General features: G+C 48.5%; 4 protein-coding genes and 1 pseudogene across 6 annotated transcripts; 1 reads left to right on the forward strand and 4 right to left on the reverse strand.

The window, feature by feature from the left end:
* Positions 1-4302: 4302 nt before the first annotated feature.
* LOC136547987 (uncharacterized) lies at positions 4303-5059 on the reverse strand (annotated as a pseudogene).
* A 524-nt stretch (positions 5060-5583) lies between these two features.
* On the reverse strand, positions 5584-6345 carry LOC136547988 (secreted RxLR effector protein 161-like). The gene has a single exon (XM_066539661.1). The coding sequence runs from the start codon at positions 6343-6345 to the stop codon at positions 5584-5586; it is 762 nt and encodes a 253-aa protein (XP_066395758.1).
* Positions 6346-7311: 966 nt separating this feature from the next.
* Positions 7312-9855, reverse strand: LOC136547989 (uncharacterized). Its single transcript, XM_066539662.1, has 3 exons — positions 8947-9855; positions 8749-8829; positions 7312-8301 (listed from the first exon to the last, which is right to left on the reverse strand). The coding sequence occupies exons 1-3, from the start codon at positions 9853-9855 to the stop codon at positions 7312-7314; spliced, it is 1980 nt and encodes a 659-aa protein (XP_066395759.1).
* Positions 9856-42520: 32665 nt separating this feature from the next.
* LOC136549367 (disease resistance protein RGA5-like) lies at positions 42521-54684 on the forward strand. Of its 3 annotated transcripts, none has more exons than XM_066540614.1 (5): positions 42521-42677; positions 42776-42927; positions 48674-49504; positions 50862-53013; positions 54016-54684. In XM_066540614.1, the coding sequence occupies exons 3-4, from the start codon at positions 48711-48713 to the stop codon at positions 52924-52926; spliced, it is 2859 nt and encodes a 952-aa protein (XP_066396711.1). In that variant the 5' UTR covers positions 42521-42677; positions 42776-42927; positions 48674-48710; the 3' UTR covers positions 52927-53013; positions 54016-54684. The 3 variants fall into 3 exon arrangements, with proteins under 3 accessions (XP_066396711.1, XP_066396710.1, XP_066396709.1); XM_066540613.1 differs by having other exon boundaries at positions 42767-42927; positions 54542-54678; XM_066540612.1 differs by having other exon boundaries at positions 54542-54678.
* LOC136550875 (uncharacterized) lies at positions 47114-47935 on the reverse strand. The gene has a single exon (XM_066542458.1). It carries the CDS (start codon positions 47933-47935, stop codon positions 47114-47116), a length of 822 nt encoding a protein of 273 aa, XP_066398555.1.
* Positions 54685-71245: the final 16561 nt, after the last annotated feature.

Here is a 71245-nt window from a genome sequence, read left to right on the forward strand (position 1 = left end):
ACCAGTTTGTAGGCTTTAGCGACCCACGATCACGAAGATCATAACGAGAGGATGGCTGAGAGGAAATATCCGCACGTTTGGTTTATAAGCCGTACTTTTTCAGCCAACGAATAATATTTTTCTCTCATAACAAATCAGCTAACAGTACTTTCAGCTATGGCTTATCAGCCAAACGAACAGGGCAAACAACAGAGAAAAAACACTATTCCGGCTGAAAAAATAAGCCGAACAAACCGGTAAGCCGAACGGGGAGAGTGTCATCTAGATTCCATTCACAAAACAAAAATCTAGATTCCTAAGATCATAAAACGTGCGTAGTCTCCCTAAAGTTACCAATTGCACCACATGAGGATCAAATCTCTATAAAATGTGATAAACAGTCTATGTGACATGATGACTGGCCGTTGATGTGGACTCGACGATATATATGGCCCAGAGATCTGCTTCACCACCCTTTTCTTTCTTCCTCACTTATCCTCTCTCTAGAGCTGCTCCTGGTTCTTGTGTCATCATCCCAATGCTAGCTCTTATGACTTCAGTAACTCATCATGCCGCTCATGTTTATAGAGACTAGAGCCACGCATGTACGCCACTTGTGTTGAAACTTGATAGGTCAAAGAGAGGAGATGGAGACGATAGACGAGGAAGAGATAAGACAGAGAGAAAGAAGTGAGGCTGACATGTGTGCCTCACATGTCGTTTTTAATATCAATGTCCAATCATCATGCCACATATGGACAGTTTAATATAGGTTTATACCTCATGATGTAATTGGTAAATTTAATTAGGGACCCAATATACATTTCAGGAGTTTGGGTCTTAGGGACCGACAATACATCACTCTTTATTTTTTTATATAAATAATTTTTTTCTATGAAAATTAAAGATATATATTTCATCTGTCTATTAATGTTTAAAGTACTATAATTTCATGTGACTTCAAATCATTTCATAGTAATAAGAAATTGTACAAGTCATATGACCTTGGAACGGGTCTTCTTAATTTCGTTGTATGGGAAAAATAACATTATTTTTCGCAAATAAAAAATGACAATCGCGTAATGAAATTGTTCCATCGACGAGGGAAAACTCGAAGTCGTAGCGCCCTAGTATGACTTCCCAAAGTGGTATTACTGATAGATTATATGTGGAAATGTCGTTATTAAGAAAATGGACTTTAATTGCATGGTTTAAAAAACAAAAAAAAGGTTATGTACACAGCTACACTACACATGAAACCTTATTTTAAATTAAAATTAAAAAATATCTGCCTGCAGAAAAAAAAGGTAAATATATACGAAGGATATAGAATCGCCTCGAGCCTGCGCTCGCTGCCTGATCCTTCAACGCCTTTTCTCGTACCTGCTGACCAGTGGCCATTTTGTATTGAAAACTAGTACAAAGGGCGCACCCACGTGCGCATGTGTAATTAGTTACTAAATGGTCCGATGTAATTATATATTAAAAAACAATTAATAGTAGTATGTGAATATGGAGTCCATATAACGCAGGGTGTCAAAACAATAGGCAGCATTATATAATATTGGATAAACTCTGGTTAGAAAAGAAGTCTGTAGCCTAACAAAGCATCTGTGATTTCAGACTGCGTTGAAGCAGGACCTGTAGCAGTTCCGATCTATGGCAGATGTGCAAAAGGTAGGCATACATAGTTGAGTATAGGTGCTTCACATAATATACGCTGGGATAGTAGCATTTGAAATTTCATAAACGGCCTGCCATGTTTGGTTCAGAAGGCATCGTTACATACACAGGTTGGACATATCAAGCTGAACAGCGAGCTGTTCTATGCACCGAGTATAATCTTGTTCATGTTGCAAATGCAGGATTGGTCTTGCTGCTCCATATCTATAGCAGTAGGAAAAGGGTTAGTAGCATAGGGAGTATGCTAAGGTACATGTTTGTTACAGTACGAAGAGAAGGGTTAGTGCCACAGGGAGTAAAAGAAAATCGAGACAGGAAAAAAAAAGACAGAGAACCAAAGTTTTGCGTGTTTCTGAAGGGAAAGGGAAAAAGGAAACAAAAACATAATGAAGCCGGCAGCCTATTTACAGAGTCAGAAATAGTGGATTTAATGAGAATAGCGTATCTATAGACACAGATCTATGTAAGCAGGAGCACAGGGATATAGGCACCATGAATATAGGTGTGTACATGCAGGCTGCTGACATTACATATTTTTAGTTTTTCATATATATGTCATGTATACACGAGAAAACTGATATTGATATTCATATTCCAATGCAGTACGGATACTTAATATTTTGAGGCAGATAAGGGGTATTCATGTCAAATATACGCCCTGTTCGCTTGGTCGTAAACGATCGTAAATTTCCAGCCAGAACAGTATTTTTCTCTCACACCAAACCAACCAGCAGTAATAATCCACGATCGTATACGACCGTTTCAGCCCCAGCCGAACAGGCTATAGCCGCGGGGTGTTCATCATTTGCCATATGAATATGGAAGGCCATGTGGGTACAGGTATGCTAAAAAAGGAAAATAAGAGGGCGACATAGGCATGTACTTACCAAAAGATGACAATTTAAAGAAGGATAGCTTGCTGAACAAATCCGTTGCGGAGACCGCATCTGTAAGCATGACACAAATGAGAACATGAGAGGACGAAGAAAATGTATTTGCTAAAGGCATTTGAAGACACCCATCATTTTCAGAATAGGAAATTCGAGAAGCAATAGGCCATCTCCATCCGCAAAACAGAACAGGCTGCAGCACAGTGAACTGAAATGGATACATCCATACATTTCAAAGCGATCTGAGATGGCAACACTAAGGCTATATGTTTCATTTTGAATGTGGGAACTAATATGTATAAATCAGGTATCCTCAATCCTCATTCCAATAAAATGCAGTTATTGCACTTCAATTTATAGCATATTGTATAAGCCATTCACATTGATTAATAACATGGTACCTGTACTGACCAATGCAAAGTGATGAGGTCCTAAACAAAGGCAGCAATGCCATCTTTAGTAACCTAAATGGGAAGAAAGGTGCAAACATTTGAGAAAGTTGTAGCCCAATGTGGAGCACATAAATTGGTAACAATTCAATGCAGAAGCCGCCCACCATGGTACACGTACAATAGATTATGTTTACATTCCAGATCTTTTTCGCTATTATGTGTTACTACTTATGTCACAGAGCGGCATATTATAAGTAATGATGAGGGCTGTGAAACGGATTATTTGAGAAAACTATCAAATAACAAAACTTCTAGAGAAAATAAGAGGAATTATCAAAACTATCAAAATCCATGCTTCCAAGTCTCTGATGCCTAGGATCCTCAAGCCTTGCACTTCTCTTGGGTACGAGCTCGGAGTCATCGATGCCGCCGCTCCGCACTCCGGTAGCCCTGGTGTTCCGCAGTCTAGGCGGGGAGCGGATCACCGGCGGCAACAGAGGCTTCTTGAAAGATGCGACAAAGTCGGCGGTCGGCATCGTGGCCGACGTCGTCGCGGCCTGTCCATCGTGGGGGGTCGTCACGGTTGTCGACATCATGTTGGGCTCCGACACCATCTACGTCCGGTGAGGAGTAGCCCCCGGGCTGTTCCATGAAGTCGATCGGGGGCCTAGACGGCCCGCGAGGAGAGATGTATCTGGATCCACACTCATCCGGGTCCAAGAGGCACATATCCACTGCCTGGGCCATATCCATCCTCCTCCACTCCAAGCTGACCTGGGCCTCGCCACCGAACAGGAAATCTGGCCCGTCAGGAGGCCCACATGACGGCCTCAACTGACCCACCCAAAGTAGTTCGACCTCGTCTTCTAGGGCAGCTCCCACGACGCCAGGGTGAGCGGCGCGAGAGCAACGGCCAGCGCGCGGTCAGATGCCGATGGAGTGGGGCGCGTCACTATCACTGACCTCCTGACGCGGCGTGCATAGTGCTGCTTCATCCACCATTGGGTCTACGGCTGGCAAGAGGGTGAGCCGAGGCACATGGGCTCAAAGTCAAACGTAGCCTCCACGCGTTCGTCGACACGCGTCCGTGGCGTGGCGCAAAACCCGCTCCCTGCAGCACGACAGGGCATGGCGCCGCGCGGCGAAATGACCGGGCAGCAGAAGTCGCCCACTACGACAGCCTGCCTCGCTTCCCGAGCCCGAAAAGTGGGCCTGGTCCCGCGACCTAGGCGAGGCTCGTCTAGCCCGGCGAAGCGAGTCTTTCGCGGCTGTGCGCCCGTGCCACCGCCGTCGCCAAACCCAGGATGGAAACCATTGTAGTTGCTGTCGTCGCTGTCCTCGTCGTCGTTGTAGCCGCCTCAGACGCACCAGTAACGCAAGGCCGGTACTTCGTTGTGGATAATCTCATGCGTCCGGAGATACAGCGGCGACCCCCCATCATGCTCCTCCTCCGGCACCGCTATAATCTTCTCATCAGGAATGAGGTCAGGGTGCGCGCACCACGCGGCGACGAAGAGTTCGGTCTCGTCGTCCGGGTCATCAAGCGCCTCCGGATTGGTGATCTCCTCCTTGGCCCCTGAGGAGATGAGAATAACCTGGGCAACCTCCGACGACCGAGGATGCGAAGGGATGCCCTTCATGCCGACGAGGACGCGGTATCTGAAGGCACCCGCCGATCCCATGATCAGGCGGCTCCACCGCCGCCAACGCAGGACGAACGGCGCCCCCGGTGGCGAAGGGGTGCTGAGAACGGCATCCAGGTCCGGCTGGTCAGTGAAACGGACGATGAAGTCATCGGGTCTTGTACGCCGCACCGAAACGCGGTCCTCATCGATGCCGAAGTGTTACTGGAGATGCATACGGACCATGGCCGGGGATACGGGGTGGCCTGGTGCCAACAACCATGGCCAGTAGCGCAAGAGATAGAGCCTGCTCCAGTAGCGCAAGAGATAGAGCCTGCTCCACGGCTTACAAAGCCAGAGTGCGCGGCACGATGATGAGCTCAAGAAGTGGCGTTCTGGCTCTAGTCCTGGGTGACGCCGGCGGCGCCTCTACCCGCCTCAGCAGGGAGCGCGGGTATCCTCGGGGCCTATTGGGGCACGAAGAACTCTCCATTGGTACCGGTGGTGACCATCGAGTTCTCGATCTTAGAGCTGGCTTGCAGCCGGTCCGGCTTATTACTGATGGCCAGAATTAATCAATTACACACAAATTTACACGGTGGCTATGCCTAAATCAAGATCGCGCACGCAAACAAGCAAGAACGCACATGAACACACCCTGAACTGGCAACTGTCAACAGGGATGACAGTGCCCCTTTTCACTCAACACAAGTTCGAGTACAACATGAGTTACAACTCAACAGAGGCGCTATCCCGCTCCTCTTACAACCAGCTATTTATACCACAAGCTAATAATGATGATAACACCCTTACAAACTTTAAACACGGGATACAAACTCACCCCAAACACACGCTCCTGCTGAAACTGACTCCGTGGGCGCAGCCACCACCTTGCCGTGTCAACCGTTCCCGCTCCAGGCTGAATTCAAATTCAAACACCTTGCTGCATCACGGTTGCCTCCACGCTGCTCCACATCATCCATCAGCAGGCTTACACCAACAATCTCCCCCTTAAGTCTACTGATCCTCAATTTCTCTGACACCGAGTAAGTGTCTCATCACAGATAGCTTGATTGCAGACATAGGCTTTGTCAGTGCATCTGCTTTCTGATCAAGAGTGTTCACCTTCTTCACATTGATTTGACCACGCTCTACACATTCTCTGATGAAGTGAAACTTAACATCTATGTGTTTGCTGCGGCCATGAAACACAGGGTTCTTCATTAATGCAATGGCTGAGTTGTTATCCACAAACAAAGTCACTGCCCTTGGTTCTGTTACTGTGATTTCTCCCAACAAATTTCTAAGCCACAAAGCTTGCTTGGCAGCTGCAGTTGCTGCCATGAATTCAGCTTCACAGGATGACAGTGCTACTATCTTCTCCTTGTGGGAATTCCAGGTGATCAATGCATCATTGAGATAGAAAGCCATGCCACCTGTACTTCTCCTCCCCACAACATCTCCTCCACTGTCACTGTCAGTGTAACCCACCAACACCTCCTGCTTCATCTCCTGAGTGTACACCAAACCAAAGTTCAGTGTCCCCTTCAAGTACCTCAGGATTTGCTTCACTGCATTGAAATGCTTGACAGTAGGTTTTTCCATAAACCTACTTGCCACACCAACAGAGAAAGATAGGTCAGGCCTAGAGTGCAACAGATATCTAAGGCATCCAATGATTCTCCTGTATCTAGTTGCATCTGTCCTCTCCCCTTGCTTATCTGCATCCAGCTTTGCACCAGGATCCATAGGGAACTTTGCTGCATTACAATCAGCCATTCCAAACTGATCAAGCACCTTCTTGGCATAACCTGTCTATTTTATGGTGATGTAGTCTTTTCTCTGCTCAACCTCTATTCCAAGATAGAATGACAGCATCCCCAAGTCACTCATCTCAAACTCAGAAGTCATCTGCTGTTTAAAGACTCCAATCTCTCTTGGATCACCACCAGTTACAATAAGGTCATCTACATACACACCAACAATTACTTTGGACAGTCCCTTGCCTCTAGTATACACTGCTGGCTCTGTCACACACTTCTGGAACCCAAGCTTCTTCAAGCTGCTATCCAACTTTACATTCCAAGCTCTAGGAGCTTGTTTCAAACCATATAAAGCTTTTCTCAGCTTAAACACCATCTACTCTTGCCCCTCCTTCACAAAACCTTCAGGTTGTGTTACATACACATCTTCTATGAGCTCACCATTCAAGAATACAGTTTTCACATCAAGGTGATGTACTTCCCACCCTTTGTTTGCTGCCATAGCCAATATCAGTCTGACTGTTTCTAGCCTTGCAACAGGTGCAAAGACTTCTTCATAGTCTATTCCCTTCTTCTGAACATAGCCCTTAGCAACAAGTCTGGCTTTGTACTTCACCACCTCTCCTTCTACATTTCTTTTCAATTTAAACACCCATTTCAAGCCTATAGGTTTGTGACCAGCTAGTAATTTCACCAACTCCCATGTTTTGTTCTTATTGATGGACTGAATCTCACTCTCCATGGCCTCTATCTAGTTCCCATCACCAGCTGCATCCTGGTAGCAAGTTGGTTCCTCCATGACTGCCATCAGTGCTTCTACTTCACTGTCATAGTTCAGTTCTACTTCCACTGAATCCTGATATACTTCATTCAAGTTTCTGAATCTCACAGGTTCATCATCAATATCCATAGTGCCATCAACATCCATCTCAGCAGGTACATCTCCTATCTTTGCACTTTCTGATGTTGTTGCTCCTGTTGCCTAACTATGAACAGAACCTGAATGTGAGTTCTCTCCCACTCCACTTGAATTTTCAATTGCACCATCAAAGTTGTTTCCACTAGGTGCATCAAACAGGTGACCATCATCAGCTCCCCCTGAATGATGATCACTGTGATTATCTCCATCAACATGACCACCACCAAACTGTCCCCTAGTCCATGGTTGAAACATGTTTTCATCATTTTCTTCAATAATAAATTCTGAGTTTTTACCAAACTCTGAATTCCAATTCCAAGCTACTACTTCTTCAAAGATGACATCCCTGCTGACTACTATTTTCTTGGTTTGAGGATTATACAGTCTATGTGCTTTACTACCCTCCTCCACGCCAAAATAAACCATGCCAACACTCCTGTCATCCAATTTCTTCAGATGAGGCACTGCTGGCCTCACATTAGCTCTGCACCCAAACACTCTCATATGCCCAAGTTGTGGTTTCCTCCCACACCATCCCTCAAATGGTGTTCTATACCCCATAACCTTTGTTGGCAACCTGTTAAGTAAATGCACAGAGTGCCTTATAGCTTCTCCCCAAAAACACCCTGGTACACTCATGCCCTTCAGTATAGACCTAGCCATCTCCATGACAGTCCTGTTTCTTCTCTCAACCACACCATTCTGCTGTGGTGAGTAGGGTGCTGTGAATTGCCTTTTGATTCCAGCAGCTTCACAAACATCCCTAAAAGCTGTTGCTAAAAACTCACCACCTCTATCAGATCTCACCATTTTAATTTTGTAACCCAAAGAGTTTTCTGCTTCTACCTTAAACTTGACAAATGCAGAACAGGCTTGATCCTTAGATTTCAGAATTGAGTCTGACATCCATCTAGTACAATCATCTACCAATAGCATGAAATACTTATTACCACCAACAGTTTTAGGAGTAATAGGACCACACAAATCAACATGAATCAGTTCTAATGATTCATCTGATCTCCATCTTGAGCATTTTGGAAATGATGCTCTAGTCTGTTTTGCAGCTAAACAAGAATGGCAAACTTGATCTGGATGCTTGATCAAAGGTAAACCCCCTGCCATCTCTTTTTCAACCAACATCTTAATGGACTCAAAGTTTACATGGCCCAATCTACCATGCCAAAGCCAAGATTGGTCATCTACTTTAGCTAGAAAGGACACTGGTTCCATAGTCTTTAGTTTAATTTTGTACAGCCTATTCCTAGACCTCTGCACTCTCATTATGATTCTCATGGTACTCTTCTCTGTTACTTCTATCAAATTCTCATCCATCTCTATTCTATAGCCAATTTCAGTTAACTGACCCAAACTAATGAGATTACTTTTGAGTTTAGGAATGAAGTAAACATCACTAAGTAACCATTGATCACCAGCATTGCCTTGAAATAAAATGGAACCTCTACCATGTATCTCAACTGTTGAGCCATCACCAAAACGTACCTTGCCACCGATGGTGGTGTCAATGTTCCTGAATTCCTGACAATCCCATGTCATATGGTTGCTAGCACCATTATCAAGGTACTAGAGATCACCACATGACTTGTCAGCACCTGCAAACAGTAACTCTAAATCAAGATGAATCTCATTCAGACATAGTTCCTCATGCATACACTGTTCACCGTCATTCAGACAACACACTCCCTGAGCCTGACTGTTTTCCAACAACAGATGCTTGAGCTGTCCTGGTTCCTCCATTTCAGCAAGTAAAACTGTAGGCTCATACTCCACCTTCTTGACATGATGTGCCTCCTCTTCTTTCTTCTTCTCACCACCTCCTGGACACCTATTGGCATGGTGTCCATAGGTGTGGCACTTAAAACACTTGATGTGGCTTTTGTCACGCTTCCCCGTGCCATCTCTACCACCATTGCCATGACTGCCATGCCCACTGCTTCCACCGCCGTGGCCACGACCCCATCCACGGCCACCGCCATGACTCCTTCCACCACCAAATCCCTCTCCAGTGGACTTCTTTTGTCGAGCCTCCCACTCAGCTTGTGTCAGTAGCACCTGGCCGGGCTCTGACCGAGAACCTCCTGCTCCCCACTTGGTCCTCTCCTCAAATGCCTTGAGCCGACCGATAGCTTCGTCGAAGGCGATCTTCTTGAGGTCAAAGAACTGCTCGATCTCGGTGATCACATGGATGTACTTCTCCGGCATGGTGTTGAACATCTTCTTCACCAATGCTGCATCATCTAGCGATCCACCCAAGTTAGCATATCCCACTGACATACTCATCAATTTTCCTGCATAACTGTCAATCGATTTATCATCCTTCATCCTCAATCCATCAAACTCACTCTTCAGCGTCTGCAATCTTGCCTCCTTGACATGCTCCTCCCCCACGAATCTCGCCTTGAGCGAGTGCCAGACCTCCTTCTTGGTCTTCTTCATGGTGACCTGCATCAGCAAGTCATCGGGCAGGCACTGGAGCAGATGCGCCCGTGCCTTGGTGTCCTTCGCCTTCCTCACCACAACCGCCGTCGTGCCTTGATCCGATGATTCCCTCGCCGGCTCAACCACCTCCCACACGCCCTGATCTTCCATGATCGCCTGAACCCTAATACTCCAACTAGTGTAGTTGGTAGGTCAAGGGCGGGTACTGGATTCGACCGCTGCCTTCTCCTCCGCCACCACTCCCGCGATCTCCCATGGTTGATCACTCAACGTGTTTGTATATGATCGATCGACTCTGATACCAAATGATGGCCAGGATCAATCAATCACACACAAATTTACACGGTGGCTATGCCTAAATTAAGATCGCGCACGCAAACGAGCAAGAATGCACATGAACACACCCTGAACTGGCAACTGTCAATAAGGATGACAGTGCCCCTTTTCACTCAACACAAGTTTGAGTACAACACGAGTTACAACTCAACAGAGGCGCTATCCCACTCCTCTTACAACTAGCTATTTATACCACAAGCTAATAATAATGATAACACCCTTACAAACTTTAAACATGGGATACAAACTCACCCCAAACACACGCTCCTGCTGAAACTAACTCTGTGGGTGCGGTCACCACCTTGCCGTGTCAACCATTCCCGCTCCAGGCTAAATTCAAATTCAAACACCTTGCTGCATCACGGTTGCCTCCACGCTGCTCCACATCGTCCATCAGTAGGCTTACACCAACAATTACCATGAGCCTATGCTTCCATAGGTCTCAGGTCTAGGGGAGCCTTATAGGTGGGGGTTCTTTCGCCTTATATGTTATGCTCCCCCACCATCGCTACATGATATGGGACTAAACCCCAACAATCTTCCCCTTAGTCACACATCGGGGTGCCCCTGCCATATATGTGACGCTCGAGATTTTTTTATCGGGTTTAGCTTTTTCTGACCATGGGCTCTGATACCAATTGTTGGAATCGGTAGTGACCACCGAGTTCTCGACCTTAGAGCTGCCTTGCAGCTGGCCCCGCTCGTTACCAAGAGCCTACACTCCCACAGGTCCTAGGTCCAGTGAAGCTACAACATATAAGGCCATGGGCCTTCTCAACCAAAAATACTAGCCTCATAGGTGGGGGTTCTCCCACCTTATATGTTATGCTCCCCCACCATCGCTACACGATGTGGGACTAAACCCCAACAATCTCCCCCCTTAATCACACATCGGGGTGCCCCCGCCATATATGTGACGCTTGAGATTTTTTTATCGGGTTTACCTTTTCTGACCATGGGCTTTGATACCAATTGTTGGAACCGGTGGTGACCATCGAGTTCTTGATCTTGGCGCTGGCTTATAGCTAGCCCAACTCGTTACCACGAGCCTGCGCTCCCATAGGTCCAAGGTCCGGTGGAGCTACAACATATAAGGCCTCCACCGGTTCCAACAATCCCCTTCCCAGGCCCGGTAGCAGCGGCGCTGGTATTGATGTGGAGGCCCTCGCAAACGACGTTGCTGCCACTGTCCTCATGAGCACCAGCTGACACGTCCATAGGTGGTTTAGACGCTGCATGCTCCCCCATCGTAGGCCCACCAGCCATGGGCTCCAAACCCATAGGCTCCACAGCCGTAGACTCCGGCATCGGTGGGTCGCACATAGGCGGTACCAACGGCTGCCTGCCCGTGGAAACCGAGCACGCGGAAGTGGTCTTAGTAGCTGACCCATGATTAGGCGATGAACTGCGTTGGCAAGTCCCACGATGCCGCCGTGGCGCGTGACCCGGGGAGCTACCACGCTTGCCCTCCCACCGATCGATAGTGGGGGGGAAGGGGCAGTCCTGCTCCTGAGGAGATGTAGTCCAAGGGGTTGGGCTGTCGAAAATCTAGGCGGCATCAAGGTGGGTGACGCCATTTCTGCCAAGTTCATGAATGAGTTTCGGACAATTGCCAAGAGCAGTCGCCGACGTGACAAGGTCAAGGGCGTCCGGTTCCCGATTGATGCAAATCAGAAGAGGTTCGAGAGCATAGTTGCTGATGATTCATTCCCTTTCGAGGAGATTGGGCATGAAGTGGTGTAAATCAAGTCGATCCCTCTGAGCTTTCGCTGGCCCTCCATTGGAGATCCGATGGAGAAAGTTCTAGAGGCGGGAGATGGCAGAATCGAATCGATTTCTCCTATGGTCAAGGGCTCGACTCGTCAGTGGCCATGGTTCAGGTCACCCCCCAAGGTCAGGATTGTCCCGAGAATCCTAGGGAGGGTACCAGATGGGGAGCCACGTGTCGAGCATCCAGTTGGTGGTGAGTGGGAGGTGAGGAATGATGGTGAGTCTAGTTTCCATGGCCCTTACACCTACCCAGATTGCCATGACTTCATCCCGCAGAAATAGATCAGGGAGCCCTCAAACCCTAATCTGGTTCCCCATATTTTAGTTCCACCTCCAATCTCCAAATCAAACCTCACCAAGTTTGTTGGCCACCTTGGAAGGGAGCTCCCATCAGATCCTTCATGTCGGCGGTGCGCTCTACACCCATGAGCACGGTCCCGGTGATGATGAATCAAGGTTGTGGGCACCTCAATTTCAACGGGTCAGGGTGAGGTGGTGGCTCTGGCGGTGGTTGGGGAGGTGGAGCTAGTGGATTTGGGAGAGGACAGGGCATGGGAGTCCATGGCGGAGGATGCAGGCACAATGTTTGGAAGTGCAGAGATCAGTCAGTCAATGAAGCCAAGAATGCTACCTCCAAAGAAGCAACACCTGTGACAGAGGAGGCAGATGCAAAGTGGGAGAAAGCTACTGCAAAAGCTAGTGAAGTTGGTGATGGTGGACAAAAAATCCAGCCAGAGGAAAAACAAGGTAACAGTTCTCAAGAAACCTCTGAAGCTCCCCGCAACCCACCTAATCCTGCTCAGAACAAGATTGCTTGTGAGAAGTGCGGTCTCTTTAATCATGCGACTAGGGATTGTAGGAAGATGTTTTGTGAGATATGTGGCTATAGCAATCACACAACTTATGAGTGCAGGAGGTGTGTGTTGTGGAACACTGGACCTGAACTCTCTGTAGCTCAAGTGGAGGACCAAAGTTTTTTTCTTTATAGAGGAGTGTATCGATCCTAGGATTTCTAAAGAGAAGGACAACATTGCAGTCATATCTATTTTGGAAGGTCATGCTACTTGTCGGGTACCGTAAAACAGGGTACCCCGAGCGTATATCGAAAGAACCACTTAAACCCCACAAAAAACAAAGCCAAAAGGTAAGCCATTGGTTAAACCCCGGCCTTGTCCGAGCCCACTGGCTCTCCGCCTTGCCTTTGGCCTCGCATGGAAGGTCTCGATGGCCTGCCAAATCTCTGCCTCATGTGAGGCCTCGCACAGGAGGCCTCGACGGGGAACCGATTCTCCATCTCGCTCGAGGCCCCGCGCAAAAAGCCTCGGACAAAGATTCTCCGTATCGCTCGAGGCTGGCTCGGCAACAACCCATTGCTTCTGCCTCGACCAGTCCCCCGACCAGGCATCATGTCCCATTAATGCGCCAACTACTCCCACAATATCAGCCGGACGGTGGCTCGACACAGCAGAACGGCCGATGAGATGGGAGGTCACATCGATGCCATACCGTCCAAGACAGGACGGGGTAGGGGTTACCGGCTACTGTGCTCTAGTGCTGTGCCCACGATCAGCGCCTGCACTACACTGTGCCACCTAACCTCTGCCCTAGGAACAACACAGCATGGGGAGTTAGGTCCGGGTCACCATAGCCTCGGAATTAGCGTACGAGGCCAACTACTCCCTCCAAGCCTCGGCGATCTACTGCAGGGTCTCAGCAACCGCGGGATTCACGTCTGTCGAGCCTCCCACGATAGCTCGGCCTCGGCACCAACTGAGCCTCGACTTCTCACGCAGTCGGCACATAGTGACCGACACGTCGACTACCACGCCCCGCTTCAAGATAACACTAGAGCTCCCATGACGCATAGGATCGGATGTGACCGGCGCGTCGCCCCAGTACTTTAAGGACGGGACCACTCCGTCGACCATGCCGCCACAGTAATAGGCTATAGGGCTCAGACATGCTGCCTCCGTTCGCACGACGCCATGTAGCTAGCGCATGTATCGCCCTTGTCCCCCCTTCAACTATAAAAGGGAGGGACCAGGGCTGTTTCTAGGGGATCGAACGCTTACGATTAGGCCTACGAGACGGGCTCACGCTCTCAAGAGATAGATGAACACACACTCGACACTCTGTAACACGCACGCTTCCTTGCTGCTTGAGATCAGCATCTCAAGCAATCCACGCCGCTCCTCACAGAGACCTAGGACCAGCTCCCTCTCTTGCCCTGCTTGTAACCCCCTACTATGAGCCTTTCGGTGCAAGGAATACAAGATCGAACTCTTAGACTGGACATAGGGTGCCCATTGCCCAAACCAGTATAAACCTTGTGTCTCTTTGCATCACCATCTAGAATTGGGAACACGCAGTACAAATTTACTAGTTGGTTGAGGACTCGCCGGTCCAAAACACCGACACTACTGCAAAGCAAATTGAGCAAAAGTTCATGATGATGGCTGGCTCGAGTACTTGGAAGTGGAATGCTCGTCAGGTGGGAGAAAACAGGTTTGTGATGCGATTCCCAAATGCAAAGATGGTGTGGGATTGGAGTCAGTTCAAAGCTCTTGCTATGATGTCTGCTGACGCTCAAATGAAAGTTGAGCAATGGTCTACTAAGATGGGGGCTAAGGGGGTCTTATAGCAGGCGTGGTTTAGAGTGAAAGACATCCCAAGGGATCAGAGATCCATAAGGACCATAGCAAAGGTGGGAGGCCTAGTTGGGAAGGTCATGGAAATTGATGAAAAAACTAGGTTCAGGGCAGATTTTGTGAGGGTGAAGATTGCTTGTCGAGATATTCACAAGGTGCCTCATTCTGCTGAAGGGGTTTTGGGCTCAAACATTCATGATTTCATCTTTGAAAGGGAGATCCAGGAGGGTCAGACTATCAAGACACTAAACAGTGGTATCAAGATTACTGAGAAAGGGCCTGAGCCTAAGAGATAGAAAGCTGATGATGAGTTCAAAAACCATGCTCTGATTAGTGCTGCTAACCAAGGTGGTTTTCAGGGAGCTGGTACTAGTAACAGTCAGAATACTCACCAACAGAGAGCTGCCCTGGTGTCCAATTCTACACCACCAAAAATATCAGGTAGTAATCAGGAGAAAGGCAAGGAACAAGTAGTGGACCAGGTGTTGTCCAAAGCGAAAGATCAACAACCGTTGCTTGAACATAATGTGCAACCAAGCAATGATATTCAAGCTGAGAAGGTGCATATTCTAGATAGATTTGAAGATTCTAATGCTGAGAGCGAGACACTTAGTGAGAAATTAAGGAAGATTGATGCTTACAACGAAGTGGAACAGGGGCAGTCCCAAGCCAATACTAACAAAGAAAACCAATAGATTTGGTTCATGGAAGAAGATGTTCATGCAACAAATGACACTCGAGATCTGAACATGCAGTTACAAAAACAAAGCAATGTTATTAGGAAGTATATATGTGTATTAGGAAGCTTGTTCATTCCTTCCATGTACACTAATTATTTTCCTTATATATCAAGCCTGATTGGCTATATAATAGAGGTCACCCCCTCATTAGGGGTGAGGTGTTTTCCCATATCATTTCATTCCTTCCATGTACACTGATTGTTTTCCTTTCTCCCTGCGCCCTCTTCCCCTGCCTCCCTGCGCCTTCCCCTCCTGGCCTGCTGTGCCATGGCCACCGTCCCCTCTGGATCTGGCGCCCCCATAGCCCCTGCTGCTGGCCATGTGCCGCTCGCTGGCCTGCCTCCTACCCACTGCCACCAGCAGTTCCTGCTGGCGCCATGTCCGGCAGCGACGGCTTCATCTCCCCTACCGTCCAACCCTATGCCACCATCAACGTCAAGTCCCATATTCCCATGATGCTGACGATGAAGTCCACTGCCTACTCTAGATGGGCGTCCTACTTCAAGTCTTTGTGCGGCAAGTTCGGCCTCCGGTCGCACATTGATGGCACGATGGCACCTCGCCCCTAGGATCCTACTTGGGATTAGGCGGACTGCTGCGTCCGCTCCTAGTTCTTTGGCTCCATCGACAACTCCATCCTCGACCTCGCCATGACCGACGACAACCAGACCGCCTGAGGCCTCTGGCTCGCCATTGAGGGCCTCTTCCATGCCAATAGGCAGTCTCGGGTGATCTTCCTCAGCCATGATTTCCACTCCATGACGCAGGGCGACTCCACCATCGCCGAGTACTACGGTCGCATGAAGACCCTCGCCGATGGCCTTTGCGATGTTGGTCATCTTGTTCAGGACTCGTAGCTTGTCCTGAACCTCCTCCGCGGCCTCAACCCCCGCTTCACCACCATAGCTGACGACATCGCCAACTCCACCACCGGCTTCCTATCCTTCAACCAGGCGTAGGACATGCTCGCTCTGAAGGAACTTCGCCTCGCCAACGAGAAGGTCTCTAACTCCACCGCCCTGCTTGCCGAGAACGCTTCGTCCTCTTCCTTTGGCTGACCAGGCAGGTGTCGCCCACCTGCTGGACCTGTTCCACCCAATGGCGGTGGCAGCAAGAAGCGGTGGCAGCAAAAGAAGGGCGGTGGCTTCCAGGCCCCATCCGACAACCCTCGCCCCACCGGCCCGTGGTTCTGTTTCAGCCCTGGTGCCACCTCTTACAGCGCTCTAGGGTTCTAGCAGGCCGGCAGTCAGGGCAGCGAGGGCTGGCGCCCCGACGCCCCTAGTCTTCTAGGCCAACCCCCTGAAAGGTCCTAATATGGCTAGAGGGAGGGTGAATAGCCTATTTAAAATCTACAAATTAACTAGAGCAATTTGATTAGTATGACAAATAGCGTAATGCAAACTTGCTCTAGCTCTACAAGGGTTGCAAGCCACCTATCCAACAATTCTAGTTGCAATGATTACTTAGGCACACAAACTTGCTACTCCAAAGAGCTCAACTAGATGAATGTAAATAATAAAGTAAGCTCTCAATTCTAATTACACTAAAGAGCTTGTATCAACTAGTTTGCAAGAATGTAAACAAGTAAGTAGGGTGATTATACCACCATGTAGGGGATGAACCAATCACAAGATGAAGATCAAGCCAATCACCGGAGAATGCAAATGACAAGAGACAACCGATTTTTCTCCCGAGGTTCACGTGCTTGCCAACACACTAGTCCCCGTTGTGTCGACCAACACTTGGTGGTTCGGCGGCTAAGAGGTGTTTCACAAACCTCGTCCACACGATAGGACACCACAAGAACTGACCCACAAGTGAGGTAACTCAATGACATAAGCAATTTACTAGAGTTACCTTTTGGCACTCCACCGGGGAAGGTACAACTCCCCTCACAATCACCGAAGGTGGCCACGAACAATCACCAACTCATGCCGATCCTCCACCACTGCTCCAACCGTCTAGGTGGTGGCAACCACCAAGAGAAACAAGTGAAATCCGTAGCACAACACGAATACCAAGTGCCACTAGATGCAATCACTCAAGCAATGCACTTGGATTCTCTCCCAATCTCACAATGATGATGGATCAATGATGGAGATGAGTGGGAGGGCTTTGGCTAAGCTCACAAGGTTGTTATGTCAAATGAAAATGTGCAAAAGTTGTCCCTTGAGCTGGCCATGGGGCTATAAATAGAGCCCCCATCAAATAGAGTCGTTGTACCCCTTCACTGGGCAAAACACGCTCTGACCGGACGCTCTGGTCATACCGACCGGACGCTAGCCCTCAATGTCCGGTCGCCCGATGGACGCCACGTGTCACCAGCTTCAAACGCTGTTCATCAGATTTCAATGGCTATGAAGCTGACCGGATGCTCCGGTTAAAACTGACCGGACGCTGAAGCCCCAGCGTCCGGTCGTTTCCAGTAAGCTCCCCGAGGCATGTTTTTTCGACCGGACACGTCCGGTCCACCTTGACCGTGAAAGGTCCTTGTTTGGTTTTGGTAATTGAGTGACAACTTAGGTGGACTAATTGTGTTTATGTGAGATACACATGTGATTAGTCCACAGGTACATGTGTGTGAGCAACATATGCCATGAAGGTGAAAATGGCTTGAAGATATTGCAAAGCTCACACATGTGATGATGAAGGAGCTTAAATGCACATGAGACATGACATTGAGTCATATGATCAAGGTGGAGAAGATCAAGACAAGACTTGGCTTGATGGACCGGTTGCAAGCGTGAAGGGCAAGTCGAAGGCTTTGGAGTGATGGACCGCGTGGCGGTGAAGCTTGAGCAAGACTTGGCGCCGATGGACGATGGCAACGGTGAAGAGCAAGTAGAGTCAAGATCGATGAACCAATATGATCATGTGATGATATGAAGTGGATCATATCATTGTTGATCATGTTGGTGCATGTGTTGCATCGACATTGGAGGAGATGGAATGGAATGCGCAAGGCAAAGGTATAACCTAGGGCATTTCATTTCATCGGTCATAGGTGTGTAGAGAAGTTTATGACCGGGTTTAGGATAGATGGCCGTACTATCAAGAGGGGCAAACTTGTTTGCATATCGGTCATTTAGTGCCACTCGAGTGATCTAACTTTGCATTGTCGCTAGGATCGAGTGGCGTGGCAAGTTGAGTGGCTAACATCCTTTGGGAAATGATTGTGAAAATGCTAACACACTTACACATGGTGGTGTACACTTGGTGGTGTTGGCACATTTACAAAGGAGGTGGTGTTTGCAGGGGTGAGATGGGTTTGGGTCCCTCTCTCCCTCCCGCCGAGCTTGTGAGGCAGGATTCGGCGCTTTCGGGAAAATGGAATGCCTATTTTCTATTGCGCCGGATGCAAATTCTTGTGGTTAGCACAATTGAGCAAGGGTGAAGAGAATGGAGAAGATGCTGGCGTTGGTCAACTGACCGGACACTGGATCTGAATGCACCGGACGCTGGCAGGCTGCGTTCGGTCGCACTAACGTGGAGTGTAGCAGTAGCTGGAGAGTGACCGGACGCTGGCTGCGTCCGATCGCGTTCGACCGGACACGTCCGGTCATGCTCGGGAGCTTACTGGAAACGACCGGACGCTGAGGGTCTAGCATCCGGTCAGTTGAGTGCTGCTGCATCCGGTTAGGTCAAGTGACCGTTGGAACCGGGACACGTGGTCGTCTGTGAGCGACCGGACGCTGAGGTCCAGTGTCCGGTCAACATGACCGGAGCGTCCGGTCGGCCCAACCGTTGCCCAGTGAAGGGGTAACGGCTAGTTTAGCCCTTGGGGCTATAAATAGAAGTGGCCCTCGGCCATGGCTGGTGTGGAGCACCTCAGGGGACTTAGTGTCCATGCTTGTGAGTGCTTGGGAGCCCTCCATCACACATATACTTGATAGTGATCATTCGATTGTGTGAGTGAGCGATTCTAGTGCGATTGCATCATGAGGTTGCATCGAGTGGCACTAGGTGATCGAGTTGCAAGCCGGTGGTGCTTGTTACTCTTGGAGGTTGCCACCTCCTAGACGGCTTGGTGGTGGTCTCCGTCGAAGCGCGCAAGAAGCTTGTGCGGCGCTCCGGAGAAGTGCTTGTGAGGGGCATTGTGCTCACCCCGCGGGAGCCACAAAGAGCAACTCTAGTAAAGCATGTCATTGAGCTACCCTCACTCAAGGGGTAGGTTCTTGCGGCGCCCGACGTGCGGGCTTAGCGGGTGATGCTAATTAGCCACCGAACCACCAAGTGAGCGGTCGACACAATGGGGACTAGCGTGTTGGCAAACACGTGAACCTCGGGAGAAAAATCATCGTGTCAACCTTGTTCTTCCCATTGGTTTGCATCCCCATTACACAAGCTTGCAATTACTTTTATATATATTAAGCTTGTGTAGTTGCTCTTGTAATTAGATAGCTTGTGTAGCTTGCTAATTACCTTCTTGCTTGTGTAGCATAGAAGTAGCTCCCTTGCGTGGCTAATTTGGTTTTAGTAACCTTGTTAGTCACATTGCTTAGTTTGTGTAGCTAAGTATTTGCTCTCTCTAATTAGGCATTGGTTGCCTTGTTATTGAGCATTGCTAGTAAGCTTAGTTTGCTTTGTGCTTTTGCTTACTAGCATGTGTAGGAGCTCCCTTGTTGTTTAAAGTACTAGTGGCATAGGTTTGTGTGACCTTGCTCCTAGAATTGTTTAGGAGAGCTCTAGCTAGCCCGGCACCTTAGTTGCATAATTGTTATCTTTGCAAGGTGCTAGTGAACATATATAGTGGGGTATAGTCTTGGCTAGACCGATAGTTTTAATTCCGCATTTATATCGGTTAGCCGACACGATTAATTTTAGAAAAGACTATTCACCCCCCCTCTAGTCCGCCATCTCGACCCTTCAGACCGGATGCAGCCAGCGTCCGGTGCTCAACCCTTAGCCACTGTGCAGACCCGTCAGTTTGACCGGACGCAGAAACCAGCGTCCGGTGCATCTCAGGTCCAGCGTTCGGTGCAACACCGAAACTGGCGACCTCTCTGCCAGCTCGACCGGACACAGCCTTTCAGTGTCCGGTCGCTGAGTGACCCAGCGTCCGGTCAGTAGACCAACGCCAGCATCATTTCGACCAACTCCATTTCAACTCTAACTTCTTCACCCTTACTCAAATGTGCCAACCACCAAGAATTTTGCATTCGGCGCAATAGAAAATAGACATTTCATTTTTCCAAAAGCCCAGTCACATGTCGTGGCAACTCTAACCTCAGCACCCCCACCTCTAGTTTTTAGCTTAACAACATCCTTGTTGTCCCTTCATTAATCCGTAATCTGATTTTCGTTCGTCAATTTACTAAGGATAATAACTGCACCATAGAGTTTGACGCTTTTGGTTTCTCTGTCAAGGATTTTCCGACTAGACATGAGATTCTTTGCTGCAATAGCACTGGCGATCTTTACACCATTCCTCCAGCTGCAAGCTCTATAGCACCCCACACCGGTCTCGCCATCTCCTCCAGTTTGTGGCATCTCCGTCTCGGTCATCCCGGCCCTGCCGCCATCACTACACTTAGACAGAAAGCATCCATTACTTGTAATAAAGACAGTCACACTCTATGTCATTCATGTCAATTAGGGAAACATGTGCGGTTACCTTTCTCTAATTGTAGCTCTCGTAGTTCCACTCCTTTTGAGTTAGTCCATTGTGATGTCTGGACTTCTTCGGTACCTAGTATTTGTGGTTATCGCACTACCTTGTCATTTTGGATGACTTCTCACATTTCTGTTGGACGACACCTCTTGTTCACAAGTCTGAAGTCACCAAACACATCACAGACTTCTGTGCATATGCTAATACACAGTTCAGTCTTCCTGTTCACAGCATACAGGCTGACAATGGAACCAAGTTTGTCAATAAGACTCACATCTTTTTTGACTTCTCGGGGCATTCACCTATGCCTCCCCCGTCCCTACACTTCTCCTTAGAATGGGAAAGCTGAGCGTGTCCTCCGCACCCTTAACAACGTCACTCGCACCCTACTGATTCATGCCTCCATGGGCGTCCCATACTAGGCAGAGGCACTCACCACCACCACCTATCTTCTGAACAGGCGCCCTTGTTCTGTTGTTTAGAATAACATTCCCTACCAACTCCTCTATTCCCAGCCCCTCGAATACTCTCACTTACGTGTATTCGGTTGTCTGTGCTATCCTAATCTCTCAGCCACAGCACGCCACAAGCTTGCTCCTCGATCTGCAGCCTGTGTCTTCCTCCGTTATCCCTCGTCCCACAAAGGGTACCGCTGCCTTGACCTCTCCACCCATCGAGTCATCAACTCTCGCCATGTTGACTTTGATGAGTCTGTTTTTCCTTTCTCCTCCCACCCTACTCACCCATCATAGCTCAACTTCCTCTTGTCAAACCTCTCTGTTGCTCCTACTCTTGCCTCGGTCGCTCCGTCCTCGGCCGTTGCGCAGCCGCAGCCATCATCCGCTGTTTTGCAGGAGCTTCCCGACGATGACCCCGCAATTCTGGTACGCGACCCAGTCATGTACCGCGCTCCATCTATGGGTGGGACGCTGCCTTCTTCCTCAACTGTAGGACCAGCCTGCTTGGACATCATCCCTGCTCCTACAGTTGGGGGTTCCAGCGGTCGCCCAATGCCTACCAGACCGCTGGTGCCGCCCTTGCCTCGTCACTACACCAGGCGGCCACCGGCGGCTATAGCATCTGCTTCGGCGCCTCCTGCAACACCCCCGGTGCCCACACCTCTACCGCCGCCACCTGCGCCCATGACACCTCAGGCGCCCGTAGTCCTAGCATTGTCCTCGACGCCCACACCTCTGCTGCCGCCACCTACGCCCGCAGTCCTAGCATCGTCGCCACCTCCTGCTCCTCCATGACCTGTCACTCGGACTGTGACTGGGGCCATTCCACGGGTGTCCTACCAGGGCTTGATGGCTTCGCCATCATCGCCCTCTCTGCTTTCAACAAACTACCGTAGTGCTCTGGCTGACACCAACTGGCGTGCTGCAATGGTCGACGAGTTCTAGGCTCTCATGGACAACGACACTTGGCGCGTCGTCCCGTGGCCGCCCGGTGCCAATGTCGTGTCGAGCAAGTGGATCTTCTGGCATAAGTTCCATGCTGATGGGTCACTCGCCTAGCACAAGGCGTGCTGGGTGGTTTGAGGCTTCTCCCAGAGCAATGGCATCAACTACGACGAGACCTTCAGTCTGGTTGTCAAACCAGCGACGATACGGACCGTCCTCAGCATCGCCGCTTCTCGCGCCTGGCCGATCCACCAGCTGGACATGAAGAATGCATTTCTCCACGGCCATCTCATTGAGACTGTCTACTGCCAGCAGCCTCCTGGCTTCGTCGACCCCGCCGCTCCAGATCACGTCTGTCTCCTCCAGAAGTTCTTGTATGGACTGAAGTAGGCACCGAGGGCATGGTACCAGCGGTTAGCTTCCTACATTCGATAGCTCGGCTTCGTCGCCTCCGTCTCCAACACGTCTCTCTTTGTCTACAAAGAGGGGCCGAGCATCGCCTATCTGCTGCTATATGTCGATGACATCGTCCTCACCGCGTCGTCCTCGACTCTTCTCCAGCACATCATGGGGCGCCTTCACTCCGAGTTTGCCATGACAGATCTTGGAGCCCTACATCACTTCCTCGGCATCTCAGTGACGCATTCTTCCTAGGGCCTATTCCTATCTCAGCAACAGTATGCCCTAGATCTTCTTCAGCGTGCTGTCATGGCTGAGTGTCACTCTACAGCGACTCCCGTTGACACTCATGCCAAGCTCTTGGCACAGGACAGTGCCAAGCTCCAGGACGGCTCTGAGTACCGAAGCCTTGCTGGGGCCCTTCAGTACCTCACCCTGACCAGACCCGATTTGGCATATGCGGTCCAGCAGGTGTGCCTCTTCATGCATGATCCATGAGAGCCCCATATGGCCCTAATCAAGCGCATCCTATGCTATGTGAAGGGCACACTCTCCTCCGGACTTCACATCAGCATCGGCTCTGTTCAGTCTCTGACTGCCTACTCCAATGCCGACTGGGCTGGCTGCCTAGACTCTCGACGCTCCACCTCTGGCTTCTGCGTCTACCTCGGCGACAATCTAGTGTCTTGGTCCTCCAAGCGCCAGACCATGGTGTCTCGATCCAGTGCTGAGGCGGAGTATGGCCGAATGTTGCTGGCTACGCCAACTTCTCCAGGAGCTTCATGTCCCGCTTGCTTCGGCCACTGTTGTCTACTGTGATAATGTGAGTGCAGTATACATGATAGCCAATCCAGTGCATCATCGGCGCACGAAGCACATCGAGATTGACATCCACTTCATCCATGAGAAGGCGGCCTTGGGTGAGGTCCGGGTCCTCCATGTGCTGTCCTCTCACCAGTTCGCGGACATCATGACGAAGGGCCTTCCAACTCCACTGTTCACTGAGTTTCGGTCCAGTCTTTGCGTCCGTGATCCTCCCACTACAACTACGGGCGGGTATTAGGAAGTATGTATGTGTATTAGGAAGCTTGTTCATTCCTTCCATGTACACTGATTGTTTTCCTTATATATCAAGCCTGATTGGCTATATAATAGAGGTCACTCCCCCTCATTAGGGGTGAGGTGTTTTCCCATATCATTTCTACAAATGTGACTGACATGCTGGGTGAGAAATTGAGTGTTGTGGCGTCAGCTGTTGTGGAAACCTATCAAGGTGAGAAGGATATGGCTCCTGGCGATGTGATCAATTCCCAGGAAAGTGTGATTACAGATGATGGTTAGGCCAGCTCTATGATACCACATCATGACAAAGAAGCTGAAAAGATGGATGTTGACCAAGAAGCTGTAAAGATGGATGTTGCTGTGGAAGATGATCAGACTCAGAAAGGTGAACCTGAGAGAAGGCAAAATCAAATACTAAAGAAAGAAGTACATCTCACCACAAGGGAGAAAAATGAGGCTATGGCTAAGAAGAGGTCTCTTGAAGGTAACTTTCAAAATCCACATACTGTTGGTAATGTTGAAAACAATATGTTGCATAATTTAGCAAAAGACATGGGAGTAATAGTTAATGATAACAATTTTGCTATGTTTGATATGCTTAAGGATTTAGAGAATGCTAGAAATTGTTTACATACTAAACATTTGAATCAGTCTACTGAGGGTAATAAAGTGGAGACAGTTGAGCTTATTCCTGATGGAAGTCAATTGATTTGTATTGAGTCTTCTGATGATGAATCTGATGTGGTAGAGATGATAGTTCATAAGTCTAATAGCAAAAGCAAGTTGAGTAAAAAGAAAAGGTTCATCTTCTCCCCAGGGGGGAGGAAGCAAGACCAGGAAGATCCTGGCTTGCCAGACTCCAGGAATATTCCTGTGAATCTGAATAAAAGAAAAAACAAAGGAAAAAAATGATAGTTCAAGGACTTTTTTGGAACTGCAGAGGTCTAAAGAAGAGGGGTGTTGCTACTTTCCTCAAAAATCTTATTTCTAAATACAAATTTCAGTTTATAGGTTTGCAAGAAACTATGGTGCAGGATTGTTGTGATTCCTTGTTAAGGAAGTTTGATGTGAATCAAGATTACCTTTGGATGTGGAACTCATCCAAAGGCAAATCTGGGGGAATTTTAGTTGGTATTTTAATAGATAGGTTTGATGTGGGATCTTTTAAGCAAGGAGAATTCATGCTTCAAATGAACTTATGGGATAAGGCTTTAAAAATCAAATGGAATTTACTGGTAGTTTACGGTGCAGCACAAGAAGAAAATAAGATGTCCTTTTTGGCAGAATTATCCCATTTCTGTGCCACTAATTCTGAACCAATGATAGTTGGAGGTGATTTTAACATAATCAGATATTTAAAAGAGAAAAATACAATCAGTGGTATACATAGACACACTCTTCTTTTTAATTCAATCATTCAGTTTTATGAGTTGGGAGAGCTGATTATGAGTAATGGTATGTTTACATGGTCCAATAATCAGGAAAATCCTATTCTTGAAAAGTTGGATAGAATTTTGGTGACTAAAGAGTGGGAGGATATTTTTCCTCGAGCTTCTGTCAAGAGGTTACCTAGAGAAGTGTCAGACCATAATCCGCTTATTGTATCAACCGAGAAAAAGCAATCCTTGCCTTTCATACAATTCAAGTTTGATCTGAGTTGGTTAAAGAATCCTGAGTTCTTTACTTCAGTTGAAAAGATATGGAGGAAGCCCTGCAGAGCCAAACACAACAATAGATAAGATTCAACAGAAAATTAAGCTATTTAAACAATATTTTAAGGGCTAGGGTTTCAATCTTCAAGGAGAATTGAGAAAGCAAAGAAAAGAGTATCAAAAAGAGTTAGCCGAATCAGAAAGTATCGAAGAAGAGTTTGGTTTGCAGGATTCACAAATAGATAGGAAGGTTTGGCTAATGTGTGAAAATTTGAAAAATCTTGAAAGAGAAGAAATGTATTGGCATGAGAGAAGCCATGAAACATGGCTCCTTCAAGGAGATAATAACACTGCCTTTTTCATAAATGTGCCAATGGTCGACAAAGAAAGAATACCATTTTAAGCCTTGAAAAAGATGGAAATTTAATTGAGGGTGATGAAAAACTATTAGAGCATGCTTCTGAATATTATGCTGAACTTTTTGGCCCACCTGTAGAGTTTGAGGTCCAAATGGATCCAACTATATGGGATGATGTTCCCAAGGTCTCAGATAGTGATAACTCCTTTTTATGTAGACTTTTTTCTGAAGAAGAAATCAAAATCGCTCTCTAGAAAATGGAAAAAACAAGGCAGCCAGGCCTGATAGGATCCCTAGAGTTTTACCAAAGTTGTTGGACTATTGTAAAATCTGATATCATGCAAGTATTTGATGACTTTTATAACCAGAGAGTTGATATTAGTAGGATTAATTATGGAATAATTACCTTGTTGCCTAAGATTAAGGAAGCGAATAAAATCCAGCAGTTTCGACCCATTTGTCTGTTGAATTGCTTATATAAGTTGATCACCAAGACTCTTACTATATAAGACTGTAAACTGTAGCTGATAAGCTAATTCACAACACTCAAACTGCTTTTATGAAAAATAGAAATATTATGTCTAGGATTATGTGCTTACATGAAATTTTACATGAAACAAAGAGAAAAAATGAAATTGGTGTGATCTTGAAGTTGGACTTTGAAAAGGCCTACGACAAGGTCAACTGGAAACTGCTTTTTGATTGTCTAGAAAAAGAGGTTTTTATAGCAAGTGGTGTGATTGGATTAAACAAGTTGTTACAGGTGGAATGGTCTCAGTTAAAGTTAACAATAAAATTGGTTCATACATAAAGAGTTACAAAGGGGTGAGGCAAGGGGGACCCCTTGTCCCCAATCTTGTTCAATTTTGTAGCTGATTGTTTGACTAGGATGGTTCACAAGGCTCAAGCAAATGGTTTGTTAACTAGGCTGATCAGCCATATCATTCCTAATGGAGTTGCTATATTACAATATGCTGATGATACTATAATATTCCTCAAACATGATATTGAAAATGCTATTCACATGACATTCTTGTTACATCTGTTTGAAAAGCTTGTTGGTTTGAAAATAAACTTCAATAAGAGTGAGATTTTTATTGTTAATGATGAAGGGAATTGGGGTCAGAAATATGCTAATATGTTTAATTGCCAAATTGGCCTTTTCCCCATTAAGTATTTGGGTGTCCCAGTGTCGGGTACCATAAAAAGGGGTCCCCTAAACAAGAGCCAAAAAAATCGCTTAGACCCTTTAAAAATCAAAGCCAAGAGACAACTACTGGCTAACCCCCACCTTGTCCGAGGCTACCAATTCTCCGCCTCGCTCGAGGCCTCGCACGTAGGGCCTCGGACAGGGAACCAATTCTCTGCCCCGCTCGAGGCCTCGGACGAGTTGCCGATTCTCCGCCTCGCTCGAGGCCTCGCACGAAAGGCCTCAGACAGGGCATCAATTTTTCGTCTCGCTCGAGGCCCCGCACGTAAGGCCTCAGACGCGGTATCAATTCTCCACCTCACTCGAGGCTGGCTCGGCAACAACCCTATCACCTCTGCCTCGACCAATCTCTCCGATAGAGCGTTGCGTCCAATTAATGCGATCAACCGCTTCTGCGATATCAGCCGAACAACGGCTCGACACAGCGGAGTGGCCGACGTGACGTAGGTCACATCGACACCATGCCATCCGGCACAGGATGGGGCATGGGTTACCGGCCGCTGTGCTCGACACTATATCCACGACTAACGCCCGTGCTGCACTGTGCTGCCTAACCCCAACCGCTCCGAGGACAGCGCGGCGTGGGGAGTCAAGTTCGGGTCCCTGTAGCCTCGGAATCAGTGTACATGACCAACTGCTCCCTCCAAGCCTCGGCAACCCATTTCAGGGTCTCGGCAACCTCGGGATTCGCGCCCACCGAGCCCCCCACGATGGCTCGGCCTCGGCACCAACTGAGCCTTGGCTCTTTTTGTGGTCAACACACAGCGATCGACACGTCGCCCGCCATGCCCTGCGTCAAGCTATCAATGGAGCTCCCACGTCGCATAGGATCGGGTGTGACCGGTGCGTCGCCCCAGTGCATCAAGGACGAGGACCGCTCCATCAACCATGCCGCCACAGTGACAAGCTACAGGGCTCGGAAACATCACCTCCGCTCACAGGACGCCGCATAGCGAACGCATGTACCACCCCTATCCCCCCTTCAACTATAAAAAGGGAGAGACCGGGGCTGCTTTTAGGGAGGGACAAGGTAGACGAACACACGCTCGACACTCTGTAACGCGCACGCTTCCCCACTACCTGAGATCAACATCTCAAGCAATCCACGCCGCTCCACGCAGAGACCTGGGACTAGCTCCCTCTCTCGCACTGCTTGTAACCCCCTACTACGAGCATTTCGGTGCAAGGAATACAAGATCTATCTCTCAGACTGGACGTAGGGCATCTATTGCCCGAACCAGTATAAACCTTGTGTCTCTTTGCATCACCATCCGGGATTGGGAACACGCAGTACAAATTTACTAGTTGGTTGAGGGCTCGCCGGTCCAAAACACCGACACCCAGTTAGCCCAAGTAGAATGAAAGTATGTGATTGGCTTCCTTTACTTGAAAAAAATGGTAAAAGATTGGATGTTTGGAAGGGTGGAAACTTATCCATTGCTGGGAGAACAACCCTGATTTCTTCGAGTCTAAATAACTCACCAATTTATCATATGTCTGTGTATTTGCTCCCCAAGACCACTGTGAAAAATTAGACCAGATTAGAAGAACCTTTTTTTGGCAAGGGGGGGACAAAGAGGAAATACCATATGTTAAAATGGGAAATTATTTGCAAAAGCAAAAGGAAAGGTGGTTTGGGTGTTAAGGACTTGAAAAAATGAACATCAGTCTCCTTTGCAAATGGTGGTGGAAGCTAGAAACCGAAGATGACTTATGGCAGCAAATTGTGAAACACAAATATATGCAGAATAAATCAATTCATGAAGTTTGTCATAAACTGAACGACTCTCTGATCTGGGCAGACCTGTTAAAAGTTAGAGACATTTATTTGCAGGGGAGAAGCATTTCCTTTAAGAATGGTGAACTGACTAGGTTTGGTTGGATCCTTGGGTATATTCAAAACCTTTATCTGACATTATTCATTTCCTATTTACACTTTGTGAGAATATGAACATTACTGTAGCCCAAGCAATGAATGGTGTGCCCATTACTTTTTGAAGAATGCTTTTCCAGGAACTTAGAATAATGTGGGAAAAGGTATGGCTAGATGCTTCCAATTTTAATTTAGATTCCTCACCAGATAGGGTTGTATGGAGTCTGGAGAAGAGTGGAATGTTTTCTGTGAAGTCTCTATATGAAGGGTGTACCCAGTGCAGAGAGCTCCCGCTCTGTACGGGGTCTGGGGAAGGAAGTCTCTATATGAAGGTTTGACTAAAAATGAATGTGGTGTCTTTCTTAAGAGGATTTGGAAGGGTAAAATACCTACAAAAATAAAGATTTTTCTGTGGCTTATGTCTAATGATGTTGTGCTTACAAAAGACAATTTGCTTAAAAGAAAATGGCAGGGTGATCCTACTTGTGTCTTCTGTGAGTGCGATGAAACTATTCCACATTTGTTTTTCCAATGTCCAGTTGCAAAAGTAATTTGGTTAGTCATTGCTAAATGTTTTGGAGCATCTAACATTCCTATGAATCTGAATCAGTGTTGGTACTGGTGTGAAACCTGGTTTCCTTTTGGTGAAAAATACCACCCTTGGGGAGTTGCTGCCATTTGCTGGGCAATATGGAAGAGCAGGAATAAAGCATGTTTTGAGAAAAGCTGATTAAAAATCCCCTTGAAATAATTTGCCATGCAAATGCGCTTATGATCTATTGGGCAGGACTGTATGCTGAATTCGACCGTGAGCAGCTGATAGAAGGTGCCAATCTGATGCTGAAGGTGGCAAAGGAGGTACTAGCGGCGCAAACAGCAAGACAAGTGAACCTGTTGTTGCTTCAAGACAGTCAGGCAGAAGAGACCGATGAAGATTCAGCCTAAAGCAGAAGATCAAAGCCGAGGCGTCAGATTCCATGGGAGTTAGTTTGTTGTTATCGCTAGCTGGTGGTTGTTGCCCTGTTTTGCTTTCTGTGTCTGTATGTTGGTTGCTGAACATTCTCTTGCTTTGTCTGAAACTCTTTATGTGTAAGGCTGGGTGGATGTGTGGTTTCGTAGATTTTGGTAGCTCCTGATGAAAACCTTTGAGAAAAGTTTTTGCCTCAGTGACCCTTTTGGTAGTTGCAATTGTCTGAAAACAATCTCCTTGGTACTGTCTGAGTCTGTAATATCTAAACGATGTATTTCCGTTATGTCATAATGGAAATGAGATATCTCAGGTTGAAAAAAATATATATGATACTAACGCGTATTTGCGGATTTGCCAGATTGACTCACCGGGCAGGCTCAAAATTTTGAATTTCTCATGAACTTCCATGCGTCTGTTTTCAGAACGTGCAGACATAAGACAGTAGCCGCGGTGGGCGCGCGATGAAACATGAGAGGCAGAAAGGACAAGAGGGGATGTTGCTCAGCTATCACTGCCAGCTGGGGTCTCACCTCGGTGGCCCAGCGCCACGTGACCACCGAGAATTATTATTTTTGCATGGAAATATTCCGTGCAAACCACATTTTATATGTTTAGATTAGAGGAGTAAATTGGCTACAAGGTTAATCAATTGAATTAGCCAATTTTTTCTTTTTGCACTCTTTCACCCTCCACCCCACCAATCTACACACACACTTCAATCCAAGGTGTTTGATGGCGCCTTTAGGTGTTTTGCAATTTATCCAAAGTGTTCCTACACCCACAAACATGCACAACCGAGTAGACACAAAGCGGAAGCTCAAAGATATATATATATATATATATATATATATATATATATGTATGTGTGTGTGTGTGTGTGTGTGTGTGTGTGTGTGAAAGCCATGTCGGTGGAGGGTGGCATGTCGACTGTGGTGAGGCGCGCCTAGCTCACCAGCTGGCCACAGCATGCGCGCCACGCCAGTGCCAAACAGCCACGTCCGCCTCACCCTTGCCCCTGGCCGCGTGCAAACGAACTTCGGTGTCCCCTCTATGTCACTCCTCTCGGCCGGTCCTGACCACTAGGGCCTGATCTGCCTCAACAGGGAAGACGAAGCTCCGCATGAGGGCCAAGGCCTATGAGCGTTGTCGCAGGGTCGGAACCACGGCAAACATTGTTGTTCGACTCGGTGTCAGACTATGAGTCTCTGGTGGCTCTAGTGGACTCAAGAACACAAGAATCACAGAGAGGACACAACGGTTTATTCTGGTTCGGGCCAATCGGTGCCCTACGTCTAGCAACTGATGATCCTTATACTCAAAAGCACCAAAAATCAAGGGGTTACAACAAGGTTGTAGAGAGATTTGGTAGGAGGTTAGCTCGGTGCTAATCCTAAGATTGCCTCGCCGCCGGTGGTGCCTTCCCCTCGTCGAAGAGGAGGAAGACGAACGGGATGCGGTGGAGGAGCTCTCGGTGCCCCTCGATGGGTTGCCTTGCTCTTGATGTTGAGCCGAGGCCAAGGAATGGAATGATCTATCTTCTCCTCATCGTCCCCCCTAGGTCTGACCTTATCCCTTATATAACAAGATAGATCGGGTACATGATAGTTTGGGGGAACTAGTCTATGGTCTACATGCGCCAGAGTCTAGGAGGGCTTTGCAGTGACGCGTTGTGGACCGTGGCGGTGTCGTGGAGCCAAAGAAGCCTTGGGCGCCATCCGGCTGCTCTGTTCTAACACTCTGCGTGTCAGGTTGTGTCGGCTTGGATCGGCCTCCCCCATGTGAACCTTTTGGAGTCTTCTTGGTGGTGAAGGAGGTTGGCTTTAGGGGCTGACGCATGGGCCTAGGGGCCTCCGTGGGGAAGCTTTGTCTTCTTGTGTCACGTCCCGTGCGTGACCTTGTCGGGAAAGTGGCCGCCAATGCCGTGCCCAAGGGGCAGCGCCGAGGAGCCCCTGAGCCTCAGTAGCTCGGGGCTTGTCTTCTTGTGCCCGGGCCTTGTCTGGCGTTGTTGGCGAGTCAGGAGTCAAGGGCCAGGCCAAAGATCGAGAGCCTAGGGGCTCGGGCGAGCCTCCGAGCCCAAAGCGAAGGTCGCGTCATAGTCAGGCTTGGTAGGGTTTCTTCTCCAAAGGATGCGCACGAGCGTACCTGATGGGTATATCCCCTGAGCCCCCAAATGATCCTGGAGGGGTCGGTCGGGGGTCTTCTTCGTTCATGAACCACTGGACCCAGGGCTTAACATACCCATATGTTAGGATCTCATCAGGAGCCCCCAAGCCCTTCGTTGCCTCACTTAGTGTGATGGCGGCAAAGGGCTGAATTCGATCTTCTGGTGACCAAACGCTCCTTGGCGGGGATGGCTTCCGCTGACAAGGGTGTTGTGCCCTGCTTGGGGCCTTCTTCTCCAATGCGATGGGCGTTGCTCGGTTGTCCAGGCCGAGCGATGATGGTGCTGGTCCCTTCATGAGTCTATGTCGCATAGGTCTTCGACCCATGCGAGGGCTCAGCGAACTCGTCTAGGAGTTGCCAATCTTGAGCCTGGAGGCGCCCTCCTTTTTGATCGGAGCCTGCCATGGGTTGGGTGATCAAGAGCGTCTAGGCTCTGGCTCGGGGCCATCTAATCATCCGTAGCACTATGGTAGTAGGTCCCGATCTTCTCGAGCCAGCCTTCTAGGGCTGACCTTCTCTAGCCATAGATCGAGGTGCGGGGAGTGCGCTGAGCCTTAGACGGGGGCCCTTGTTGGGCCCACTTCTCAGCTGCTCCCGCCCCAACTCCGGGGAGTTGGTTGGTTTCTGGGGGATGCGCCACCCGAGTGCCCGTCGATCGGGGGGTCGGGCTGCTCTGTTTGGGGAGCTAGCGCAGCCCCCGAGGCCGTTGTTAGGCCTTCCTGTCAGCGGGAGTGGCGGCTTCAGGGCATGTCCCTTTTGCTAACTTCTTGCGCCGGCGGTTGATGGCATCTGGGCCATCATGCCTGGTGGAGGAGTTAAGGCATGCACCCCCACACTATCCCACTTCGTCTAGGAGATGGGATGTCAGGGCCACGTGGAGCAGATCTTGTGGTGAGGGGGCCACAACACTTGGTGCGCACGGATCTAGGCTGTCGATGATAGCCGGTGGGCCCAAGGAGAGTCGGATCCCCTTAAGTCCTAGGAGGAGGCATGCGCGAAGTGGGCGGCGCGCGTGGGTTGGCTCAACAGGGTCAGGCGGACAGGGAGGCGGCGATTCACCTCTGCCTCTGCCTTTGCCTTTGTACGATCGCACGTGGGATTGTGGGAGCATGGCAGCCATCGCTCGTGGAGTACTAAAGCGGAAGTAGAAGAGGCGGAGAGGGGGAGTTACCTTCTGCTTCCGGCGAAACCTTTCCCCTTCCAAAAGACCTCAGCTTTCGCCTACCTTTGTGTGCTCGCTCGCCGTCGCTTGCTTCTGCTTGCCTTCCCCCATGGCGGAATGGGAGCCCTTAGGGTGACCAAGGCGAAGATCCAGAGGATGGAGGAGGACGGGCTGGCCCTAGAGAACACTTTGGTGGTGGGCTGGTGCCCCCTACCGTAGGGGCGCTAGCGCTAGCCCCCAGTGACGAGGAGATCGTCTTCTTCACCGACTTCCACCGGCTAGGGCTCGACCTTCCTCTGCACCCCTTCGTGCGGGGGCTTCTGTTCTTCTATGACCTCCGTCTTGATGACCTGATGTCGAAGGGGATCCTCCACATCGTGACTTTCATCACGCTGTACGAGGCCTTCTTGGGGATCAGCCCCCACTTCACCTTGTAGAGGTGGGTGTTCCAGGTGGTGCCATCGTTCCCCGACGGTGCATTCCTAGCTGCTTGGGGTGCCTAGATCTTGGTGCATCTACATGCTGTTGGCCGATACCTAGCCCTCGCCTATCCGCTGGGGTTCAGTGGCCAAGCGCACTGGTGGGAGAACTGGTTATACCTCCCCAACTTGGTCCCAGTGCTGCCTTCTTTCACAGAAGAGAGGCCGGGTGGTGCCGCTCTAGAGTCGTGTGCAAGGTCCTTATTTGGTTTTGGTAATTGAGTGACAACCTAGGTGGACTAATATGTTTAATTGTGAGATACACAGGTGATTAGTCCATAGGTACATGTGTGTGGGCAATACATGCTATGGAGGTGAAATGGCTTGGATTTGTTACAAGGCTCACACATGTGATGAAGGAGCTCATTGCATATGAGACATGACATTGAGTCATGTGACTAAGGTGGAGAAGATCAAGACAAGACTTGGCTTGATGGACTAGTTACAAGCGTGAAGGGCAAGTTGGAGGCTTTGGAGAGATGGACCGCGTAGCGGTGAAGCTTGAGCAAGACTTGGCGCTGATGGACGAAGGCAACGGTGAAAAGCAAGTGAGGTCAAGATCGATGAATCAATATGGTCATGTGATGATATGAAGTAGATCATTTCATTTGGTGATTGGTTGGTGCATGTATTGCATCAACGATGGAGGAGATGGAATGGAATGCGCAAGGCAAAGGTATATTTGTAGGGCATTTCATTTCACCGGTCAAAGGTTGTGTAGAGAAGTGCATGACCAGGTTTAGGATAGATGGCTGTACTATTAAGAGTAGTAAACTTGTTTGCATATTGGTCATAGTGCCACTTGAGCCATATAACTTTGCATACGTGTTAGGATCGAGTGGCGTTGAGAAAAGAGTGCTAATCCTTTGAAAAAAAATGATTGTGAAAAGCTAAGACACGAGCACAAGGTGGTGATCACTTGATTGTGTTAGCACATTTGCAAAGGAGAAGTCAAAAGGTGAAGAAAGGTGGTGAAACCAGGCTTGGGGTGCTGCCCTAGGGGCACTGCCACCCCCTGTCCAGTGCACCGCCACCCTTGTGGCGGTGACCGGCTGGTCAAGGACGAGAGCAAGGGTTGGGCTAGCACCGTCGTATCTTGTTCGGTGGCACCACCACCCCTAGGGTGGTGCCCACCTGGACTTGGTTTCGAGCAACAGCAAAAGGGCTGTCACTAGACGTGACAGTGTACACCGCCATGTGTAGGGCGGTACACCGCCAGGTGTTATCTAGTGGCACCGCCACTTTTTTCCTGAGGGTGGTGAGTTCGGTGCTAAGGCGAGGGGGTCACCGCCATGGTGACGACGGTGCACCACCCTATTTTTTTAGAGAGAAGGGTTTTCAGGGTGTTGGCTGGGGTGGCACCACTACCCCTTGTTCGGTGCCACCGCCACCTGTCTGGTGACCACGGCTAGTCAAACTAGCCATTGGATTTGACCATTGGGGGCACCATCACCCTATGTCCTATGACTGCACCGTCATGTCCGGTGCCCTCGCAGAAAGTGTAGCTTTGCTCCAATGGCTCTATTTGGCTTGGGGGCTATAAATAGAGGTGGAGCTCAGGCATTTGGCTTGTTGAGCACCTTGTTGATGTGTTGCCCTTGTGTGTTCTTGGTTTGATAAGCCTCTAACTCACTTGTGCTTGCGAGAAGTGCGAATCCATTGCGAGTGAGTGATTCTAGTGCATTGCATTGTGAGATTGCATCGAGTGGCGCTAGGTGATTGAGTTGCAAGCCGGTGGTGCTTGTTACTCTTAGAGGTTGCCACCTCCTAGATGACTTGGTGGTGGTCTCCATCGAAGCACGTAAAGAAGATTGTGCGGTGCTCTGGAGAAGTGATTGTGAGGGGGATTGTGCTCACCCCATGGGAGCCACAAAGAGCAACACTAGTAGAGCGAGACACGAAGGGTGACAAGTGGTCCGATCGGGTCAAGTGCTAGAGCTTGTGGTAAGCACTCCACGTGGGAGTGTGTGACTTGCGGGTCACCACTAGCAAGAGGACCGACGGCAACCTTAGAGCTTGTCTCAATGGGGACTAGCTTGGTGGCAACCAAGTGAACCTCGGGATAAAAATCATCGTGTCATCCTTGTCTTCCTGTTGGTTTGCATTCCTCTTTACATAAGCTTGTATTTACATTTCATATATTGTGCTTGTGTAGTTGCTCTTATAATTAGTTGACTTGTGTAGTTTGCTAGTTACATTCTTGCTTGTATAGCATAGAAGTAGCTCCCTTGCGTGACTAATTTGGTTTAAGTAACCTTGTTAGTCATATTGCTTAGTTTGTGTAGCTAAGTAATTTATGCTCTCTAATTTGGCATTAGTTGCCTTGTTATTGAGCATTGCTAGTGAGCTTAGGAGCTTTGTGCTTTTTCATCACTAGCATGTGTAGGAGCTCCCCGGTTGCCAAAGTACTAGTGCATAGGTTTGTGTGACCTTGCTCTAGAATTGATTAGGTGAGCTCTAGCTAGCACAGCACCTTTGTTGCCTAATTATGATCTTTATAAGGTGCTTGTGGACTTAGATATAGGGGTGTAGTCTTGGCTAGACCAATAGTTTTAATTCCACATTTGTTTTGGATAGTCGACGCGATTAATTTTAGAAAGGACTATTCACCCCCCTATAGTCTGCCATCTCGACCCTACATCGTGGTGGTTGTTCCACCTGGTAGAGGAGGCCACGGACGTCCTTGCTCTCATTGGGGCCATCAAGGCCCTAAGGGTGCAAGGGCTGACTTGGCCGATGCTTGTGCGCACCTTCATCCATCGCCAGATCCTCCCACTGAGGGAGCGAGCGCACCCGCTGTGGCTACACCAGGGGATCACCGATCCGATGATGGAGTTCCCCTACCCCATCTTGGAGGAGCTGCTTAGGGTGCTGATGATAGGAGCCATCGGTGTGGAGTACCCAGGGGAGGGCGTCGGGCCTCCCCCCTTCGACGCCGAATGCCCCCCTCTCGTGGGTCATCCATTCGCCGGGATGGTGTTGGAGCCCCTAGTTTCCCCTTCTGAGGTGGAGTGGATGTGGATGACGGTGCATCCAATAGGGACGCTGGTGGTGCCTGTGCTGACGTTCGACCTGCCCCAGCAGCGGCGCCGGCCCTAGTGGTGGTTCAGGCTCTGGTGGTCCACGCGGTGGAGGTCGGCGGAGGGTCCTAGAGGTGCTAGAGGAGTCCCACTAGGCATGGGCGGAGTCCATCCCACCCAGCATCCCCATGGAGGGATAGGTAGGAGTCATCCTTGGTTCTCTTCGTCTTCATTGTTGCCTCTGACATAGGTGTCGTTGCCACATGTAGGGGCTTCCCTAGGAGGACGTTCATTGAGGTCAGTTCCTCTAGCAGCAACAGTGAGCCTGCCCAATGCCGAGCCTACCTACTGCCACCTTCTCCATGGCTAGGGATACGGGGTGGCCCTGCAGGAAACAAGATAGGTCGGATACATGGCGGTTTGGGAGAACTAGTCTATGATCTACTTGTGCCAGAGTCCAGGAGGGCCTTCCAGTGACACGCTGTGGACTATGGTGATGGCGTGGAGCCAAAGAAGCCTTGGGCACCATCTGGCTGCTCTGTTCTAACAGTCTGTGTGTCAGGCTGTGTCGGCTTGGACCGGCCTCCCCCAGGTGGACCTTTTGGAGTCTTCTTGGAGGTGAAGGAGGTCGGCTTCAGGGGCTGACGTGTGGGCCTAGGGGCCTCCAAGCCCCTAGAGGTTGTGGGGAAGCTTTGTCTTCTTATGTCATGCCCCGTGCATGACCTTTGTCGGGAAAGTGGTCGACAATGCCGTGCCCAAGGGGCAGCGCCGGGGAGCCCCCAAGCCTCGGTAGCTCAGGGCATGTCTTCTTGTGCCTGGGCCTTGGCTGGCATCGTTGGCGGGTAGGAGCCAAGGGCCGGGCCAAAGTGTCATCATAGATCGGGAGCCTGGGGGCTTGGGTGAGCCCCTGAGCCCCAAGCGGAGGTCGCGTCATAGTCAGGCTTGGTAGGGTTTATTCTCTAGAGGGTGCACGTGAGCGTACCCGATGGGTATAGTCCCTGAGCCCTCGGCGATCCTAGAGGGGTTGGTCAGGGGGTCTTCTTTGTTTGGGAACCACTGGACCTAAGGCTTAACATACCCATATGTTAGGATCTCATCAGGCAGGTCGTCATGCCTGGGCTCGCCTGCTTAGTTCTAAGATGGCAGACTACAGTTCAAGGGATTGAGGAGCTTAGGCGAAAGTCATGCATGACCTGACTGTGCGATCGACAGCGACGCCCTCTAGCACGCGTTTACCTCCTTGGAGGCATTGTTCTAGCCTCCCTACCCTATTCCTCCTGGTGAAAACCTAGCTCTGGTTATCTAGAGCCAGTGGTGGCAGTGTCAATGACATCGCATCCTTCTTGGAGGTGCCACTATGGAGGGGCCAGTTTAGACCTACCACAACCTTGTTTCCTGCAGGGCTAGCTTTGCAGTCCCTATACCATGGCACAAGTTGCTTGCAGGATGGTGTCTGCTACCGGTGTTCTTGCTCTGACGTCCTTCAGGTTCCTTGATTGCATTTTCTCACTATATGTCAGGTTGGTTGGACCATGATCCCCTCTCTTAGATCTCCTCATTCTCTAATCGTTGGTCCTCCAACCCTAAAGGCTTCCTCCCCTTTAGGGGCATAGGTGGAAGCTGATTGGTCCCGGATGAACTCCATAGAAGATGTACTTCACAGCTCTCGTCTGTCAATCTTGACTCGGTGCCTGTGGAATGGAGCTCATCAGAGTTTGTCTATTGGTGGTGCAATAATCGGCGATCTTTGACATGCCTCCGTAGTGGGAGTTGTGCCTTTTCTTAGTTTCTCCATGTGATTGTTGGTGGCTTTCCCTTTGTTGTGTTGTGTTGGTGTTGATGTTGGTTATCATCTCTACCCCCCTCTCTCTTTGTACCCTATTGGACCCTTCAAGGGTCGCTCTTGTACTTGGCGCTTTGCACCGTACCCTCTATTACTGGCTTTTCGGAATCTGTGGTAATTTATTTAGGTGGAGCCTCTTAGCTCCCCCAGTGTTGACCTCATATATGAAGTGAGTCAAAACAAACAAGAAGACGCAGTGGTGCATTTTTCGTAGTTCGGATCCTCACTTGGATCTTACATCTCTGTTGTGGAAGTTGTGAGCACCCACCCGCGATCAAGCTCTAGTCGGGTTTCTTTCAACCACTTTCCATGCTCCACTAGATGATATTTTTCCTCCGGGGCAAAATCGCAGCCCGCACAAACTTTTTGCGACACTCCACAAACTTGGTTGCTCGCCAACGACTCCTAGACGTCTAGGAGGGATGCTCCAAGATTAACAAATGCACAACCATGAACTTGATGTTGTCAAGTGTTTAAGGTTTGCTTTGTGGCTTACACAAGCTCAAAAGGCTATAATCTAGCTCTCCAATTAAACGGATATAGCAAATATCACTCAAATATCACAAAAGGGTGAATTGGGAGCTCTCACAACGCTATTCTGGTGTTAGAGATGTTTGGAAAGCATCAGCAACCCTCCAATGCCTGTGGGAGGGGGTATAAATAGCCCTCCCACAAAAACTAGTCGTTGGAGGCTTTACTGTCAAAACCGGCCTGAGTTGTTTTACTTAGAACTAGCCGCTAGAGTTCATGTTGCCCAAACTAGCCTGATCTATTTTACCAAACTAGAATAGGTCAGTTTTTTAGCCTATTCACAGCTAATACCATTTTTTTATGTTAGCCTCTCAGATTTCTTACTTGGGTATTTTGAGCACTTCTAGACCTTATCTAGTACTTAGTGTTGCATCCCACTTCATGTACGGCATAACTATACTCAAGAACAAAAGATTCACAATTAATACCACTTGAGCTTGACACTCTTCAAATAACGTTGTGTTCTCGATTTTCATCACTTGAGGGGGCTTAAACACTTTTATTTCCTTGAGCTCAACCACCTTGAGCTACGACTTTGGATTTCTCGGACCATTTGATTAAAGACTAAACTCTTCATCCAAAAGTTACCTTTCCTAATAATTCACCAATTATTTGATTCTCCACATCAACATGAATTTGTATAGCTTGACTAGTACCTTGACTCAATGCAAGTGCTCTCTTCTTCACCTTTGTCTTGGTCCCATGTTCACCAAGCCGTCGCTTGCCTTTCCTTGCTATCTTCACTCTATCAAGTCATCAAGTCACGTCTTGTTTAGAATCAACTTTAAGGACACATTGAAAACCATTTCATTAGCATTGTTGTCTTCTACTCAATTTGAACTAGCAATCTTCATGTAGTGAGACCATCCCATATGTAATTAACTATGTCTCATCTTTACTTAACACACTGCTTGCCGATCCATTAATCATGAAACCCAAATTCCATATTGTATTATATGAACAAGCTTCATATGAGAGATCAATTGATATTCATCTCTTTTGCTATTTCCAATACATGCTTATCATTTATGCATTTCAACAATTATGCCATGGACTCATTTCTCATTTGTGTGCCATTTGCTTCATTTGAGCCCAATTATAATAAGTCCCGTACCTGGGACTAAATACATGCAGTTCTCATGAAATTCATTAGCCCCTTAATCGTATATATTGTCATTCAATCTACCTGAACCCATTGAGGACTTGGATGCACTTTCAATATACCCTACAAAAAACATATTTAAGAGCTTTTAAAAAAATAAACGATACATATTTGCAGTGCATCTATAAATGTTTGCCATAAAACTTGAGATTCACATTCGCTTAGTACAACTTTATCCGAAAATAACAAATTTCAAGTGCAGATACACTAGAATACTATATCCCTAGGTATTTGTCTTCTAGTGGATATGTACCTAATCTTTTTTTTGTTTTCATATGAAGTCGTAGAAAAATAAGTTTGAATATTAAGTTTTATGGCAATATAAATTTATAGATGAACTATAGATGCACAAATTTTTTTTAACTTCTAATTATATTTTTGGGAGATTTTCATGATTCAACTGATTAACCGAAGATATGATTTGCACCCAACATTTTCCGTTATGTAGCTTTATGTGGTCGAATTGTTTAGTACATCATCCTTGTAGATCTACTTTTCGAGTCTCGAGGCTCAATGAATTTAGTGTGTTTGGTACGGCTCTATGTTCATGGGTTACTCTGACAGAGCTAAAGCCAAAAGGCTTTGCAAACCGTCAGCCTGTTCGCTTGCTTGTAAACGATCGTAAATTTTCAGTCGGAAATAGTGTTTTTCTCTCACACCAAACCAGCCAGCAGTAAATAATCCACGATACGATACGGCCTCCCGAACAGGCTGCGTGACTCCACGCCATACGAATCATGGGTTACTCCGACAGAGCTAAAGCCAAAAGGCTTTGCAAACCGTGACTCCAGGCCATACGAAAAAAAGGCTCCAGCTCCTTGAAACATGCGGAAGCATCTCTTCTCATGTCGCCGCTTGGTACATCTCTTTTGCTCCGGTGCCGAAGCTTCCTAGGGCCGGAGTCCAAACGCCACCAAACATACTCTAGGCATGTTTGGAAGCTCAATATTTGACCCAAAACCATTATAAATTATAGATCCTAGATTTTTTCTGGCATAAGCCACAATTACATGTTTCGATGACCAGTGAGCCCATTAATTTTACAACCAGTTTGGACCAAAACTGTTGGAAAAGAAAAGTTGTCTTCACAGCCTGGAAAAAAGACGATAACTATCAGGTTCCTCTCAGCTCGTGACGAGGGGGAGGGTTTCTTGCAGCGGCGCCCAACCCTGGAACCACGCCGCCTCCGCATCCAACCCCGTCCCCCCTTCCCCAACCATCCTCGATAACTCAACGACCACTAGCCTCGCCGCGGAGCCAACGACGGCCTCGAGCAAGCGCGCAAGCCTGATCTTCAACCGGACGCTAGTTGCCTGAAATGAATACCGTGCATCCAAACACTATTTTACAAGTGGATAACTATGGCATGGGTTTTTTTGTGCCCAATAATTTATAGGTGTAATCATCTCACAGGTGTATTCTTTTTTAAACATCAAACATGGCCTTACTCCTTCCGTTCTAAAATAAATGCACATCTCGTACTTTTAGGAGACAAACAAACTTAAGTGTTTGACTAAATCTATATGAAAAAATACCATGATTTATAATACCAAAAAATCATCATTAGAATAATCAGATCATGTATATTTATATCAATCAACTTTAGAGATATAAATGTTAATACTATTTTGTATAAATCTAATTAAATTTGAGATTGACTCCTCGAAGTGAAAGATGTAGACTTATTTTGGAAGACTTGACTTGCTTGCTCCGGTTGTGGTGGTCGCGTTTCTTTGAAGTTTCTCGGAACTAACGCGTTGGTAGTCTACTTTACGCGGTTCTTTAAGTTTCTCGGAACTAACGCGCTGGTAGTCTAGGCTGTGTTTAGTTTCTGAAATTTAAGAATTTGGCTATGGTAGTATTTTTGTTTTTATTTGGTAATTAGTGTTTAATTATGGACTAATTAGGCTCAAAACGTTCGTCTCGTGATTTTCAACTAAACTGTGCAATTAGTTTTTTTTCGTCTACATTTAATGCTCCATGCACATTTGATGAAAACTTTTTGAAAACTAACTACAGCCTTACGCGTTTCTTTGAAGTTTCTCGGAACGTGGTGTGAAGGAGAATCGTGTCACCACATAGACTTAGGGCGCGTTTAGTTGGCAATTTTTTTTGGTTTTTGGCTACTGTAGCACTTTCGTTTGTATTTGGTAATTAGTGTTTAATTATGGATTAATTAGGTTTGAAAGTTTCATCTCGTGATTTCTCACCCAACCGTGTAATTAGTTTTATTTTTCGTTTACATTTAGTACTCCATACATATACCACAAGATTCGATGTGACATTTTGAGATGAAAATTTTTAGAATCTCAACAGAGCCTTAAAAATTTTATATTCTCAATAATGTCTACTACTTACTGACCCAAACTGATTATATAAGCAGTTCCTTCCTTCTTCTGACACAAGAAGGCAAAGACTATTGAGTTGGGTGTTTCTTCTTCTCCAATTGGACAGGCTACACCAACACTATATCTCCATCACGGCGTCCTTCCCTTGAGCAGCTGGATGCTTACACTCGCTTGGGGCCGTGCCGTCTCACAGCCGCCAGCCGCCCCCTCCGATTCCAGTGGGCGGTAACCGGTAACGACCTAATCGCCTTCCTTCTTCAGTTCTTCTATCTTCCGTAATATCATCTCCGCAGTCATGCTCACCACATCTATCGTCCGGAGACTCCGCAGGCCCTTGACGACGGTTTGACCCCATCTGGATCTGGGAATGCATCCTAAGGCATTGCTCGGTTTGGTGAGGTTTGGAAGGGGATTGAAGAGGATTCAAAGGGATTGATGAAGGGGGAAATCCGCCCTTAAGCAGTGCCAACGGATGCTCGCAGGTAACTTCTCAGTCACTCTTCAAGTAAAAGTTTATAGATGCACTTTAGGCTTTTTCAATGAGGAAATACAATACAAACATAAAAAAGGAATAGTTCTAACTAAAAAAAATGAAGCTTACGGCGTTTTAGCAATCTCTCTAGCCGTGGCAAGCAAATATCTCCATGTTTGTTGTCTACAAATTAAAGCAAGGCACGCCTAATGCGCGGTATCCCGATCTTTTGGGATTGGGCAAAAGTGCCCTGAATAATACCAGGATATATGAGTGAACTGTGAACCTTCTGCTTATAATTTTTTTCCATTGATGCAGAGATTAGAAATATGTATAAGATTTAGTGTTAGCAAACTGAGCAACCGACACTCAAATGGCAAAGAGCCGACTCTCTCTCTCTCTCTCTGTCAAGGGTGTTAAACCCTCGGGTAGCTGGACCTCGGCTACGTAGCTCGTAGCCTCGATCCGTCTTCTCCGGCGAGGTAGTCCTCTGCTGCAGGCTTGGTTGAGAAGAGAGGGGGGAGATTAGATTGGTAATATCTTTCTTAACTTCAACCAAAAGTCTGTTACAGGGATATAAGGCCACCGGCCTCAACCAACCAGAGCAACATACTCCTTTAATTTAGGAACTAATAATAGAAAGCTATTTCTAATTTCCAAAACAGCCACTAGCGGTGATCGCGCCCAGCGCATCCTCGTGCGCGCCCACCGCGCGCTCTGCGCGCTCCGCGTCGCGGTGTACGTCCCGGGCCCGGCGGCGCCTGGAATACGTGCGCCCGACCATGACATCTCTCCCCCCGTCGAGGAGCAGCTCGTCCTCGAGCTGGAACGCCGGGTACTTAGCGCGGAACGACTCGACGTCCTCCCAGGTCGCTGACGCTGCCGACTCGCCCTTCCACTGGACAAGAACCTGGTGCACCCCGCGAGCCAGACGGAACCGGACAGCACGTTCTGGCTCAGGGACAACAGCGCCATGATGCAGAGGCGGTAGGGGCGGAGGAGTATCCGGCGTCGGCCCCTGGAACTTCTTGAGCAGTCCCACGTGGAACACATCGTGAATGCGAGCCCGGGGCGGCAAGGTGAGGCGGACAGCGACGTCGTTGATCAGCTCGGTGACGCGGTACGGCCCGAAGAAGCGCGGTTTGAGCTTGCCGATGACGCCTGGGAAAGTGAGGACGCCGCACGCTGCCGGAGACGAAGGAGCGCCCAATCGCCCACCCGGTACTCGACGTGGCGGTGCACCTTGTCATAGTGCAGCTTCTGCAGCGCTTGAGCTTGTTCCAGCTGGTAGTGGATGTCGGTCAGGAACTCGTCGCGCTCCTCCATGCTCTTTGCGACAGCAGCCACCCTCGTGTCTCCCGGTTCATACGACCGGAGGGACGGCGGATCGCGCCTGTAGACGACACGGAAGGGCGTGTCCCGCAGCGACGTCTGGTACGCGGTGTCGAAGACGAACTCTGCCCAGGGCAGCCAACGTAGCCACTGCCGTGGCCTGTCCCTGGTGAGGCACCGCAGGTGCATGATGATGACGCGGTTGGCCGACTCCGATTGCCCATCGGATTGAGGATGGAACGCCGTCGTCATGTGCATCTTGGTACCCATCAGGCGCATGAGCTCGCGCCAGAACGTCGACATGAAGACCGGGTCCCTGTCCGAGACCATGGACTGGGGCATGCCGTGTAGTCGTACTATCTCGGTGAAGAATGCTTGGGCGACGGACTCGGCGGAGTACAGATGCGCCAGTGGAATGAAATGGCAATACTTACTGAACCTGTCCACCACGGTCAGTATGACGGACTTGCCACGGACGTGCGGAAGCGCCTCCACGAAGTCGAGGGCGATATCAGTCCAAACCCCCTGAGGCACCGGTAGGGGAAGCAAGAGTCCAGCCGGATGCAAGTGCTCGGACTTGTACCGCTGGCAAACGACGCACGCGCGCACCAAGTCCTGGACAAGCTGCTTCATGTTAGGAAAATGAAAGTCGCGCCGCAGGCGGTGCAGCGTGCGCTGAACCCCTTCATGTCCGTCCTCATGTACAGCCACCATGATCTCCTGGAGCAAAGGCGAGGTCGGCGGTATGTACAGATGCCCGGCAAACTGGGTCATGCCGTCCACGACCGACCAGGGCGCCCTGCGGGAGCCGGCGCTGATGTCCTCGCGAAGAGCGACGAGAGCCGGGTCGGTTTGCTGTGCTTGGTGGAGGCGGTCAATGAAGTCAAAGCGCGGAGCTGAAAGCGCGAGGAGCGCCCCCTCCTCTGTGTCACGCCGGGACAGCGCGTCGGCCACGGCGTTCGCCGCACCCGGCTTGTAGTCGACGGCGAAGTCGAAGCCCAGCAGCTTGCCCACCCAATGGTGTTGCGGGATGGTGGCCAAGCGTTGGTCCAGCAAGTACTTCAAGCTGTAGTGGTCCGTCTTGACGAGGAAACGGCGGCCCCAGAGGTACGGCCTCCAGTGGCGTATGGCGTGGACCAGCTCGATGAGCTCCCGTTCGTAGGCGGCGAGGGCGCAGTGGCGGGGTGCCACGGGACGACTGAAGAAGGCGATTGGGTGGCCATCTTGAATGAGCACCGCCCCAAAGCCATGGGACGAGGCGTCGCACTCGACGACGAACGTCTTGGAGAAGTCCGGCATGGCGAGGATGGGGGCCATGGTGACCGCGGCCTTGAGGGCACCGAAAGCCGCGTCCGCCTCGTCGTTCCAGGAGAAGCCGTCCTTCTTGAGGAGAGCTGTAAGCGGCGCTGCGACCGAGCCGTAATTGTGGACGAACTTGCGGTAGTAGCCCGCCAAGCCGAGGAAGCCGCGCACCGCTCGCGCCGAGCGAGGAACCGGCCAATCGTGTATGGCCTGCACCTTGGCCGGATCCATGGCGACGCCTGCCTCCGATATGATGTGGCCGAGGTAGGAGACGGAGGTGACGCCGAACGCGCACTTGGAGCGCTTGACGAAGAGGCGTTGGTAGCGCAGCTCGGTGAGGACGGCACGTAGATGACGAAGATGATCCGCCTAGGACTTGCTGTATATCAAGATGTCGTCAAAGAAAATGAGCACAAAGCGACGTAGGAATGGGCGGAGTACATCATTCATGAGAGCCTGGAACGTCGCAGGGGCGTTGCACAGCCCGAACGGCATGACCAAGAACTCGTAGAGGCCGTCGTGGGTGCGGAACGCCGTCTTGTGGATATCCTCCCGCCTCATGCGCACCTGATGGTACCCGGAGCGCAAATCCAGCTTGGAGAAGAACCGTGCGCCATGGAGCTCGTCGAGCAGTTCGTCGACAACCGGAATCGGGAACGCGTCCTTCACCGTGAGCACGTTGAGCGCGCGGTAGTCGACGCAGAACCGCCACGACCCGTCCGGCTTCTTGACAAGAAGGACGGGGGAGGAAAACGCCGAGTCGCTGCGGCGGACGATTCCCTGCTCGATCATGGCTGCGCATTGCCGCTCCAGTTCATCTTTGTGGGCCGCAGGGTACCTGTACGGCCGCACAGCCACCGGTGTCGCATCGGCCTTGAGGACGATGTGGTGGTCACGTGCGCGCGCTGGAGGCAGCCCTTCGGTTCGGCGAAGACATCGGCGAAGGAGCCGAGTAGCCCCTCGAGGAGGGAGTCGTCGGTCGTGGCGGCGTGGAGGCCCGGAGCGGATGGTGGTGCCACGCCACGCCAGCAGACGGTGCGCCCCTGCTGCTGGAACGCCATGGTCCGGGCAGTGAGGTCCCAGACGAGGGGCCCCAACGTGGCCATCTAGTGCATGCCGAGTACCACGTCGTACCTGGCTAGGGGCATCACGAAGAGGTCGACGCGGAACTCCAGGCCGTCGATGATGATCGGAGCTTGGCGGATCACGCCGGGGCAAGATACGCGCTCGCCGTTTGCCACTGTCGCCGCGAGCCTAGGGCGCGGCTCGATGGCCAGGCCCATGTGCCGAGCAGCCGCCTCCCCGATGAAACTGTGGGTGGAGCCGGTGTCGATGAGCGCGACGAAGGATGCGGCGGCCAGGAACACCTGGAGCTGGATGGTGTTGCAGATGGGGACCCCAGCGACCGCGTGCAATGAGAAAACCGGGGCCTCCGCGTCCGGTGCGTCCTCAGCCGTGGCGTCGTCGTTAGTGGCGATGTCGACGCCGTTGATGAAGAAGATCCGCTTGCAGAAGCGGTTGTTCCCGCGCGTGTACCGCTCGTTGCAGTTGAAGCAAAGGCCCTACCGACGGCGCTCCTCTTGCTCCGTCAGGGACAGACGTTTCACCAGCGGGCGACCGTCCGCCCCGGCCACAGTTGCGTCCGCCTTGGCAATCGGAGGCGCAGGGAGGGCCAGGCGCGGCGCAGGGGCCGGTAGCAGGCCACAGGCCGCGGCCTTGGCGGGCGCCGGTGCGTACTGCTCGCGGAGCTCGAATTGACGCGCCAGGCTCATAGCAGCCGCAAGGGATTGCGGATTGTGGACCTGAACGTCGAGGCTGAGCGGTGGAAGGAGTCCGCCCGTGAACAGCTGCACCCTTTGTGCCTCTCCCAGGGGACCGGCGCGGGGAAGAAGCGCCTGGAAACGATCCTGATACTCCGCGACGGTGCTCATGCGACGGCAATCCGCCAGCTCGAAGAGGGGAGCAGCGTGGAGAGGGGGCCCGTAGCGCAGGTGGAGCAATTCCTTGAATCGGCGCCACGACGGAGTGCCCTCGTCCGTTTGGACCTGAATGTACCACATCTGCGCCCCGTCCTCGAGATTGTAGGAGGCCATCCAGACCTTCTCTTCCTCCATGATCCGCTGCTGGTGGAAGTAGGACTCGCAGCGATTGATGAAGATGAGGGGATCGGTCTTGCCATCGTACCGGGGAAAATCCATCTTCTGGAATTTCGGCGGCCGATCATTGTGGTGCTCGCCGGAGCCCGGCTTGTAGCCCGAGGACGACGTGCGGTCAGAGGTGAGGGATGCGATGGCCTTGGCGTTGGCCTCAACCGTGGCCTGCAGCGTCTTCATGGCGGTGGTGAGGGATTCCACGGTGGCCTTGAGGTCATTGGCGTCACCCATGTCGGCTGGACACGATGCGACGGACGACGATGCAGATGATGGTGGCGCGGCGGCTGTAGGTGTTGGTGGAGTGGCGGCGGCTGGCGGTGATGTGGGCCGAGAAGGCGAGGATCGCCGGGATCGTGATACCAGGTTGTCAAGGGTGTTAAACCCTCGGGTAGCTGGACCTCGGCTACGTAGCTCGTAGCCTCGATCCGTCTTCTCCGGCGAGGTAGTCCTCTGCCACAGGTTTGGTTGAGAAGAGAGGGGGGAGATTAGATTGGTAATATCTTTCTTAACTTCAACCAAAAGTCTGTTACAAGGATATAAGGCCACCGGCCTCAACCAACCGGAGCAACATACTCCTTTAATTTAGGAACTAATAATAGAAAGCTATTTCTAATTTCCAAAACAGCCACTAGCGGTGATCGCGCCCAGCGCATCCTCGTGCGCGCCCACCACGCGCTCTGCGCGCTCAGCGTCGCGGCGTACGTCCCGGGCCCGGCGGCGCCTGGAATACGTGCGCCCGACCATGACACTCTCTCTCAAAAAAGGCATAGAACAAAAAAAAAGGGGCAAGAAAGCTTGTTGAGTTTGTGAAAAAAGTGTGTACAGAATCGGTTACTAAAATTGGGACATTTTTTGTTACCAGGGGGGGGCTGCTGCAGGCAGACTTGTTGGTTGGTCTGGATTCTGGTCCCGATCCTAATTTTCTAACAAAGTACTTGTATAAAGAACCCATATATTTTTCCTTGGCAGGATACACTGAGAGATTCTAAGTGCTGGAAGGGAAATAATGATGGAGAAAATCATGGTGAGTGCTGCTTGTGGGGTGATGAATTCCCTGCTGCGGAAGCTTGCCAGTCTACTAGAGAAGGAATACATGCTACTCAAAGATGTGAAGCACAACATTATCTTCTTAAGAGATGAGCTTACTAGCATGAACTTGCTCCTCTTGAAGCTGTCAGACATAGAAGATCTCGACATGCAAGTGAAGGAATGGAGGAATAAGGTACGAGAGCTAGCCTACGACATTGAGGATTGCATTGACAATTTTATGGGTAATGATAGGCCCAACGCAAGCCTTGTTCGGAAGACAGTAGGCAAGATAAAAAAATTATGGTTTCGACATGATATTGGCAAGCAGATCCAGGAACTCAAAATCCTTGTTGTTGAGGAGAGTGCCCGTCGTTATAGATATAAGCTGGATGATTCAACCTTTAGGCCTGCAGTGGTGGAAACTGACCATCGCCTTAAGGCACTCTATGTTGAGACAAACAAGCTTGAGGGCATTGATAGCCCAGTGGAACAAATCATACAGTGGCTTACAGGAAATGGGAAACAAGATCAAGAACCAAACATAATGGCCATAGTGGGCTTCGGAGGTTTGGGGAAAACTACTCTTGCAGTCCAGGTATACAGTAAATTCAAGGACAAATTTGACTGCATGGCTTTTGCATCTGTGTCAAGAGGTCCCAGCATCAAGACAGTTTTGATAGACTTACTTAAAGATGTGGGAGCTGCCATTGACACAACAGATGATGAGATGCGTCTCATCAACAAACTGAGAGGATATCTCACCAAAAAGAGGTAAATAATCAATCATCATTGTTTATGAAAATTTTTCTCAAATTGTTGTTTTGCTGTTATCTTAAAGGCTTTGTTGTTGTTGTTGTTGTTGTTTTGCTAAAAGGATTTATATGGCTTGACTGGCCTATAGAGGAGAGTGTGAATTGGGTCACTTAAAACTAATCTACTGTCTATTACAAACTTACTTCAAGATAAATCGAAACCATTCTATCTATATGTGCAACTATGGTTTATCTAATGGTCCACCAAAACCTGGAGACAACCTATCAACTATCATATCATGCTACTCTATGAATGTAAAGGCTCATCGTGGACCAGGGCGAGAGGAGAATGTAGAGAACGCCAAAGCGATCGAGGGAATCTAGAGGAGTGGCAACACCATGGCCAGGCTCACCACAGAAGGTCACTGGGATAATGGGAACATGGATGAGGCTAAAGGGATGCTGGTGACACAACCAGGCTAGCCGTAGAAGGTCATCTAGTCCAGGAGCGTGCGAAGGGGGTCGAAGTGAGAGGGTAGTGATGGTGGCGGCAAGTAGGGTTTTGGTGGCACGCTCGAGGTCAATAGTTGACCAAACCCGCCCTATGAAGAACTGTCCCTGTTGACAACCATGTCATCCAATCGCACTTGATTAGTAGCACACTTGCGCTTAACATGCATGGCATGGCCCAGCTCTATTGCTGAAAGAAGCTGTGCCAGTGGCCTAGACCCTTTCCCAAACTATCCTTGGTGCCATGGGTCAACCACTAGCTTGCCAATGTAGCCTATGCACTTGTGGCCTTGGACATGGAAATAGAAACGGTTTTTAGAGGCACCCCGATCTAAAACCACCCCAAGAGCTGCACTCAAACGGCCCCAACAAATGGACCGCCCATGGAAATGTATTTTCAGGGATGGTTGGTGTTACTAACAGCATCTGGAGATATCCTCCATTTTTAGAGGTGGTTAGTAACACCAACCGCCCTCTGAAAATCACATTGCCAGGATGGAAACCCCAGCCACCCCTAGAAATAATGGGAGGCTATTTCCAGAGGCTGTTGGTAACATTAGCCGTCTCTGAGTGTTTTGGGTGGTTAAGGGCTCTTGCCCCCTTTTCTTCTTAATACAAAGATACGCAGCTCTCCTGTGTGTTCGAGAAAAAAGGTGTTTTGGGTGGTTGAATAATTCAAAATGGGTTATAAGCTGACTATAAACTGAGCTTTTTGGATCAGCTGCATCTTTTTTATTTAGCAGCTAACAACTTATTTTAGCTGTTCCAAAAAGGACCCTAATGCCATGATTTTTTTACCTACTTTTGTTTGTGACTTGAGAACATCTTAGTTTTGCTAACCTATGGCTTATTATTATATTCGATAGGTATTTTGTAGTGATTGATGATTTATGGGATGTGTCGGCATGGAGTTTTATCAAATGTGCTTTCCATCAGAGTAATTGTGGGAGTCGAATAATCATAACAACACGCAAAATTGATGTGGCTAAGGCATGTTGCTCGTCCTCTGGTGATCATATTTATGAAATGCAACCCCTTAGTGTTGCTGACTCCGAAAGATTATTTTTTAAGAGAATTTTTGGTTCCGAAGAAAGATGTCCTTCTCACCTAAAAGAAGCCTCCATCAAAATTCTAAGGAAGTGTGGCGGTCTACCGTTGGCTATCATTACTATATCAAGCTTGTTAGCTAGTAAAGATCTGACATTGGATCAGTGGAATAGAGTGGCAAATTCTATTGGGTCTACACTTGAGAATAATCCAGACATAGAGGTCATGAGAAAGATTCTATCTATCAGTTATTTTGATCTACCACATTATCTAAAAACTTGTCTTCTTTATATAAGTATATTCCCAGAAGATTACACTATAAATAGAAAGAGTTTGATAATTAGATGGATTACTGAAGGATTTGTACAAGAAGAATATGGGCAAAATGCACATGATATAGGTGAAAGTTACTTCAATGAGCTCATCAACAGAAGACTGATCCAGCCATGGTACATTGATCATAACAGTGGGAATGTGGTGACTTGTCGAGTTCATGACATGATTCTTGATCTAATCATAACAAAGTCCGTAGAGGAGAACTTTGTTACTTTGTTAAACTCTCAAGAACTTACATCAAGCCCACAAAATAAGATCCGAAGATTATCTATCCAATGTGCTGATGGAGAACCACCAGCATTGGTATTGGAAGAGTCAATAGTACTATCTCATGTCAGATCAGTGACTATCTTTGGGCATGGGAAGCAACTGCCATCTCTTTCAGATATGAAGGCTCTTCGCGTGCTTGACCTAGAAGGTTGTAAGGAATTAGAAAATCATCACCTGGAAAATATAGAGAGGCTAATCCAACTGAAATACTTAAACCTTAGAGATACAGAAATCACGGAGCTCCCGAAACAAGTTGTAAAACTCCAGTGTTTGGATACATTGGATATAAGAAACACGGGGGTGAGTGAGTTACCTCCAGCTATTATTCAACTTAGGCAATTGGCTCGGCTGTTCATTGATCTTGACACCAGATTGCCCAATGGATTTGGAAAAATGCAAAATCTGGAAGAGCTTAGACATGTCAATTTATGTATGTACCCAATGAATTTCCTGAGAGAGCTGGTTCGGCTAAGTAAACTCAGAGAGTTGGAAATAAGTTGGGGTTATGATGGGACACGAGATGATAGAGTTTCTTATCAGGATGATTTGATCAATTCACTTAGCATGTTGGCCGGACGACACAACCTTCGTTCTCTTACTTTTCACATCATGGACGAAAAGGGCTTCCCTCTCCATACCTGGCATCCTGCTCCTTGTGCACTTCGAAGACTCCATTTCGACATGAAGCTTGGAAGAATTTCTGTAGTTCCAACCTGGATGGGATCACTTGTTAATCTCCAAGAACTAAGCTTCCGCATTGAAACAATGACTCAAGATGGCCTTGATATCCTTGGAGATATACCAGCTCTCCGCTCTCTTTCCTTCCACGTGGAAACCTGCCCCAAAACTAAGTCGTGGCTCAGCTCAAATACAGCTATGAGGGGTCTGGAGGATCCTAGCCCCCAGGATTGGCTTAACATGCCGCATGAAGATCCTACTAACCCTGAGGATTGGCTTAGGATCACAAAAGGATTTGAAAGTTTGAATTCCTTCCGCTTCGAGTGTGGCCCTTGGGAGTGGATGTGCCTCATATTTGAAGCTGGATCGATGCCAAAGCTTGAAATACTTGACCTCGAGGTTCCATCTGTTGACAGATATGTAATTAAGAAACTTGGTTTTGATTTTGGCATCAATAACCTCTCCTGCCTCACCAAAGTTACTTTTAGATCTAGTAATCGGGGATGCAGTGAAAAACTTGAAGTTGCGATCAGGAAAGCAGTCAGCAGACATCGCAACAGACCTGCACTGGAAATAATAAGGAAAAAGGCTCGAAGTTGAAGAGGCAAAAGGAAAATCTGGATGGGCTGATAATAAACCTGAAACTCTGCTGAACTTCCAGTTCCGACTTGTTAGTATCACACAAAGGTGAACATACCCCATATTGCAGTACATGTTTTTATTTTTCTTCCTTAATTCCTTTTATTTTTTAAGAAACAATCAATACATGTGCAGTTTTAACGTTTCTGATCAGCATCAATTTTTGGTCAACAAAGTATGGTTAGTGGCTAAAAAGCTATGTAACACGGATATGCCAGGGAGGTGCCGTATCCCGTATCGGATACGTATCCGATACGAACACGCGTCCGATACGTGATGGATATGTATCTGAAGAGTATCCGATTTTTTATTAATTTCGCGAATATTGAGTACGTCGGCCGATATGTATCTGCCCATTCGATACGGCCCAGCCCAACAAACACTCGCGCACTCCCTTCCTCTGTCCCCAACGCCAGCCCCTGACGCCCGCACTCCCGCACTTCGCGCCGCCTCCAGCGAACACGCACGGTGATGCCTCGTCCTGCTCGTTCCTCTTCTTCCCCACCCCTCTCTCTCTCTCTCTCTCTCTCTTGGAGGCCGGAGGTGCTCCTGAGCTCGGTGTGCATGGGGCGGCGGCTGCCGGCGGGTTCTCGGCCCGGGGGTGCGTGGATTCGGCGTCCTCTCGGCTGGATCTGCCGCCCCCGCGCCTGGGGCATCCCATCCGGCCGTGAGGGTGCCCGGCGGCGGCGGCGGCCCCTTTCCTTCCTCGACGGCGGCCATGGCGCTGGCCTGGGCTGCCCGGACGGCGGATCCGGATCCCCAGCGGCTAGCGGCTGCCGGCGACGAGCCTTTGCTCCCGCTCGCCGGCGACGAGCCTCCGCCCCTGCTCGCTGGCCGCCGGCAACGTCTCTGTCCCCGCGACATGGATCCAGGCGTCCAGCGACCTCCCGTGAGTTCATCCCCTTCCCCGTTCTCGATCTACTATATTTCTGCAGTTCATGACTTATTGTTGCTTGATTTCTTTGGTCCACACTTCCTCTTCCTCTGTCCATTCTCGATCTACTCTGTTTTTGCATTTCTTAATTTCTTCTTGATTTTCTTTGTATGCAGTGGATGGCGTCTGGCGTCTCCAAATATGAGTAGATGGCGTCTCCTTTTTCCGTTCTCGATCTACTCGATCTACTCTGCAGCTTGATGTTGTGGAATGTGGATGAGAGTGAAACAAATGAGGAAACAGGGAGTTGATGCGAGCCTGAATGCTATTTATTAATAGTAAAACGAATAATAGAACTTAAGTAGTTAAGTAGACTACAATGTTTTATTGTTATTAGTTTTAATATGCATTATTATCTTTTTAATTTTAAAATAGTAAAATGTATCCGCGTATCGGATTTTTTAGAAAATTGCCGTATCCGCGTATCCGTATCCTCCCGATACCGATACGCGTATCCGCATCCGTGCTGCATAGCTAAAAAGTGTATTCATGTGTAATTTGTTATTCAAAAGTTAACCTGCAGTCAGTTTCTTTGTCAACTATATTCTCAAGAATTATGGTTTACGTGCTTTACTCTGAACAATGCTGGTCAGTATGAGTTTCTAAGCTTACCTCTGACAATCTCAAGGTTGTTTCGTGCAGGAAGCAATGCAGTCAATTGATAAGAGGATGGCTGTGTGATCATGGCCACATGGATTTGTGCTATGCTGCTCTGTTTAGATCCCCTCTCCAGAATTTCATTGATTCTGCAAGGGATTTCCTAGCACAAATAAATCCAAGGAACCCTTCCGCTTTTCAGGCTTCAAGATGACACATGGATTTGTCGTTCCAAAAGCTCTGTTTTCAAGGAAAGAATGTCTGAGCTAGCTTACTTCTATGTAATAGTATGCATATATATAGCTCTTTTCTGCATTTTGACGGTTCTTGAATTAAATGGTTTCACATATATCGAAGATGCTGAACACCAATTGCTTCCATAAATCAATTAATTAAGCATACTGAGCACCAATTTTTTTTTTTTGGTGAATTATGCCCAGCCCTAGTAGCGGGTGCAACATGTGAGCGTTATATGAGTTGACATCTCATAGTTGGTGATAACCAGCAAAGTTCCTTTCCAAATTTTAGTTTTGTAGCACAATTGATGTTATTTACTAGTTAATTAGAGTGGATATCCTTCATGTAAATTATAGTGCTTTGCAAATTGAAAAAGAAATTGATTGTTGTTTTCTTTAATGGATATTATAGATTGAACAACTTGTACCTTTATTTATCAACCTTCTTTTGTCTACTCCAACTTGCTTGGGACTGAAAGACTATGTTGTTGTTGTTGTTAGGAACTGGGAATGTCCAACGACAAAATCCTGGTTGTAGTCTTGTGTATCAGATGTTGAACACCATGCTGATTTTGATTAATTCGTGTAATTCCAGTGGCGTCATAGTAAATTATTCCTGCGATTCTGGTTAATCCTAGTATTTATAAAGGACTATTACAATTCGGTAACATCAATGGGGGTGGTGACGCAGTTGGCTAGCGCGTAGGTCTCATAGCTAAAGCGAGTGATCCTGAGGTCGAGAGTTCGAGCCTCCCTCACCCCAAACGTTTTTACTTTTCCATTCCAAATAAAACTTTAGAGGTACCACAAAAAAAAAAAAAAAAAACTCGTAAGTTGCATTGAAACAACGAGATAATTATTAACTTTTGGTCCAATTATAAAGTTCACACATAAAATATAAACTTTTTACTGGTTTGATTGATGACTAGATTTACAACCGGAGAAAAATACACACATTTGCAAGCCACATTCCCCCCCCCCCCCCCCCCCCCAACAGTTATCGTGCAGTTGTGCATGTTGCCTATCACTAGAAAAATAGTGATTAAATCCTAGAATAAAATAAAAAATAGGAACATCCTACCGAGTCAAGAATTTAAATTTAGATGAACAGATTCCACAATAAAAATCCTAATCAACAGAGCTGCATCATCAGTTCTTAGTCTTGTTGAACCTAATTCCAAATCTCCTGATAAACCGTTCCCATCATGTATATGGAGCCCAAATAAATCAAGCTGTCACCTATCAATCCGTGGCTTGACTTCAAATTAGTCCATGCAACATGGCTAAGGCTGGACGAAAAACTCGAAGCTCGTTAACTCGCTCAGCTCGTGGCTGGCTCGACTCGGCTCGGCTCGGCTCGTTATGATAACGAGCCGAGCCGAGCCAAGATTTTAGCTCGTTAGCTATAACGAGCCAACTCGAGCCAGTTCGTGAGCCGCTCGCGAGCTAAACGAGCCAAGCTTCCAGGAAAAAAAGTATCAAAACTTATATTAGTTTTTGTATTACTTCATGTCTTGCACTTTACAATTGACTGGTAATTGGTTTAGACCCTATAAATTAACTGGTAACTGGTCTAGATGCATTTCTTGTGTGTTATTATTATTCTTAAATTTTAGATAAATGCAAATATTATATTTTGTGTATTTTTTATACCTGGCTCGTGAGCTTAACGAGCCAACTCGAGCTTTTAACGAGCCGAGCCGAGCTGGCTTTCTGGCTCGTTAGGATAACGAGCCGAGCCGAGCTAGCTCGTTATCTTAACGAGCCAGAACGAGCCGAGCCCAAACAAGCCGAGCCGGCTCGTTATCCAGGCTTAAACATGGCTGACACAAGTGTATTTGCACCACTTTTAGGCCTTGTTTGATGCGCATGTATTCATCTCAATCCACATGTGTTAAAATGGAATTAAATTAAATTCCATTCCAATCAACTCCAACAAATATGGATTGAGGTGAATACATATGCATCCAAACATGCTCTTAGACTTTGTTTGGATGTGTATGTATCCACCTCAAATCTACACCGCAATACACATGGTTGAGGTGGATACATGGATATCAAACAAGCCCTCAAATAAATCATGCTGTCACCATCATATCAATCCGCACATGAAAACACTTTGCAATGACAATATTTCAATCAAGCCAAAATGTTCACCATCCATGATCCCACAAAACAAATGACAGGTATCCTTGTTTTAGTGCTGTTGGTTTAAAAAAAATGTTGGGTGGGGATTCCGTGAAATTAAAGGACATATTTGACATAAGTAAATATCTAACAATCTAAAACATATAACAACTTTTGCACTTCTCCATAAATAATGTTAGTAAACAACGTTGCCATATATATTTATCTATCTTTCGCTATATAAATATTCTGTAATTGATAAATTAATTCAGTAATATCTGGCTGTATATATCCCATGTGAATATAGTGGCCGGATTTTATATCCTTTATCTATAAAAAAACTAGTATATCTACCTTTTGCTATATGGCATCCAAGAATCTAAGAGTTAAAGGCATGCATGGTAGTTGGTGGGTGGAATACTTCCATGGCTTGACTCAAAATTAGTCCAGACTAGATCACTCACACAAGTGTATTGCACCGTCCTCAAATAAATCATTCTAAATTTTATCCTCATGCAAAACACTTTGCAATGTCAACATGACAAAGAAGCCAAACTTTCATCATGTCAGTGTTTTGTAAATCGGACTAGTAAATTTGTGTGATTGCCGCGCTGCTCTAGAAAGACGATGGTAGCATCCAAAAGACACGAGGATTTATACTGGTTCAGACCGGAGCTCTACGTCCAGTCTCAGAGATGATCGAGTGCGTGGTCCTTGCTTGAATGCTCTGAAGTTCTTACAATAGGGGGTGCAAGAATGGTGGAAGATGTACGAGATCAAGAGCTAGGAGACGTGCTGCCCGAAGGGAAGCTTCAGGAGCCCTTCTACGGTGTAAGAATGAGAGAATGAGAATTGAATCGAATGGTTCTCCAAGACAGGTGCCCTGGCTGCCCTTATATAGAGTGAGGGGCTAGGGCGTGTATAGAGAATGAGCTTCTCCCGACCGATGGGTCATGAGCCTAAGGGAGGTCCTAGCTAACTTGGCTTGCAAGCTACGCCGTCTTGTGGTGCACGTCTGGTCGTGGTTGTCGTCATGGTCATGTGGCCACGTCGCAGCATGGTGTGACGTGGTGCTACTGTGCCGGCCGTGGCGTCACTGTAGGTGCAGTGGTGGTTCACCAGCCGTCCTGCGTGACGTGGTCCTCGCCATGGTCTTCGTCATCGCCTCCTGGTTTTCTAGGGCGTCGTACAGGAGTTGGTAGCCGCCTCGGGTCGTCGATCGCCTTGTTAGTTTGAGGAGCTGAGGACCACGATCCCGATCATTGGGGTTGTGGTTCCTGCTGGGTTGGATGGCCTCTAAGTTAAGGCCTTCATCATGGATCCCAGCCCGTGGTGGGTAGAATCGTACATGCATCCTGTTGGGCCGTATCTAGACCATGGGCTCCGTACCGTCCGTCACCACCTTGGGCGGTGTTGTCTTGTCCATGCTACGTGGCACAAGGGGTGGCGTCTGATCGAACTAAGGTGACCGTTGTCCCCTTGGTACTTGCGAGGTCAGTGCGGCGTGCCTACTCTTTTTTAGAGTGGACAGGTTTGGCTGGGTGTGACCTCTCCCCGTTCCTCCGGGGGGTTGGGATGGCGGAGAGGTCATGAGTCTCTCGCGTGTCATGTGGCTGAAACAAAAGGAGGGGTTGTGGCCGACCCTGGCCTTGGTGTCAGGCCTATTCTTCTTAGCTTTGCTGGGCCTCGGTCGCTCGGGCCTTGACTAGCTGATGCATTGTGGGCAGCTCGGCCTGCTAGTTAATCGATGTCTTGAGACACCTGGGGATCATAACCCTGACAGTAGCCCCAGAGCATTTTTGTGATCACGAAGTGATCGTGAAAGCGCTGAGGTGCGTGTGCATTTAGCGTGGGTTCGTAGTCATGGTTTGTTCGAGCTTCGTCGCTCGACGCCTTGTGGGCTGGTATGTTCATTGCAATAGGTGCCCATTGTGCTCGTCCTCGTCAGGATGACCTGATGATGTGGTACGTGACCGCTGAGCTCTGCTGTGTCAGTGTGCTACATACTGAGGTTTGTGACCTAGGCAGGTCTGAGTGGTCTCGTCGACGCTGTACCAGCCCTACCTTTGAGAAGGTCTCAATTTCCCTGACCTCATGCGGGCATCTAACATTGGCTGTGGCCTCCCATTGTTTGCCACATGGCCTGGGGGTTTTAGGCTGCTCAGTACGTCCCTAGCCTATAAATGTAGGCCTTCCTTCCATTTGAGACACCTATGGCTGTAACTACAAATTGCTCTCTACTTTCCTACTGAGAGAGAGAATGGGAGAGAGATGTTTGAGGAGAGCCATGTGGCTCCCGTCATACGTCCCTCTGGGGGTCGTTTGTGGTGGCTAGAGCCAGTGTTGCCCTTCCTAGCAGTAGGTGCTAGAAGGAGGCTTGCGAGCAGGGGAGGACCGGGGAGGTGCTCAGGCTGTTTTCTAGGCTCAATGGTTTCAACACTCCTAGTCCTTTTAGGTCTAGGTTTGCTAGAACACTGGTCCCAGTGGCCACAATCAGCTTTCCTGAGAAACCATGGGAGTCACTTCCCTCTTATTTCCTAGGGTGTAATGGTGGTGGCTTCTGAGACCACTAACCTACGTGTTTGGCCCAAGGGTGCGGCGAGGAGATTCACGAGGGGCTCCCTATTGGTCCTCATGCCCATGGTGCTCATCCCTAGCCCTTGAGCCTCAAGGCCGGGGGCGTGCTTTCGCCTGGGAAATCCGGAGGGGCTGTTTCAGGCCTGATGGTTCGAGGAACCGTTTCACCGACCTCTTTTTGTGCGCTCGTGAGGTTTTTGTTGACCGTGTGGTGGCTCGTAGGTCTCAGACCTTCTCGTGTCTTCAGTGTGACCGAGACATGATCACGCTTTGGGCCCCACATTGCTTCACGAGGAAGACTCTGCTATGTTACCATGGACTTCTGGTTCATCGATCTCTCCCAGAGAGGTTGTAGACCTCTGACGGTTTATGAGTCTTTGGAGCTAGCCTTAGGTCTGAGACCTAGGACATAGGGAGGAGTTGGCCAAGGCTTGGCCCCGACCTCTTACGGGGTCATAGGGACCTGACTCCATCCCCTAACGTCCTTGCCAACCTTGAGAGGTCATGTTGCCTTGTTACAAGCGTGTTTGGTTTTGCCCCACACGGGGAGATGCATGTCCACCGTAACCACATGGTCAGAGCAGTGTGCCTCATCGGGGTCAATGTGTAATTCGAGCGGGACCCAATATCCTCCTTAATCGATGCGGAGTTTGGCTGTGCCTCATCGAGAGACGTCCCATAAATCATCGGCCATCAATCTCATCAGTTCCCAACCGTCTTTGCAGCATCCAGAGGGCAAGATGTCTCCCCCCAGAGGGGGTCAACCCGTGCGACTTCGAAGCAGAAGACTCAAACATAGAGAGAGATGGTCGTTTGGCTCCACACCATCAATTTGAGCCACATGGACCCATCTCCTCCCTTCCCCTATCCCTTTTGTGGCCTCGAGCCCTTCTAAGGACTAGCCTAAGAGGAGGTTTCCTAAACACAACGCGGGTGAAAGGATCAAGATGCCCAAGAGGGGGGGTGAATTGGGCTAATTCGAAATTCTCTTGCAATAAACAAATCCTACGGATAGCCCAATTAACCCCTTGTGCCTAGAAAAGTGTTTCTATCAAACTAATGCACAACGAACTCACCACCTATGTTCCAACCTTACTCAAGCAAGCAATTCTATGGATGTAAAACAAGTATTGAATTGCTTAAAGTAAATACTCAAAGTAAGTGCTCAAAGTAAATAGGGAGAGAAGGGAACGCGGCGATGTTTTGCCGAGGTATCGAAGAGTCGCCACTCTCCACTAGTCCTCGTTGGAGCACCCGCGCAAGGGTGTAGCTCCCCCTTGATCCGCGCAAGGATCAAGTGCTCTTTACGGGTTGATTCTTCGACACTCCGTCGTGGCGAATCACCCAAAGCCGCTCACAACTTTGAGTTGGGTCACCCACAAGCTCCGCCGGGTGAACACCAAACTCCCAAACACCACCAAGCCGTCTAGGTGATGGCGATCACCAAGAGTAACAAGCACGAACTCTCACTTGACCACGCGAAGCCTAATGAGACGATGGATGCACACTTGGCTACTCTTGATTTGCTAGTGAGGCTACTCTCTTGGATTCTCAACTCACAAACACCTCACTAGGAACTTGCTCTTCTTGGCACTCACAAACGTGTTTCTCAGCTGTTGGAATGAGCAAAAGTTGCTCCACTCACGAGTGGAGCTTCTATTTATAAGGCAGCCTGAAAAACTATCCGTTATGAGCTTCTGCGGGGTGACCGGACGCTCCGGTCGTGATGACCGGACGCTCCGGTCAGTTCTACCCGCGAACCAGTAATTAAAGAGTCGACCGGACGCTGGCAGGGTCCGGTCAGCACTGACCGGACGCGTCCGGTCGCATAAAACCCTTACTGGAACCTTACTGGACTCGACCGGACGCTGAACCCTCAGGGTCCGGTCGCACTGACCGGACGCGTCCGGTCACACTTTTCCAAGTCTGGACCCTTACTGGAGTCGACCGGACGCTAGCTCTCAGCGTCCGGTCACACGACCCTCCAGCGTCCGGTCACAACAGACTTAACCACCTCAGTCAAACGAACTGACCGGACCCTGCGGCCAGCGTCCGGTCGCACCGGAGCCAGCGTCCGGTCAGTGTTTGACCCTCCATTCACTTTCAACTCTCGATCATATGTGAATGAAGTTTGCTCCAAAGGATCTTAGGCATTCATAGGAGCTACCTAGAGCTAGTTTTAACAAGTGTGCACCACACCTAACTCACTAGACTCAACTAGGTCAAGCTACCCGTTCATACCCCCCTTCATAGTACGGCCAAAGGAAAAACAAAGTCCTAAACTACTCTAAGTGTCTCTCCAACTCCAATCGACACTTAGAACTAGTTATCCTTAACCTTGTCGTCCATCCTCTGAAAACCGAAACGATTTCCATCGTAGGGGCATGACAACCTCGATTGCCCAATCGATCTCTATTACCATGACCTAACTTAATTGCCTCTGCAAAACACACGTTAGTCATAGTAATCTTGTATTGACATTAATCACCGAAATCCAACTAGGGGCCTAGATGCTTTCAATCTCCCCCTTTTTGGTGATTGATGACAATACCACCTCGAGTATGTTATGGAGTGAGGTTTTTGACGGGCTTGGTTCATATAAGCTTTTGTCAATAAGAACAAAGAGTTAGTCAAGCTTATATGACCCAAGCCAACACAATGTACTCAAAGGATATGAATTAAGCATGAGTACAAATAACAAAGCTCATTTGCTTCGAAGTATAAACGCGGAAGCAAACGCAAATGAGCATAATCACAAGTGATATGACATATAGAAAAGCGAAGTAGAAATCACATATGTCAAATATCACAACCACGTAGATAGCACTATCACATATATATAAAAGTATGCATGAAAGTAAACACACGAATGCATAAGTAATAGTGTATCACACAAATAAAACTCCAAATGTATATAAAAAGCTAATACTAGATAACTAGCTCCCCCTAAAACTCGCTCCCCCTAAGTCTACATACTCAAACCCTCTCCCCCTTTGGCGTCAAACACCAAAACCTAAGGGTCGGACGGCGGGGCTGCAGCGGACGAGTCGGGCGCTGAAGTACGTGGAGCAAGATGGAACTGGGCGCCATCATCATCAGATCCTGAGCTCTGAACTGACTGACCCTCTGAAGCAGGAAGTGTCGCTGAAGCGGTCTGGGTCTGAGCTGGGGCTGGTGCTGCCTGTGACGCTGCAAGTAAGTCTGTCGTAGGATCTGACGAGGCGACAGACGAGGGGAGCCTCTGAGTGGTCATGATAGCTGGAGCTGCTGTAGACGGACCGGCAGTATGCATGTGAGGCGGAGTAGGCATGCCGGTCAACTCGCTGAATGATGCTCCAAGACTCCTGGAGACTGACGACTCAGGCACGAACAGCGAGGAAGACTGCTCTGGTGTAAAGCCCGTCTGAAAGGGCGTGAACTGCGGGGCAACACCCGGTGAGGCTAACCACTGGGACACCTGTACTGGAGGTGACGTGAACTGAACTGGAGGCTGTCCCTGACTCTGAAGCCCGATGGGCTGTACTGCTGGAGTCGTCGAAGTGGTAGGAGGCTGTGCAAGCTGGGGCGAAGGCTGTGGCATTGGGACCCCAATAGCTGTCACTACATGCTGCATGAATCCCATGAGCTGCTGCTGCATTAGTAGCTGCTGGTGCTGAAGGAGCTGCTGCTGCCGCTGGAACTCGTCCTGACGAGCCTGAAACTGTGCGAAGTTGGCAGCTGTCTCCTGTGCCTGTCGTGTCTGATCCTGCTGCATCCGCTCAAGAATAGCAATGAGAGCGGGGTCTGTCTGTGGAGCAGGTGGAGCAGAACTGGAGCTACCGGCCTCTGCATCGTGTCTGCGTGGAGGCATCTGAGGTATAGGCTGGTAGTCGTCGTCGGAGCTATCACTGTACTCGCTCACCTCCTGCTGTGCCTCTAGCTCCGCCTCCTCAGTAGCTGCAATCCCTCTGATGATCTCATCCTGCTGAGCTGCAGACTCTGGCACGTCGGGGCGACGGCTAGGCTGACTGGGTGCCTGAGGAGTGGCGTGTCTGATCCGCTGTGACAGGTTGTAAGCTGGGAACTCTGTGGTGGCACCTGTATACTCATCCATCATGCCAGGGGGCTTATCCATCACAACTCTGCGAATAAGGAAGGTGATCCAGTGAGCATAGGGAAGCTGCCTGCGACCCTTGAATCCCTCAGCGATAGTATCCTCCATCTCAGAAAGAAGGAGGTCCCAGATGTCAAACACTGTCATCTGCATGATAGCATTGAGAAGCCAGAGCTGTAAGCGAGTCAGGCCCTCCCTGTATCCCAACCTGGGAAGCAGTGTCCTCCTGATGATGGCCTCTAGTATCCTCGCTGTAGGAGTCAAGTCACTGGGGTTCCTGCTCGACCCCTCACCAAATGGCTCCTTGAAGCAATGCCGCACTAAGTCTGTAGGGGGTACCAACCCTCCATGGGGACGCCTGGGAGGTCCCTGCTGTCCATAGCAAACCTCATGCATCCTTATAGGTTGCTCCTGTAGTCTCAGTATCTCCCTGGCTCTGCCACTAGTCACTCTATGGTCTTTGCCGTTGAAGGCAAAGTGAATGAATCTGTGATGAGGATCAACATAGAGCGAGGCATAAAACTGACGGACCCAAGATGGTACATATATCCCCGTCCGTCCAATCAGATCTGACAGTCCTGGCAAATATGACAAGTATTGCCGAATGCCCTCTCTGGCTGCTGCCACAATGGACTCTATCTGACAGACCCTCTGTGATCTGAACACTGCCCCACTGTTAAGATATGCATTGTAGAAATCCTCATGCAGTGGCGTGTAGAACCCCTCAGCTGCTCTCTCATCCCTCCTCGGAGGAAACCAGACCTCAAACTCCACAAACCGCAGCTGCTGAACCTGCCTGGCTGTAGCGGCCCTCAAGTCGAGGTGAACCACTGGAGGCGGACCCTGTGAAGGACGTGAACCCCTGCGCCGTGTCACTGGCCTCGGTGGAACTGCAGCACTGGTACGACTCGAGCGGCGTAGCTGAGGTGCCGGCTCGGTCTCCTGACTCTCCTGAGTCTCCTGGGCTGGCTGAGGCTCTGCTGGTGGGGGCTGCTGCTGTGCTGACGGACCCTCCTCAATGGCAACCCGTCGTCCTGCCAACGTGGCAGTCCCAGCTGGACTACCATGACGACGCTCAGCCTCCTCAATCGCAGCTCTGAGTGCGGGTGAAACTGGCTGATCTGCAATAACAACTCCGCTGCGGGTACCACCTCTCTCTGCACGCTCTGCGGCCTCTGCAACAGCTGCTGCTCTCGCTGTCTCGGCGTCGGGGTACTTGCGCTTCTTGGATGTTACTTGCTTGGTTGACTTGCCCTTGGATCCGGCTGGCTGACGAGGCGGGGGCCTCCGATCATCATCGCCTGGGCCACCACCAACATTCTTGGTGCGAGCCATCTGAGCTGACAAGATGGTGAACTGTCGCTGATGAAGATCAACTGTCAATCTGCCGCTTTCGAGGCTTGGCCTCGATCCTTACTCGCGAGCTTGGCTCCGAGTTTACTGCCAACTGCCAGACGAAACACAACGGAAACGACACGCTGCACGATAGAATAGATGGATATACAAATAAATACCATATATCTAATAGTTGCGAAATCCTAATAGAGAAAGCAATGTAGATGCGAAATTGAATCGTATGGCTTTCTACCTGACGAACCGCGAACCGAGAAGAGGTAAGTTGTCACGCGGGGGATCTCAGAACCGGTTAGGGTTAGGTCAAATGCCCTAAATGCAATGGGGAACAGTGAATTTAGAATTTGATCTAGGTCACAGTTGAGATCAAGATTGAATTGCAAAGATTGCCATACCAATCAATGGGAGGATAGCCCTGGGTGGAGCGCGACTGGCGAGCGGGGGCCGAGCGTGGAGGCGCGGCGAGGCAAGGCACGACGGCGCGGCCAGTCAGGCGCACGGTGGCGCGGGTGCAGGCTGACCGGAGAGGTGGCGCGTGGCTGGGCTGCGACAGTGGCTCGGGCTAGGGCACGGCTGCGCGGACGAGAGGTGAGGCGCGAGGAGGCTGCGGCGCAGTGGTGCGGCGACGACTTGGGCGCGGCGGCGGCTCGGCGAGGCAGCGGCGGCGCGTGCGCGAGATTGGAGGCGAGAAGGTGGCGGCGCTGGTTAGGTCGGAGCAGAGGAACACGGCACGGATAAATAACCCCCCGAACGCGACAGAAAGGGAAACCGAAAAGAGTCCTTAAGACGCGCGAGATCTACTGACCGGACGCTCCGGTGGTAGCGACCGGACGCTACCACCCAGCGTCCGGTCGATTCCAGAGAGGTCCAAATCCTCTGGAATCGCGACCGGACGCGTCCGGTGGTCCTTGACCGGACGCAGGCAGGGTCCGGTCAGTACAACTTTGTCATCCTCCGTTCGACCGGACGCTGAGCCCTTTCTGACCGGACGCACAGACGCAGCGTCCGGTCACTCCTTCAACAGCAGTTCACCTCCTGTGAACTGACCGGACGCTGGACATCAGCGTCCGGTGCAGCGTCCGGTGCACCTTTTTCAGCAATTCTTCAACATACCTTCGCGCTACCTGTTCCCAATCAAGTCCCAACTTGAATAAGATCAAAATAAACACCAATTGGGACTGATGTGAGTGACCTCTCTCAAACCCTCATAATTTTCAAAATATTTTGCCTTAGGCTATAATTCTTTTTAAGAAAGTAGGCAGCAAGAGGGCAAATGGAACAAAACGACAAAACAACATTCATGCAAATGTAATGCTTGTAAGTAAATCTAGTTGCTTGTCAAGTTTGATCCAAGGTTAAGCTTCTTCACACGCTTTTCGGCGGTTATCTTAACCATGTTAGACAAGCCCTATATGCATTGCCACAAATTAAACATGTTGTATTTTACAATGGATGCAAGGGACAACACAAGCTCAATTTTTTGTGAAGTTACTAAAATCAAGTACATTGAGCTCGTTCCGCAATCTACAAAATGTAGCTTCATCTAGCGGTTTAGTGAAGATATCCGCTAATTGATCTTCGGATCTTACACCTTCTAGTGATATATCATTTTTGGCTACATGATCTCTTAGAAAGTGATGGCGGATATCTATATGCTTGGTGCGAGAGTGTTGAACCGGATTATTTGCAAGTTTTACCGCACTTTCATTGTCGCACAAAAGAGGTACTTTCTCTAGAACTACTCCATAGTCTAGTAAAGTTTGTTTCATGTATAATATTTGTGCACAACAAGCACCCGCGGCAATGTATTCCGCTTCGGCGGTGGACAAAGCCACACTATTTTGTTTCTTGGAGGACCAAGATACAAGAGATCTACCAAGCAAATGGCACCCTCCGGATGTGCTCTTTCTATCAACTTTGCATCCGGCGTAGTCCGAATCGGAATAGCCAATTAATTCAAATAAAGCTCCTTTGGGATACCAAAGGCCAATGCTTGGTGTGTGCTTAAGATACCTAAGGATTCTTTTTACGGCAATTAAATGTGTTTCCTTAGGACTAGCTTGAAATCTAGCACACATACACACACTAAACATGATGTCGGGCCTAGATGCGGTTAAATATAACAAGCTACCAATCATAGAACGGTAGAGAGTTTGATCAACCGAGTTACCTCCCTCATCTAGGTCGAGATGTCCATTTGTAGGCATTGGGGTCTTGATTGGCTTACATTCATCCATCTTGAATCTTTTGAGAAGATCTTTTGTGTATTTCTCTTGAGAGATGAAGATGCCTTCTTTCATTTGCTTGACTTGAAAACCAAGAAAGAATGTAAGCTCACCAATCATTGACATCTCGAACTCCTTAGACATCAATTCACCAAATTCTTTGCATGAGTCTTCATTTGATGATCCAAAGATGATATCATCAACATATACTTGACAAATGAAGATATGCCCATCAAGCTTCTTGGTGAATAGTGTGGTGTCGACCTTCCCAATGGTGAAGCCCTTCTCAATGAGGAAGTCCCGAAGGCGCTCATACCAAGCTCTTGGGGCTTGCTTAAGCCCATATAGTGCCTTGGACAACCTATAAACATGATTAGGATATCTAGGGTCTTCAAACCCGGGAGGTTGATCAACATAGACTAGTTCATTAATAAAGCCATTTAAGAATGCACTTTTCACATCCATTTGATATAGTTTCATTTCATGATGTGATGCATATGCAAGAAGGATACGGATGGCTTCTAATCTTGCAACCGGTGCAAAGGTTTCTCCAAAATCTAAACCTTCAACTTGAGAGAACCCCTTTGCTACTAGTCTTGCCTTGTTCCTCACAACAACACCTTGATCATCTTGCTTGTTGCGGAACACCCACTTCGTTCCAATGACTCTTGCATCTTTTGGTCGCTCTTCAAGATTCCAAACTTCATTGCGAGTGAAGTTGTTCAACTCTTCATGCATGGCATTGATCCAATCCGGATCTTTAAGAGCATCTTCTACCTTGGTAGGCTCATAGCAAGAGACAAAGGAGTGATGAGCAATAAATGAAGTAAGTTTTTGAGATCGAGTCATCACCCCCTTTGTTGGACTCCCTATGATGAGATCTTGTGGATGATCTTGTAGGAGAGGTGTATTTCTTCTATTGACCACTTGAGGAGGAGGTTGTGGAGCATCAACATCTTGTGCTTGTACCACCATTTGCTCATGGGAGATATGAGTATCTTCATTTTCTACTCTCCCAACTTTTTCACCATCTTGTGGTACATTTGATGAAGAAGGTTGGTTAATGACTTGTACATCATCTTCATCATCTTTTGGCTTGATGTCTCCCACCGGAATGTTCTTCATAGCCTCCCTCAATGGTTCATCACCTACATCATCAAGATTCTCATGTGCTCCTTGGGAGCCGTTAGATTCATCAAATTCCACATCATATGTTTCTTCAACCAAGCCGGTGGCATGATTAAATACTCTATATGCTTTGGACTTCAATGAGTAACCAACAAGAAAACCTATATCACAACGCCTTTGAAACTTCCCTAGGTGTTGCCGCTTCTTGTAGATGTAGCACTTGCAACCAAACACCCTAAAGAAGGAGACGTCCGGCTTCTTCCCATTGAGCAACTCATATGGTGTCTTGACAAGGAACTTTTGAAGAAATAGGCGGTTGGATGCATAACATGCGGTGTTGATTGCTTCCGCCCATAGAGCTTCGGGGGTGTTGTACTCATCTAGCATTGTCCTTGCAAGAGTGATCAAAGTCCGGTTCTTCCTCTCAACTACACCATTTTGTTGAGGAGTATAGGTTGCGGAGACTTCATGTTTGATTCCAACTTCATCACAATAAGCTTCTATATTTGTGTTGTCAAACTCTTTGCCATTGTCACTTCTTATCTTCTTTAGCTTCACTTCAAATTCATTTTGAGCTCTCTTGGCAAACTTCTTGAAACATGATGCAACTTCGGATTTGTCATGAAGGAAGAACACCCATGTATATCTTGAATAGTCATCCACAATCACAAGACAATAGAGATTTCCTCCCAAACTCTTGTATGTTGTTGGTCCAAATAAATCCATGTGTAGGAGTTCTAGCACTCTTGTGGTTGACATGAAAGCTTTGGTTGGATGAGTGTTTGCAACTTGCTTGCCGGCTTGACATGCACTACAAAGCTTGTCCTTCTCAAACTTCACATCCTTCAATCCTCTTACCAAATCATTCTTCATAAGCTTCTTGAGTGAGCTCATCCCAACATGAGCAAGTCTTCTATGCCATAACCACCCAAGTGTTGTTTTGGTGAATAGGCAAGTTTTCAAGTTTGCATCTTCGGAGGTGAAGTCAACTAGATATAAGTTGTTGTATCTAAATCCATTGAATATCACTTGATTGTCATCTACTTTGGATACAACAACCTCCTTTTCGGTGAATAAGCATTGAAATCCAAGATCACACAATTGCCCAACGGATAGCAAGTTGAAGCTCAATGAAGCAACATAGAGTACATTGGAAATGGAATGATCATTTGATATTGCCACTTTGCCCAATCCTTTAACCTTGCCCTTTGAATTATCTCCAAATGTTATTTTCTCTTGTCCATCTACCTTTTCATCTAGTGAGGTGAACATACGAGGATCACCGGTCATATGTTGAGTGCAACCACTATCAATAACCCAATGACTTCCACCGGTCTTGTAGTTCACCTACACACAAGAGATTCAAGCTTTAGGGATCCAAGCTTGTTGAGGGCCCTTCACCTTCTCAACAAGTGACTTAGCCACCCAAATTTTCTTAGGCCTACTCTTGTTGGGGGGACCTAAGAACATGACTTTCATCTTTCCACTCGAATCTTTTCTAAGCATGTAGTGAGCATTGAAGGCAAAGGGTCTAGCATGCTTGGGCAAGGGTTGTGGTGGTGGAGTTTGACACTCATGAGCAAAGTGGCCTTCTTGACCACACTCAAAACATCTCTTTGGCTTTGGCTTTGGCTTTGATTGTTGGTGTTGAGCTTGAGCCTTCTTCTTCTCTACACTTGCCATATATCCAATGCCACTTCTATCCATCTTCATGACGGTATTCATGAGTAGCTCACTTTGGAGATGCTTGCCTCTAGCAAACTTGCTCAATCCCACCTTGAGATGCTCTTTCTCCATCTTGAGCTTCTTATTCTCTTCTTTGAGAATATCATTGTTCTTTTCCTCCTTGAGTTTCTTGATTTCTTCTTTTAGCTTCTCATTCTCAAGGATCACCTCTTTGTCATGATCAAGAGTTTCTAGCACGATGGTGTTGTGACTTTTCATTTCTTCAAGATCTTTCATGAGCTTCTCATTGTCACTCTTGAGCTTGACAAACTCATCATAGTCATTGCACTCAACCACTTGCTTGCCCTTGCTACTAGATCCATGCTCAATGCTTTCATCAATTAAATCATCACATGAGGTAGCTATATCAATCTTAACAACATGGTTAGTAGCATCATGTGGCTCATTTGGTAAGAATTCTTGTGCAATAATAAGGGTATCATAATTGATCTTTAGAGTTGTATATTCATCTTTTAGCTTATGGTGACTAGTGACAAGCTCATTGTGCACCCACTCAAGTTTTTCATTTTTATCTTTAAGCTCTTTCTTAGAAGATTTGAGCTCCTTGAGTTTGGATGATATAGAATCATTTGTTTCTTTGAGCTCATCATTAGCCTTTTCTAATGTATCACACTTAGCTAAGAGTGAATCATTTTTAGCATCAAGTTTTTCATTTGTAGCTCTACTCTTTCTAATGATCTTAGTATATTTTCTTAGTATTTTGACAAGATCATCATATGTAGGTGAGTCATCATCATCGCTATCACTATCATCATCACTAGCATGTTCATCATCACTACTATCATCACTCTTAGTTACCTTGCGTTCACCTTTGGCCATAAGGCATAGGTGTGTAGAGGATGATAGCGATGGTGGTGGTGAAGATGCAAGATCAATAGCAATGGCGGCCACCTTTTCATCGTCACTTTCATCATCGGATGATCCACTTGATGAATCAATGTCCGTGAGCCAATCACCGACAATGTAGGCCTTGCCACTCTTCTTCTTCTTGTAGAAGTCCCTCTTTTTGCCATCTCTCTTCTTGTATGGCTTGTTCTTCTTCTTTTCATCTTCATCACTTGAATCATCTTTCTTGCCCTTGTTCTTGAACTTGTCTTTCTTGGGCTTTGTGCATTGATGAGCTAGATGGCCAAGTTCGCCACAATTGTAGCAATCCATCTCGGAGATTGGCTTTCTTCTTGAGCTTGTGAAGAACTTCTTTTTCTTGCCATCAAACTTGATGCCACTCTTATTTAGCCTTTTTAGCATCTTGGTGGTCTTCTTC

The sequence above is a fragment of the Miscanthus floridulus genome, chromosome 4 (genome assembly GCF_019320115.1).
Source record: "Miscanthus floridulus cultivar M001 chromosome 4, ASM1932011v1, whole genome shotgun sequence".
Lineage (NCBI taxonomy): Eukaryota > Viridiplantae > Streptophyta > Magnoliopsida > Poales > Poaceae > Miscanthus > Miscanthus floridulus.

Coding starts and splice junctions, on each gene's coding strand:
- LOC136547988 (XM_066539661.1), bottom strand. CDS start 6,345: ATGGCTGATTGTAATGCAGCAAAGTTCCCTATGGATCCTGGTGCAAAG.
- LOC136547989 (XM_066539662.1), bottom strand. CDS start 9,855: ATGGAAGATCAGGGCGTGTGGGAGGTGGTTGAGCCGGCGAGGGAATCA. Junction 8,830..8,946: donor AAAACAGTCAGGCTCAGGGA/GTGTGTTGTCTG, acceptor GGTGATCTCTAG/TACCTTGATAATGGTGCTAG. Junction 8,302..8,748: donor ACACCACCATCGGTGGCAAG/GTACGTTTTGGT, acceptor GCTGCAAAACAG/ACTAGAGCATCATTTCCAAA.
- LOC136550875 (XM_066542458.1), bottom strand. CDS start 47,935: ATGGGTGACGCCAATGACCTCAAGGCCACCGTGGAATCCCTCACCACC.
- LOC136549367 (XM_066540614.1), top strand. CDS start 48,711: ATGATGGAGAAAATCATGGTGAGTGCTGCTTGTGGGGTGATGAATTCC. Junction 49,505..50,861: donor GGATATCTCACCAAAAAGAG/GTAAATAATCAA, acceptor TATATTCGATAG/GTATTTTGTAGTGATTGATG.